Source organism: Denticeps clupeoides, unplaced genomic scaffold, assembly GCF_900700375.1.
Source record: "Denticeps clupeoides unplaced genomic scaffold, fDenClu1.1, whole genome shotgun sequence".
Classification (NCBI taxonomy): domain Eukaryota; kingdom Metazoa; phylum Chordata; class Actinopteri; order Clupeiformes; family Denticipitidae; genus Denticeps; species Denticeps clupeoides.
Genome location: NW_021629784.1, coordinates 792,509 through 864,597, shown reverse-complemented (window position 1 = coordinate 864,597; position 72,089 = coordinate 792,509). Strand labels below are relative to the sequence as shown.

The window sequence follows — 72,089 nt, the reverse complement described above, 5'->3', positions numbered from 1 at the left end:
AAGATAGGTAGTTTGAGAGAGGAGTGAGGGAAGCTTTGCATGTGCAAATCAACAAACCCTCACTCAACCGAGGTGGAGGCCTCAGACACAAACTATCTCCAACCTATTTCGCTGCCCTTTCTTCCATTCACACGTTCACCAGGTTGGCCACATTTAACAACCCGCTTAATGGGGGTAGGAGGAGCTGCCAGGGTGGGGCTGTCACATCTACACCTCCCCTGCCTTTGTTCCACATAACAAGCTTATTCAAGGCGGGATTGAGGTAAAACCAACCTGGAGGATAAATTTGTGGGCACGAACCAGCTTCCCTCATATTGACAAAGTGGATGCAGAATGAAACGTCTCTAACTCTCTAAGTCTCTAAGAAAGAAAGTCCAGTTGCCATGACGCAACTTTCAGACAAGTTCACCTGGATGACTGAGAATCTTCAGAGACACGATACTATAATATTTCTAGTAAAGAGTCGAGATAAAATGTTGTTTGTACCGCGTACCTCCACAAACAAGATGAAGGCGAATTATGAAAAGCAGAACTGCAGCCTTCATGTAGGAATTTATTCCAGCAGATGAACCCGGACATGAATCAGGAATTTAAGATTCCAAGTGACTCAACTCCTCGCCGTCTGGCGGTTTATATCTGAGAATCTGAACCAGTAGAAACGCGCAGCAGATCTCACGTCACTTAAAACCAGGATGAACAGCAGAGTCTGGGGTTTAGTCTCGAAACTGAAAGCAACATCCTGAAAAAAACTGGTTATTGTAACATGATATTTTATAATCTGTGTTGTTCTCCATTTTGTCCGTTAAACTCAATTAACTTGCAAAACTAAATTCAAACTAAGTTTGAATTAAGGGGGTCATGGAGCAAACATGTCTTTTCAAATCTGTAAAGTGTGGCACATAATAAACAATATCTTAAAATATCTCGATAATCTGTTGTTGCAGGACATGGTATTTTTCTACACTAATTACTGTACTGAATTCACTGCATCTATTATATAAAAAATAATCAGAATAAATTGATACCTAAACATGTATCTGTTTGGACATCCATCTTGTCGCAATGCCTTATTATTTTATTTAATTTGAATATACATGCTATAAATGAGTTGGTGGGATGTTCCTTTTCTAATTGTACCTCATACTGTTAACTATGCATGAACATGTAATCTCTTTTTGTGTGCATGTTCACAATCTTACTAAATAAGTGCCACATCTATATCTGTTCACCAGGTTGGTGTGCAAACCAGTTTTTCTGATAGTATTGAGGTCATCTTTTTATTTCTGTTCTATTTCTTCTTTGGTCAAGAATACATTGATAGTAAAGAAGAGTAGAAACAGTAGGAAGGTAATAATGTTGGGCCCATATGTTTATTTATACTCAGTGATATTAAATACATGTTACACAAATTACAGAAGAAAGGCAACTCAGCACTAGATAAAAGTGTAACTAACAAATTAAATAAAACATAATATCTGTTTTTTACTGCTTTAGGAGTGGAAATATTCTGTTGTCTCATGTTGCTACCTTGTGGTAATGCTGTGACATTGCAGCACAGTGAAGACAGTACATTCTACTGTGTGCTTGATAAAGAAAGATAACATCAACTGACAACATTTTGGGGCAGTGGTGGCCTAGCGGTTAAGGAAACGGTCCTGTAAACAGAAGGTTGTCGGTTCGATTCCCGATCCGCCAAGGTGCCACTGAGGTGCCACTGAGCAAAGCACCGTCCCCACACACTGCTCCCCGGGCGCTTGTCATGGCTGCCCACTGCTCACTCAGGGTGATGGGTTAAATGCAGAGGACAAATTTCACTGTGTGCATCGTGTGCTGTGCTGCTGTGTATCACATGTGACAATCACTTCACTTTCTTTCTTCTTCTTCTATAATGTACTGTACACCACACCTCAGAACATACTGGAATAATTTAGTTGTTCCTCAAAAGTCTACATCAGTGGTCACCATCCCTGGTCCTGAAGGGCATCAGTGTGTAACGCGAACCGGGATCAGAACGAGACAGTGCAGAACATCTTTCCATGTCCGGGCACACTTCATTCAACTCGAGAACTGATTGATAAGTATGTGGAGGTAAACACAATGTGCACACATTTATATATATATATATATATGACATATTGTTATCTATTATTTTTATCTATTATTTTGACTAATTTGGATATTTCTTTTTTAACAAATTATAAAAGGAATCATATCAATTTCAAATTCACCATCCAGCTCTCTCAACTATAAGTGTTCAGTCAACATAATAAAAATAAAGATAGTCCATGAAGCCCAACCACTTTAACAATCATCGGGGCAGGGCAGGAAAAAGGACACAAACATTCTCACAAAAAAGGATTTATTTTTAACAGTGCACATACAGAAAAGACAGGGTAAAAAAATATTTACATATAATACTTTATTACATGCAAGATGCCACATTGATGTACCAGGATGGTACAATCCACATTGGAGTGGATGGGGAGGGGTAAAGAGAAGAGATGGGTGTGTTAGTACGAAATGAGCTGAAATGACAATAAGTGAAAAGAGGACTAAACATTTCCACCAACACTAACTACTGCAGCGTTACTAATGTTGAGGAGAGTCTTTGTAAAAGCTTGACTGTATAAGCAGAATCTTAGTCAATACGGTACTAAACTGAAAGCCAATGCAGAGGAGACAATACAGGTGTAATGTGTTCATATAGTCTTGTATGTGTAAGAATTCTAGCAGCAGAGTTTTTAATAAATTGGAGCTTATTCAAGGAAAATGCAGGGCAACCAGAAAAACAGGCTAGATGTTATAAATGTATGCACTGATTTCTCTGCATCAGAGATGGAGAGAAACTTCCTAACCCTCGCAATATTTCTCAGGTGGAAGTACGCCATTCTGGAAATATTTAGTCACACTTCACAACCATATTAATTGATTTAGTAGGAACAGCCAAGAAACCAGCACACTCCAATCTATATTAATCCACCTTTAATCCACCAATCTATATTAAACCCACTGAGGTTGTGGGTTCGGGTTGAACGGTTTTGTATGTGTTTCTATGTGTATTGTAAACTGTAGCATAACCATACATTGAAATTCTGTGCTGTAACTAGCCTGCTGCAGATGACAGCGAGTGTCCTTGCTTGTGTTTAAGTGGACGTGGCTTTAACACATGATTGTCTATCACACATGGACATCAACGCAATACAATATTCAATACAATGTTAACAAACTCAAGCACTATGCATAAGACAACTTGAATAAAGTTTGATCACATCCTTGAATGGCTCTGCCCAGAACAACGTCTGATGAGCGCACACCATTCAGAAATATTTAGTATATTTCTGTGTAATTGCTTGTTTTAAGCAGCAATTTTATTTTACAGCAAAATAAGTTGGTAAATAATGATTCCCATATTGTAATGATTTGTGGAACCATTTTGTATGCTTTGCCTTGTCACCATAGTGGATCAACTGGTCTGGTTCTGACAAATCAGTTCTGAATGAAGTTGGTTATTGAAGGTCACTCCTTCCTGTCTGTGTATGATCAGCAGGAGTCTTTGTCTCTGGTGTAGCTTGGCACCATACGGCCAGATACACGAACAGCGCCGTCTGCATCACTGTGCAGCAATAACAAATGTTCATGAACATTAAGGAGAAATGAAATGTTTCTCTAATGATAGACGATGTAGGTTCTGTTTCATTTCCTATTTCAGGTTGTCCAGCAAAGTTCCTCCTGATGTCACTAGAAGAACGTTTCTGCATGTGAGGAACATGTTAAAGTCTGAAGCAGAAATTAAACTTACTTTGTGACCAGAGGTGCTCCAGAGTTGTTAGAACCTGCATCAGGCTCTAGAAGAGTAGAAATACAAATCTCAAACTTTCAAATTATAAATCTACACATTCTAATTAGAAATTATCACAAAATAATATGTTAGCATGATATTTGTTAAAGATATTTTAGACCTTTTGTCAGGTGAACAGAGATGAGTGTAATACTCACGTCTGGCCTGCTGGTGACCTGTATAAAAGAGAATAGAAAGTATTTTAGTATTTTTCTGATTAGTAGTTTCCCCACATGACACCATGTTTGGTGTAGAAGTTACTGATGTTGTTTGCTGTGTCTCTCACCTGATCTTCTCTTCACAACCATCACACCACCAACAACAACCACAGCGATGAGAACAAGAGCAGCAACAACCAACCCAGCAACGATGCCTGGAACATTATTACCTGCAGTAAAAGATTAGTATAAATTACTTTTATACTGGACTGTGTGGAGTGTGTCCTGGGTCAGTGTGGTGGGTTTGGATTTATGGTTGTAACATTTATACAGAGTTAAGTTACACTCATTATACAGTTTCATATGAAAACCGTACTAAAATCTCTACTGTCTCCAGAGCTTTTTGGCTTTAATTTCTCTTGTAACAGCAGAAAAAAATGATGTAAAATGAATGTAAAATGAATGTAAAATCTGCATGACACGATGAATTAAACACAGATACACGTACATTTTTTCTTACATCCCAAAGGATCTAATCATTCACCATGAGTCCCAAATACTTAACCAAAGAGCGAAAAGTGCTGTTTTAATAACACTTTATTTAGTACAAAATGTGCTGTTGATTAGCTGGTAGAAGATGCTGTACCTGCACTGTTGGTCCTGATCTTCTCCTCAGTCAGGATCATGTGGATTGGGTCTCCACTCTTGTGCTCCACCACACAGGTGAACTGGTTCTTCTTCCACACATCAGCTGTCACTTTGAGTTTTGCACGTTTCTGGAAGGTTCCATCATGGTTGGGCAACGTCTCACCAACATCTACATCTTCATGCAGGTCCTGTCCATCTTTCTGCCAGCTGATGTTCACCTTATCAGGGTAGAAACCTGTAGCGTGACAGACCACTGGAGAGGAGGAGTCTGTCTGCAGCAGAGACACCTGAGGAGGGACTAGAGAGATGAAGAGAGGAGGGGGACAGGGACAGAAACAGGACGTCTTCATGTCGCAGATAATTAAAAAACATAATTTTATATTCAACACTTCAAACATTTTTGTTTTGTCAAAGTTTTCCCAATAAAAAAGCAATAATCAGTCTATCATTTCAGTCCAAGGTTTATTTGAACAATGAGAGACAGAACGATAACAAAAAAATGCATTTCAAAATAATTATAAATTAATTCACATTTTTTTGATCATCTTTTCCCACTTATTTGAGGTTGGGTCGCAGGGTCAGCAGATCATTGGAAGACTTCCCTCTCCCCGTCCACTTCCACCAGCTCATCCTACACTCTGTATATAGGATTTAGTTTTTCGCCTATTTATTTATAGACCTATGTACATTCTTACATATATTTATTTATACTCAGTAGATATTTTTATTTATAAAGAGTACAAACTAATTCCACAACTTGTACAATAACACTTACACACATGTTGTTGTTTTTCTACTCTGTACTTGAGAGACACCATCTACCGGAATCATATTCCTTGTATGTGCTTGCATTTACTTGGCCAATAAATATGATTCTGATTCTTATTCTGATTCTAGGAAATCCCAAGGCGAGGACAGCCAAGAGACATAGTCCCTCCACTCTGCACTGAGTCTATCCTGTGGCCTCCTCATGGTGAGCACCTACACAGGGAGGCACCCAGTAGGCATCCTAACTGAGCCACTGCATCTGGCTCCTCTCAAAACGGAGTAGAAGCGGCTCTACTGTGTATCACATGTGACAATCACTTCACTTTATTATTATTATTTACTTTACCCTCCTGTCCACCAGGGTAAACCCCAACGTACAGGCCCAGAGCCTAGAGGAAATGAGTATGCCCACACCAGCTTGCCCCCTCTCACCAAGGGCAACTCCAGAGTGGAAGAGAGTCCAGCCGCTCTCAAGCAAACTGGTTCCCAAGCCGTGCGTCAAGGTGAGTCCTACTATATCTAATCAGGACCTCTCAGTCTCGCACAGCAGTTCAGGCTCCTTCCCCACCAGAGAGGTGACGTCCTAAAGCCAGCTTCTGTAACCGATGATCAGATCGCCAAGGTCCCCGCCTTCGACCACCACCCAAATCACAATGATCCTAACAGATCCTCACCAAGACATTTTCAATACCCTTCCTGAGGACATTTTCAGGGGGACCTTGCGGGCTGCAGGATTGCAGTCCTTCACGGTGAAGTGTATTACCAACCATTTTCTTGGTGAATATGGCCCCAGCTACCTTGAGATCATTGACAAGTGCCTCCTGAGTTGTCCTGGGCTGATTCTAATTATCATTTAAACTCCACAAGGTGAGATCTTTCCTGGAGTTCCAGACCAAGGGAGATTGGCAGTTACTTAATTGATCTTCCATTTGCGAATAATCACACCAACTGTTGTAACCTTCTCACCTAGCTTCTTGTCCTGCACCTACATACAATATTGAACACTACACAAACATGTACAAACAAATAAAAGAGTTCTAATATCTACATCAATAATAATAAAAAAATGTTCTGCACACCAACCCTGCATCCCTCTCACTTCCCATGAGACATGTCCAAGAGGACAAACCGGGTTACCGGCCCACTAAACCAGGGTCACATCTGGATAGATTGGCTGCTTCTATGGACTGGTGTCTTTTATACAGGTAGCGAGTAGAATCTCCTAATGTCAGCTCCTTAGCTTTATAAAATACACCTCGCAGTCAGAAATCTTGCTGATTTGCATTTTCATAAATGAAATGCTAATTAATTCATAACTTTTTGGAAAATGAATTATTTTGTTCTTATTGTTCTGTTTCTCACTGTTCAAATAAATCCACAAGTGAAATTATAGACTGACGTTTCTTTTGTTATGTGGGCAAACTTACTAAAATTAACATGGTATCAAATAATTATTTCCCCCCAGTGAAGACGTAGGCCACCCACCACCTTAGAAACAATAATGCTTAACTATTACCGGTGCCTGATCATTTCATATACTTCTCCCCTCATTCTCTATTATCTTTTAATTCAGTTGCAGAAGAAGAAGTGACTTCTGGTTTTAATGAAATCAATAAAATCAAGCGTGATGCCACTATTGTTTTGAAAGGTTTTTTTAATTTGCACTGCTTGTAATTATTGATCTGTGTGAAAGTGGAGTGATTGCCATTGTGAAACACTGCAGAACAGCTCATGGTGACACAATGAAATGTGTCCTCTGCTTTTAACAATCACCCTTGATGAGCAGTGGGCACCATAACAGGTGCCCAGGGAGCAGTGTGTGGGGACGGTGCTTTGCTCAGTGGCACCTTGGCGGATCGGGATTCAAACCAGCAACCTTCTGATTACAGGGCCACTTCCTTAACCGCTAGGCCACCACTGGCCCAATTATTTTATTATTTATTATTTTACTTTATCCGTACAGTATGTGGGTTCTCCCTCTTTGCGTTACCAACCTATGAGCCACAGGCCACTGATTCCTTCAGTACATAAACAGTTCAACTGTTTCTCTGTCCTGCTGTACCTTTTCTCTGCAGACTGCTGTTCCCGTAGTAAATGTACTCCTGTAGCCATTTGTCACATTCCAGGGAGTGGCAGTACATGCAAAAGTCATGAGCTCCATCCAATTTCTGTTTAATGACAGCAGCCTGTTCCATTGCAGCAACCAAACCAACGTTCTTCATTTCCAGTATCATGTCAGTTCCATCATAAGCACTCCGACCAACAGGAGAAAAATGGATTCCAGTCTCATCATCCATCGAACAGGAACATATCTGCTGCAAAGTGTGCACTCCTGAGAAAGAGAACATTTCAGTAAAAAAAAAAAAAAGCTATATGAGGATTTTTTGAATTCAGATACATGGGTTTTTACTAGTTAACGTGAGACTCTTATCGGGCGATAAAAAATATCGCCGTTAATCTATTCACAAAGTTGGGTTGGGAGCTGGGTCTATACTACACAAGCTATTGTGCTGGAGTTCAATGGTTACACTAGATTTATAAGTATATTTCTTCTTTCTTTTGTCTTTTAGTTTCTTATTTCCTAAAGACTTTTATTTTGTTTTTGAGACCCGGTTCAGGTCTCTTGGACACATGGCGTGAGCTGTGAGAGGTGCGTGGGGTTTGTGTGCAAAATGTTCTCTCTTTCATTTTAATTTCTATACATATTAGGAATATTTTGCATGTGTGTTATTTTGCACCCGTTTTTATGTTTTTAAGACGCGATGTTCTGACGCGACCTTGCTTTTTGTACAGAATACACTTTGCACAGAAAATCTCTTGGGTGTCAGCTCATCATTTGTGGTTCAAGAAACGAAATCAAAAAGTTACACAACGCAGAAGAAGAACCGCTACACTATGATGACTTTCACCTTGATATTTTAGTGCAGATGTATACCTAGCCGAATTGCACTGTAGGGGGCGAGAACGAGTCTTCGAACTGTGAAATTACCACATCAAACATGACGTGGTAACATGGATGCAGCTATTTAACTGAATAAACCGTTGGTAAACACAAGTACAATTTATTTTCATCACCAATTATCATAGTAGAACAGCTTTCTCAAGCAGTTTGTGATGCATTTTGGAAACAGGAGATGAGCCCCTGGTCTAATGCGCCACCTGCCTTGAGAAACCCATTTTGCTTACTCTAGATTAATTCCAAGATTGCAGTGAGATTAATCTAGATTAAGAAAATTAATCTGTGCCCACCTCTAGTTTTTACATTTTTTTTTTATTATGCTAGACGCTTAGGCAGGTTTATGTTGACTTGTGTGCACCTCTGCAGTTTGAGGCGCTCCTAGGCCATATATCAAGAAAAGCTTGCACACACACTACGTTTACGCATCTACGTGCATCTACATACAAAGCTCACACATACACCACTTTTTTAAAACATTTTTCTCCGCACATACACACTATATTGTACAAAAATGTAATGTGTGACATGCATGAAAAACTATGTGAATGCGTGCATGGCAGAAGTAGTATGTGTGCAAGGCTTGTAAAGTAAAGTTTAAAGTGAAGTGATTGTCACATGTGATACACAGCAGCACAGCACACGGTGCACACAGTGAAATTTGTCCTCTGCATTTAACCCATCACCCTGAGTGAGCAGTGGGCAGCCATGACCGGCGCCCGGGGAGCAGTGTGTGGGGACGGTGCTTTGCTCAGTGGCACCTCAGTGGCACCTTGGCGGATCGGGATTCGAACCTGCAACCTTCTGATTACGGGGACGCTTCCTTAACCGCTAGGCCACCACTGCCCCATGTATGTAGTTGTATAAGGACTACATAGTGTATGTGCAAGCTTTTCTTGATACATGGCCTCATACTGCAGTACTTTGTATACAGTGTACTGATGGAAGGTTGTGTTGTCATATTTGGTCACTGCTCATAAGTCTCAACATGAATCAATTTTTGCAAATGCTAAATTGACTATGGGCACCATGTGTCAAGTGCGGAAAACTGATCTTGAAAGTTTTTAGTTAGTCATCTGTTTAAAGACTTTATTCAGCATCAATGACATACAGTATGTAGTAATGTCAGACATTATGGATGCTTTTTAGAACTGTTTGTAGTTTAGAACTCCATCTCCAATCCTAGTGATAAACATTTTATTCTGTAAAGAACATATTTGTATATATTGCATTGCCAAACATATTTCTAGTAATACATTTATATAACAATACATTTAAACACACACTGATAACAGTATGCTCATTACAAGGGTTTAGCTCAACCATTAAAATGTAATCTTACAATTCAGATTCAGTTTTTAGCTGATGGTGCTTTTTGATCTTACCTCCTGTGTCGTTGTGTTTTTTTTTAACAATTTTCAGAATTTCCTTGAGTATCTCTGTAAATTGCTGGTAATTTTTGGTCTGATCCTTCACATAATTCTCTCCCAGATTCTTCATCCATTCCTGTTCACTTTCAAACTGATTTATTTTACTGTCAAAGTATCCTATAATTACATTTTCAATGATAGTTTGAGCCCAGAAATCAGGAACAGAAGGTATTCCTGTAACCACTGTGTAATGTGTTTCCAAGGAATAATTCACTGTTGAACAAAAAACAGGAAATTTAGTACCACAGCAAACTGAACCTGACAATCACCTGTCTGTGTGGATCAGTTCCCTGCAAATCCCTGCACCACCAGAACTATAAAAGGACGGACCTGAGAACATAACCCTGCAAATTCTCGTGCACATTTAAAAACGTTCTAGATGTTTCCTGTGATCTGATTTTAACTACCAAAGTCCTGCTCCTGCTTGTCTGGTCCTGCTCCTGCCTGCCTGTCCCTGCTTTCTGTCTGTCATTTTGCGTTCTTTGTCCTGTTTGGAGCCATGTCCTCTTTGTTTTCTGTGTTTGTTAAAAAATAACCCTTTTCCATTTTTACAACACTTGCGCCTGGATCTTCTGTTCCCCACTGTGACAGTAGCTGTTAATTCTCATAACTTGCACTTTTAATATTTCTGAACAAATACTTTAGAAACTTGACATTTATGAAAATATCACTGGATCTCATGCATAGTATATTTTATGAAGAAAACACTTGCCAAAAAGTGACCTATTTTAGCTTGTTCTGTTGTAGTAATGAATTTCTGCATGCAACAAAAACCAATATTTTATAATACATATATATACATTCTAATACTTTAACAAAGCGGAGGAAGACGACGACGTACCGCAACATACATAAAATCACAAACCTCCAGAAGAAACATTGATGTTTAGGACCAGAAGGAATAAAAGCAGCAAGAACATTTTGAATTTCTTTTCACACAACGACAGCCTGTAGATCCAGTAAATGTGAAAAACACTTCAGCTCCCCTGTTCACTGCTGCTGATACAGAGCCGGTCTAACAAGAATCCTTTCTCTGCATACTGAGATTTACTCTCTCAGCACGCTGGCGCTTACTTGTGTGTAAATAGCTCAACAGGATGGTTCGTTTCTGTAAATGTGTATTCTTTTCTTTCGTGCTTTTTGGGTAGAAAAGTGGATCCGTTTGTAGTAAGACATTTACTTTAAAATGTAGAATGTTGCAGGAAGGTCGGGTGACATATTTACATATGCATAGAGTCAGCAAGGATATTTGCAGTAAGTTAACTCCAGCAGAAAGAGGAATGAAGGATAAAGTGGATATGAGGCTCTTGTTTGACTTTTGTGTCTCTGAATCTAACACGGAACAAATTCTCATTCAACCTCCCAGACAGTTTCTGATCCTGACTGGACAAATCCTGCTCTGTTATTAAAGACAGAACCTGGGAACATGAACACAAACACGCAAACAGCAAAGTCATGTATAGTTTTGTTGTTATATACAAAGTTTTTAGATGTTTTTACAGTACACAAGTATTAAAGAAATCTGAGGAAAATTTTAAGTCTAATTTCCCCATTGAACCTCATTAAAACATCATATTAATAATTGAAGTAATTTTTGAAATGAGTGTAATTTTCACATTCACCACATGCAATCACTTGGCCCCTGTGTACAATTTAAGGATGTAAATAATTGTTACAGTTTTCAAAAAGATAAGAAAGGTTCATCTCTGTGTAATTTCTTTCTACTTGACAAATGTTCGCAAATGCTTGGTTGTCATATTTCAGTCTTTGCTCTTCTGCTCTCTACTGTTCTCCCAGGGACACAGAACTAGTCTAACTAGAATCCAATTAATCAATTTCAGTTCGCATAAATCTTTTTTCTTTTTCCTGTTTGCATGCGTGGGCTTGCACTGAAATGGTACACTGTACGCTGGTGCTCGCATATACACACATATGCACATTTCTGTATTTATTATGTTGGGCTAGTGGTTGAGGAAGCGGCTCCATAATCAGAAGGTTGCCGGTTCGAATCCCGATCCACCAAGGTGCCACTGAGGTGCCACTGAGCAAAGCACCGTCCCCACACACTGCTCCCTGGGCGCCTGTCATGGCTGCCCACTGCTCACTCAGGGTGATGGGTTAAATGCAGAGGACAAATTTCACTGTGTGCACCGTGTGCTGTGCTGCTGTGTATCACAAATGATAATCACTTCACTTTATTACATAATTTATTTCTGTATTTATTATTTAAGCTGTATGGGAAAACAATTCCCCTGCCTTTCTAGCTGAAGACACCTTTAAAGGCAGGAGATAAAATAATAAAATCACCTGTTGCCACAATTAGCAATAGGTTCAGTACCACATATATGCACAACGTTACCTTGGTTTCGCTTGGTACAACACAAGAAGTATTGACCATATATATATATATATATATATATATATACACACACACACACACACACACACACACACACACACACACACACACACCCCACCCTGTAGAACCAAACCAGAGGAAAGGTGGGAGTTCCCTCAGGTGGCAGTAAGGACTGCAGTTGCAACTGATGAGGAAATAACATCCTGGTGGCTGCCGCACAAATGTCCCCCCATAGATACTCCCTTAAAAAGTGCCAACTAAGTGGACACAGTTCTATATAGGGTGCACCATAACCCAGTATGATGGGACCAGACCCCTGCTTTTTTAAGCCTGGGACATGATCTCCACAATCAGGCTGGTTTTGCAAAGCAGACAACATAGTGCCCTTACTGTTCAGAACAGATTAAAGCACCTCTCTACGTCCATCGCAACAGGTAGTGGAGAAAGGGAGCGTAGCTCCAAAGCCGAAGAACTGACAGATGTTAGCATAACTGTTACAAGAATTTTCTTTTAATAGAAATAATCCAGTTGACATGTAAGACAAAGTTGAGAAAGCTTTTAAATCACATACTTTCCACTAAAGATGTGTATGTGTGTATGTATGTGTCAACATTTATGTAGGTGGTTCAGGATTTGAACCAACAACCTTCCAATTACGGGTCTGCTTCCTTACCCACTAGGCCACCACTGTCCCATTCGCAGCCAGAAAACGTTTCCTACCCTCTCTGATGCAGTCATCAACATTCGCTACAGACACCCCCACCTCTGGTCCACCTCAGACTCCACCCCAACCATGGAGTCCAGCACATATCCAGCTCATGGCTCCAGCATGTCCAGTCTATCTCAGCCTCCATATGAGGAGGAAGGTGAGGAGCGGGTCCAGATGGCATCAACAATTTACAACAGAAATGATTTTTGTACAGCCCACAACTCATAGAAAATACCTATCAATGGCCTTTAAAATCACTACAGATGTCACCCCTTATACCTAGACCCTCTCTGGAGACAAGGAACATCTCCTTAGAAATAACTCACATGGAGAAAAAAAAAGGAAGAATCCAGGGTAACAAGAGCATGTAATGGCATCAATGCAGTGTTAACAGTCATGATTATAGCCCATTATTTCTAAGACTGTCCATGCCCATGATGCTCAGAGTTGGTGGGACCCGGGACTGTGGTGGGGCAAGCTGTCCATGTCCACACCTGGTGGTCTCAATATTGGACTCTGGAGGTGGTCTGGGTGCTTGATTCAGTTCCTCGGAGAGAACAGACAGACACAGCAGCAGACGGTGGCATTGTAGGACTGGTACTGAAATACGCGGTTGTGGTGGTACACTACTGCAATGTCATCAGCTCAAGGCTTGTCAAGTCCTGCATGGATTGACTGTGTGGGTGTCACATCCCCGTCTAGGGGTTGGGAAACAGGACAACAAACGAGGGGAATGTGTGGTGGGAATACACAGATACGAAGCCCAAGTGAAATATTGTGCTTTTATTTACAGTGAGTAGTGAAAAACCCACCAAAGCTAAAGTGCTATACACAACAACACAACAATCCACAGTAGGACAACACACCATGAAAGGAGAGACTATACAGTTACACAACAAAGCCACAACTAATCACACTTATCACTCTAACACACAACAAAGGCTTATCTCAAACTTTACAACTATACAAAACTCTCCTCTCGCCTCCTCCTCTGGCTCCACAACAGTGAGCCCCGACTGGTGGTTGGAATGGTCTTTAGGTACTCCAGTCCAGTGATTGGCTGGCAGTTGATGAGGGAAGTGGTGGGTGGAGCCATAATCCAAATATCCGCCCAGCAGACAGCCTAAAAGGGAAACACGTACAAACACAGAGCACCCCAAACCACTCTTTGGCACAAACAGTGGCGTAACTATAGCCGGTTCAGCAGGTGCGGTCGCACCGGGGCCCGTGATCTGTGGGGGCCCGTCACTACCTCAGGCCCGCCTCCTTAAAAAAAAAAACCCTCAGCATTAAAATCCAACCATCAAATAAAAACAGCTAAATAAAGTTATCATCTTTCATTGTCGCCAAACTGTCATGTCAGAGTATATTTGTTTCTACTGAGATACAGCAAGGGTTTCTGGGAAGGCTAAATGTTTTATTGTGATTTTTTGAATGGATGGCTGCACATTGTAATCATCGTGCTGACCAGAACAAGTAGCATAACCTTCAAACCCAAGAGCGGCTGCAAGAAGCGCCAGGAACGTAGAGAGCTAAAGGAAAGGGTGGTAAAACTCCCGAAATTAGAATTTAGCTCATTAATTAGATTAATTAATCACAGAAAAAGTATGGAGTAAACAGCAGGAGATCCGAGTCCCAGATCGCTGCTGCGTGAGCCAGTTCGGTTCAGTGAGATTTGGAAGAAAAAAACGCCAAAATGGCTAATAAATGAAATGTTTTTTACCGATTTTGCTGATATTTTCCTTTTGGAAAAGACGCTCACGCGTCTCCCGGTTCAACTTTGGAGCGCAGATGAGCGGCCATGCAAGGCGAAAGTGGTCACGAAGCACAAAAACACGTTTATTTCAACGCTTTGCCCATCGGGGAAGTGTGTGGCATTGGTGAACCTGGTCATAGTGTCTGTAGGAGAGCTGTTGGTCGAGTTAGAGGCAGCAGGAAGGGGAAAATTGGCCTGGAATAGCCGCATTAGCTTTATCCATCCAGAGCTCCAGAGGGGCGGCGCTGTGGCCGGAGTGAGTGTGTGTGTGTGTGTGTGTGTGTGTGTGTGTGTGTGTGTGTCATATACTGTAATCTAATTCATAGGTTTGGTTCAGTCAGTGATAAAAATGCCATGACCATTGTACCCTAAGTTACAGGCTTGTATTCAATAATTAATGGTAAAAAAAAATGCTTCTTGTAACGTCTGTATGTATGTGCGATTAAATGCGATTAATTAGATTAATTTAATTTTTTTTGTTTTAATTTTTTTGGTGGTTGTGCAGGCCAAAGTGTTGGAGATGGGGTATCCAAACTACATTTGAAAATGTTAGACCAAGGAGAGTGAAGCGTCACTTTGACGAACTTTCAGAAGATGAGCGTTTAACCAATGCAGAGAAGTATTTCAGAGTGCAGATATTTAATGCCACTCTGGACATCATAATCAGCCAGCTCTCTCAAAGATTTTCATGTATGCGGGAAACCTGTCATGTGTTTGAGGCTATACGCCCTATGACCCTTCAAATCGCAGGTGATGATGAACTGTTTGAAAAGGCTAAATGTTTGTCAGACCACTATAGCAGGGACATTGCACCAACATTCCCAACACAACTCCTCTCTGCTTTAAAGCAGAGATTTCACAGAAGTCATCAATTCTGCAACTTGCCAAAATGCTAGTGGTTGATTATGACAGCGTAACATCCACATTCGGGGAAGTGTGTACTGCTCTCATGTTGTTTCTGACATTGCCTGTAACTGTGGCAACAGCTGAGCGATCATTTTCCAAGCTCAAACTTATTAAGACCTACCTAAGGAGCAGCATGGGGCAGGAGAGGCTCAGTGGGTTAGCTATCCTGACCATTAAAAACACGAGAGGCAAAGCATTAAATATTAGGGACATTGTGGATGATTTTGCACAACGTAAGGCTCGTAAGATGTCCTTCTAGTGGCCTAATTCACGCATATTGGGAGTTGTATGCATATGAATCATTTTATTTCTTCTTTTTTTTCTGCACAGTTAAATAAGTTGGATTAAGTTTTGTTTCTGGGCAGTGCGAGTTTAAGCAAACTTTCTACGCTTGAAGTTTCAGCGTTGAGTGTTTCAGTGCTTTGAGTGTTCCCATATTTCCATGCGAGTTGATGTTAATGCGGTTATATTAGATTACCCTGTAAATTGGTATTAAATGTTTTTTTAATGTTTTCACATGTAATGGATCCTATGTAGTACAGTATTTTTGTATTTATAATTACAATCTATATAAACTACCTCTGTGCTTCTGGTTCTTTGCAGAGAGGATTGTAGTCACCCTTAATGTGTATTGCATGTATCAGAGCTAAAACATCCTCGGGATAAATTTGAAAAAGTATAAGGGCCCGGATTGAATTTTCGCACCTGGGCCTATGAACCTGTTGTTACGCCACTGATGATAAGCCACATATTGTGTTTACCGTGAGCGTTAGTGATATTCATACACAATACAAAAACGGTGACTTGTAGTCAGGGCTTTAAGTTTAGATCCTTCTTTGTAAAAAAAACAGCTTCCTACTTTACAAGATCAGACTTAATCAGATTTAAAGTTGCATTAAACGTAAAGTAATATTAATAAACACAAAATGGCAGAGTTTGAGACTAGTTCAAAGACCAGCATGAGAAGCAATGAAGAACAACTTCCTGCAGACGAGCAACTGCAGGGAGCTGAAGCCACAGCTGATAGCATCTCTACTACCTCACAAAAAGCACGAAGGAGCCAAAGAGTCCGGACGCTGACGGAAAAGGGCCAAGAACTGCACGATGAGCATGCAAAGAAGTAGGGGTGTTGAAATTAATCGAATAATCGATAGTAGTGATTAAAATATACTTTATGTCAAAAATGATTGATGACTTATCGGCATAAGGAAAAAGCGCGTGATTTATGACCTCCTTCCCTTCTCCCTCCTTCCCTTCTCCACCTGGACACCCAGCGCGTAATTTATGACCTCCTTCCCTCTCCCCTCTCTCATCCTTGGACACCCAGCGCATCCTCTCACATTCTTAGATGTCATATAACCACTTAGACAAGCTTTTAAAAAAACAGATGTCTTATCACTTGTTTACAAACTATGGCTGTTGTGGGAGAGGTCATAAACCGGTATACCTCTACTTTTAAAACAGAAACCTTGTTTTTAAGCGTATGGTTTTACTCAACCTACTGTTTCAGTGTTTAACACATTTAAACACAATACTTACACAAACTTATTTTAAAAATACAAACGCATACGCTATTCATATACTGACTGAATATGGTAGAATCCCATTTTGTATGTAGGGAAGCATCACAGCACCTTCTGGCCCCACTCTATCGCTCTCTCCCTTGTGTCGCATTACAGATGTCATATACACTTAGACCAACTTTTAAAACAGATGTCTTACCACTTGTTTACAACTATGGCCATTGCTGATGGCTTATGACCCCATCTCTCCCAACGCCATCCCTTTCCCCACACACCACTTCCCTTCCCTGTTTCATCTCACATTCTTCACCAACACCTTGCAGAGTCTCATATTGACACACACACACACACACACACGCACACACACACACACACACACACACACTTAGACTATTTTTAAAACCATATTTTAATGATATATGGTTTAAAAGGATTTCTAGTTAAAGAAAAACACGTTTAAACACAATACTTATTTTAAATATACAACACATTCAGTCGTTTTTGTATGTAGGAGGCATCACACAATTGACACAGGACATAACCTGTTCACACATTTACAGCATTTATCAGACGCCCTTATCCAGAGCGACTTACAATCAGTAGTTACAGGGACAGTCTCCCTGGAGCAACTTAAGGTTAAGTGTCTTGCTCAGGGACACAATGGTAGTAAGTGGGATTTGAACCCGGGTCTTCTGGTTCACAGGCGAGTGTCTTACCCACTAGGCTACCACACACACACACACACACACACACACACACACACACACACACACACACACACACACACACACACACACACACACACACACACACACACACACACACACACACACACACACACACACACACAAAACTAATCATAATGCTGATTTATGAACAAACCGTTCTCCAAAGGTGTGTCAACTATAATTTCTATTAATTGAACCACACATACAGACTTCTGTTTATCAAACTGATATATTTATGAACATGAAAAAACTTCTCAAATCCTACTTTAAAACGTTGAAAACCACTATTCTTTTTAATCATGTTTTTCCACTATGGATTATGTAATGATAATATTGAAAAATATACCTACACACTTTCTAACCACTTTTTAATATAGTTCACATCAGACATATATATATTTTAGACATGATTTTTAATATTATTATCAAGTAACTTCAAATAAATTTCTCATGTTAAAAATGTCATTTTTTCTGAAATCGTATCAAGGTGTGTGATTTTTAGGGAGGGGGCTTGCAACTTTAGGGCTATAATATCAAAGAATTTAAAGTTTCATTTATTTGTATATTTTTTTCTACAGTATATATATATATATATATATATATTTTTATCCTTCTGATGCTGAAGTGCTTCATTGTTTGTAGATTTTCTATCTGTATGATTGATTCTCGCTGGGCATATTATTAGGTAGACCTTGTTAGTACTCGGGTGGACCACCTAATGCCTTTAAAACCACATTATTCTTCATGGCATAGCCTCAAAAAGGTGTGGAAATATTCCTCAGATATATTGGTCCATACAGACATGATAGCATCATGTAGCTGCGGCAGATTTGTCAGCTGGTTGTCTATGATATCCGAAGGTGTTCTGGATTGAGACCTGGTGAATGTAGAGTATAGCGAACTCAATGTCATGTTCAAGTAACTAGTCTGAGATAGTTTGAGCTTTGTGACTTGGTGTATTATGCTGTATTTAAGTAGCCATCAAAAAGGGGGTACACTGTGGTAATAAGGGGATGGACATGTCAGCAGCAATACTAATTTATGTTTACATCTATGGTTTTTATCAGACAGCCTTATCCAGAGTGACTTACAATTGGTAGTTACATGAACAGCCCACCTGGGAGACCAACACCAGCCTGAAACACTAGATCCAGGGTTGGATGCATCCATGCTTACATGTTGATTACACCACATTTTGACCCTACCAGCTGAATGTTAAATTGTTTTGATAATTCTCCAAATCTTCAGTTTTCTAGTTAATAAAGTAGAATAAAAAAAAATAATAAAATAAAACAATTTAAATATACTTTTTGGAATTTACTGTCAATATTACTCTTCCACAAATAACTTAAAAATACTAAAGATCCTTCAATACAAATCAGATATTTTAAACTTGATGTGACAATGACAAAATGCACTTTAAACCTTGCCACCACATATCTTTTTAAACACAAGACAATATGTTTTAATGCAACCCAGCAACATTACTTCATGGCCATTTACAAGAACCCTCTAAGGTGTCAGTGCTGAACTGTTTGGTTGAAAAACTTAAATCCCCCCAAAAATCCAATAATTGGCTAACAATTGGCATAAACATATGAGCTGCTGCTTTTCTAATGCTTGCAAAAAAAACAACAAAAAAAACCACTAAGTTTACTAAATAATGAGGTTACAAATCTTATCAGTGAACAATACCAAGATAATTATTATAAAAATTATTATAAAAATGCATGAACGTTTGGCACCATTACGCGCACTTGTGCTTGCTCTGGAACGGGCAGATGGTCGTCCTGGTGGCAGCGCAGATCAGACAGCCATGTATACATTTATTTGAACAAAGTAACTGTATTCTGATTATCACTCATTTAAACGGTACATGCATTCCGTCACTCCCCAACACTGTCCACATACATTGGTTGTTCTGACATTTTGAGTCTGCCCTTTATCCTGTGACATCAACAAGGCTTTTTGTCTACACAACTGTTGCTAACCGGATCTTTTCTCTTTTTCCGACCTGGTAAACCCTACATAAGGTTGTGCATGACAGTAGATCACCAGTTTCTAAAAACTCCAACCGTGTCTCGTCCAAAACCACTTAAATATTCTTTTACCCCCATTCTAATGATCGGTTTGGACTTCAGAAAATTGTTTTCAAATCTGATATAATCTGGCAGATGAGCTGTTTGTGTTAACTTACATGTAAAAGGAAAGGCCAGGTTGTATTTAACAGCACTGTTTAACCCCACTTAAATCCAATTAGACGAGTACAAATTGTATTATACTGAATACATAAAAACTATATGCAATCACAATAATAAACATAACCAGTAAAAAATCCATAACCTGATTGAAACTGAAGAGAATTGATTTGTGGTTATGGGTCAGAAACTACATTAAACAGTGAAGAAAATGACCATCAATCGACCTCGGTCTGGGGTCAACATCTCACCTCAAGGTGAGAAATCATCCTCAAAATAGGTGGGACCCCGGTCACCAAGAAAACCATCTGAAACACATTACACCGCAATGGATAAAAATCCTGCAGTGCTCACAAGGTCCCCCTGCTCAAGAAGGCACATGTGCAGGCCCGTCTGAAGTTTGCCAATGAACCCCTGGATTATTCAGAGAGTGACTGGGAGAAGGTGCTGTGGTCAGATGAGACCAAAATTTAGCTCTTTGGCATTAACTGTTTCAACCAAATTGGGAAATAATTATAAATAATTATGATTATAACATATTTAATGTGTAAATGTCGGCTGAAAGGACAGGTTCTGCGCTAAACTCTACAATCTGTTAGTAATGAGTACTAAAGGTAAAGGTAGCTACACTTCACCTTCAACCCGGAAAATGACCATAATTCATTTTCATGATATATTTCACTTGTGCTTTACATTTTCATTTCCTCTATGTGCTATAAAATCATGAAATGTTAAAAAGAATAAAACTATTTAAACTATATATTTTTAATGTCTGATCCTTGCCCAGACATAAGATGTACTTAAGACGTATCGATACTGCGAATACACAGCCAGTGAGGATATTAACTGTCCTACACTGAGACGACTATGAATAAACAGACAGCAGATGTGAATGTTAACACAGTTTCTGGTGAACAAACAGCCAGAACATTTCAGCAGCCACCAAAACAGATCATTTTTAGTTCCTAGTTATATGAACACTGTCATGTTCATAAAATGCTGTAAAGACATTCTGAACTTGGCCTAAAATATATCAAACACATGACATTTTACCAGTTATTATCTATTTATATCACTGCTGGTACTCAGCTCAATGGATGAAAACTTGGAGCAGAATCTTATAAAACCCGTCCTGGTCCATCAGATTTATTTCACCCATTTAGGTTCTCCATTCTGATATCACTAGAACATAAAAGATTAGCAACATAGTAAAACTCCACATTTATATGTATGATGAACCATATATAAAAACACAAACTCCCGATACAAGATCCCTTTTAAGGACCAGAAGAGGACAGATGAGGATGACAAAGATCTTCATTTTGCCAGATTAATCAATATTCGATCCTCATGTTTTACAGGCGTTGGACCAGTCGAGAACTTTGTGGAAATTATAAAACGCCTCCACAAATACACCATGTGTGATTCAAATATTGACAGATGAACCAAGTTCAAATTGTGGTTTTTGTCATGATCCGGACCGGCAGGGGTATACTCCGGATCCGGGGTCCGGACCGGAGTTTCATGTTCGTCTCGTGTGATGTTCCCTGATCGTGTTCACCTGGTGTCTATTTATATAATTGTATAAAACTATCCTGTTCGTGTCTATTCACCATCGGGTCATTGTGCGTGTTCATGTTCCCTTGTCTCGTGTGTAGTTTGTATTAAACCCCTGTCCTGTGATCGTGCGAATGCGTCCTCCTTCACCGCCATGTCCAGCCCACCCGTGACAGTTTTATATTTGTTTCTTCATTGATGTTCTGCATTTTTATGATGCTAAAATGTGAACTGCAATGCATGAACCTTCACTGGGGGCAGATAACATGAACTCCTGCAGACAGCAGCATGCAGACTACACTGAAATAGCTCCTTATCCAAATTATAGGTGTGGATGGAATAAATTTAACCCAGTAGATCAATAAAGTCTGACAGAAGTTTAAACCATAAAATACTTTTAATATAATATGTGTAGAGACCAGAGAACCAGGTTTGTACCAGCTGATGTCACCCACACCCGTTCTTTCAACATCTACACAACACACATCAAAGAGAAGCTGTGAATAAACTCACTGGGGTCTTTTTGAAACACATATTGTTCTATAGGATGTTCTCAACATTACCTATATGGATCTGTGATAATTGATTAACAGATTTAAAGATAAAGATTAGGTTCTGGGTTAATTAAGATAATGGTATTTATAGATCACTCACATGTTAGTTGTACAAATATACACACCTCTATTAAAATGATAATGTTTTTGTGATGTAAAATAATGAAACCATGTCAGATCATGTCAAAATGATTCTGATCTTTATTATGACCTATAACTCGTACACAAGTCAACAATTCAAGAGCACCATAATGTTAAACAGTCTTATGGCAGTGGAGTAGGAGCTGCCTCTGAATTGTTCAGCCTGGGCTCTGTTTGTCCCAAGATGCCCTTCTAGTCATATTTCACATTACATCCAGTCCACAATCTTTCCAGATTCTTATTTCATTTAACTGAAATATTGAATAAATTCTGAATACATTCTGCTTTAAACAACAGATCTTTACCTAATTAAATGATATATGAGACAATATAAACAATCAATTGATTAAAAAATCTGCAATTAATTAATCAAGTTGAATTGTGATCTAAAGTACTATGTTTATGTAGTTTTCATTTACTTCTATGACACATGGAATTTTTTCTCTATACAAGTGTAAATTCCTTGGGATCAAGGAACACAAGCTGTCAGAGCTGCATGCCTAGCTGGTACTGTTCTTTTGGCTGTGTTTTTTATAATACTTTCTGTGAATATTGTCCTTGCGATGTTATACTGATGATATCACTAAACATCTGTGTTACTGCAGATGGTTTTATTACTGTTTTCAAAGTGCAGTAGGGCCGGGGCAGCTGTCGTGTACAGGAGACCCGGCAACACTGAGAGAGGAGGCAGAGGCACAGATATTGTCAGCTGTGGCTTCTGACCCGCTTCTGGGAGCAGACTGGTTGGCTGGTGTGGTTGTTGTATCAGTAGATGCTCCTTCTTCAGTCCTCTGGGTGACAGGAAACAGAATACCAAAAAAATAAGCAAAAAAATACTTTGACTATATATATTTACTGTATGGTTATGTTGGGGAACAACTCTTTGAAATCACTTGTTACTGTGCTCTTTTGTGATGTACATTAAGGAACAACTGGACCACTGGACAATAAAACTGGATTTTACCCCCCCCAGAAATGTTCACTTTACACATTTGCACACCTTCACCCTGCCTGTTGCAATATTTGGTTATGTTTGCAATATTTGCATATTGGTTCACTTGAATACTTGCAATATTTGCAATATTGAGGTCTATAGCAGTCGTAAAAACATTTCACTGCATATCATACTGTGTATGACTGTGTATGTGACAAATAAAATTGGAATTTGAAAATCCTACTTTTTCAGATGTAGGACTGGTGAAGGTGGGTGGGGCTGTTTCAGGTGCAGCCTGGGTAGAATATCGTGCTTGTTCTTTATCAGTCTGGAGGTTGACATGCTACAAAATACCAAGAAGTATTATGCTTTATCATCAATTTTTTTTTACATTTGGTATATAGACCTCACCGTTGACCACACACACTCACAGACAAACAAACACACACTTCAAATACATCACGATAATTACCAACTGTTCAGGTGTACCCTTAACCCATTTTACCCATTACTTTCCCATTGCACATGTCTAGATTTCAATTATACATTTGTACATATTTATTTTATTTTGCTGTTATTTACCTCTGTTTTTGCTGCTATTACTTCTGTTTCTATCCACTTTCTGCTGTACAAATGCAATTTCCCACTTGTGGGACTAATAAAGGTTGGTCTTATCTCATCTTATTTTATGATCATGCAAATCTGCTGTATAATTACTCTCCTACTTGTTCTTAACCCAGCCACTGTGACCATGCATTTCTTGGTGATGGTTCCGGGAAGATGCATCCAGCGTAAAAAAAAACAGACAGATTGAGCCACTGTGGCGAGTGAAAGGGAGATAACAGCAGTTGTAATTGTTCACACTGCACTGTAGTCTGTAGTGTTTCACCATGGTCCTGAAGAAGGGTCGTCTCATTTCACTATGTTCTGCGTAGATCACTGGTGTCCAATCTTTTTCATTAAGGACCACTTACAGAAACATCTATGAATGGTGAATATCTTTCACTAGAGGTGAAGGATATTGGCTGACATGCGGCGATTCATAGAGTCCATCCATAAGCATTATATGTGGAAGGATTAAGGGGATTCATGACCCCCACAAAATCCAGCCATGAATAACTTGAATTTATAAATAGTTTTTTTTTACTAATTTCATTTGCTAGTAAAATATTAACATGTTTAATCATCTGCTAATGTTACTCATCACCCTGCCAAGTGTTTGGTATTACCAAACACCTAATTTTTTGAGGTGAATAAATCTTTCTTTGGTTAAACTTGTTGTGTGATGATGTTGCCTTGATCATATCTCTGTGGCTTCACCTTGTGTTGAAACTAAGAAGTACAATAGAGTTGAGAACAAATTTAATGTATGGGGCCATCTTTCATTATAGTTCAACAATTAGCTGTGGATTTATGAAAAATAGATCACGGGCGCAGTTTGGACACCCCTACTGTAGATGGTAAAATAATATGAAAATCCCACCTCTGTTCCACTTGCATTGGAGCAGGCAGGGGGCACCGATTCAGGAGTTGCCAGTGGCTCACATTCTTCACCAGATCCCTGGGTGACAGGAAAAAGACAGAAATGATTATATTTGAAGGATATCCACTCATTGAATGTGCAGGTTAGATATGGGTACAAATAAAGAAGGAACAAATGAGCCACCAATAGGACGAATATCCAGTGATCAAGAGAATAAAGAGCACTTTCATTTTAACACTTTGGCTGAATCTCATTTTGCGTCTTTCCGAAATGGCATTTACATTTACAGCATTTCACATTTAACCTAATCCAGATTTTAGGTGTGTCTGCAGTAAGTGGGTACAAGCAATACAAAAGGAAATAGCTGCACTGAAATCCTACAACATTACATTAGAAAGAACATGGTTTGGCACAGAATGATGCCCAGATTTGATATTAATCAGCATCCGCCAAAGCAACAAATGTTTAGATTAAAGAAAACTAATTTATTTGGTCATAATTCCTGTGATAATGATTGTGAAAATAAGATAAAAAACTTACTTGTTGCACATTCTGATCAGGATCTGATCGAAGATAGAAGAGCAGAAAAAAAGTTACATATCAGCAAGATTTTCAATAATTGTTGTTACATATAAATATGTTTAGATATGTGTTTAGTAAATATTTTATATAAATATTAAATACTGAAATTTAACCACAAGTACAAATGTTTAAAACAAAAAAAACTTGTAATACTCACGGCTGGCCTGCTGGTAACCTGTATAAAAGAGAAGAGAAAGTATTTTAGTATTTTACTGATTAGTATTTTCCCCACATGACACCATGTTTGGTGTAGAAGTTACTGATGATGTTTGCTGCGTCTCTCACCTGATCTTCTCTTCACAACCATCACACCACCAACAACAACCACAGCGATGAGAACGAGAGCAGCAACAACCAACCCAGCAACGATGCCTGGAACATTATTACCTGCAGTAAAAGATTAGTGTAAATTACTTTTATACTGGACTGTGTGGAGTGTGTCCTGGGTCAGTGTGGTGGCAACATTAAAATGTTTAATGTCATTTAGGATATTGCCCACCTGAATTTGGAAAACTGTCGCCAAAATAGAAGTAAACTAAATGTCTGTAAAAACCTGTGAAATAAGCCTGTAGAAACCTGTAAATAAACGTGTGAATCCAGATGTATTATTTTTATAATGTGCTCTATGGTATGCTATTATGCTATGTGCAGTTTGAACTATTTTACTGGTAGAATATATAGAATATATTAAGATGGTTATAAGATGCTTTTTAAATGTGTTGTGTAAATGTGATTACATTTTTGTTTTAGAGGTTGTGTCACGAGGTGAAATCGGTGACGCACTTGCAGACATGCTGTGAGCGGGGGGACAAGCCGTCTTACAGGGAGAGGACACTGGACGGGCTGGGAAGGAGGACCGGAGGCGTTTGGTCTGTGAGCGGGAGGCTGGCAGGTTTAAGGACGGTCCGGGAGCGTGGACTGGACGTGAGGACGTCTTGGGCGGCAGGAAGGTGGGGGAGCTTGAATTCACGTTTTAACACAAGGGGCAGGCAGGCTCAAGGTCAGGGACGGGCAGAAGTCGTGGCCAGGAGTTCCGTCGTGGTCTCAAGGGGGTCAGGGAATTCTCGAAGTCGGGGGCAGGCGAAGGTCGTAGTTCATGGGTCAAATTACTTGGGTGTGGGTAAGTGAGCTAGCGTCTCTGATGAAGAATCTCAAACAAAGAGAGGGCGGCGTCTCCTCAGGGTCACCTGACTTTTATACTTGACGCTGCCCGCCTTCATTTCTGTCTCCCTGGCTGGTCTGGCGCTCTCTGGTGGGTTGGAGGCGTGTTGGCCATGACAGTTTGGTATAAATGTGTGTAAAAGGGTATTGATGTATTTCTGATTACTTATTTGTAACAGAGCTGTCAGTAACATTAAACTCAGATCAATGGTCAATAATGGAAGCATAGAAGGGGTCAGTCTGGAGGGTATATATAATAATTAAATCATTCATTTCTCATTATCATTGTTATTGTACAAAAACATCAAACGACTTTTAATTCTGTTCACATGACCATACAGTGAAATACTCTCCACCACACTTTCTTGTAAAGGATCCTGTACACACTTCTGTCAAAAGAAATTTACAAAGAGGAAACTGATTTTGTCTGCTGCTAGAACCTCCTGTACCTGCACTGTTGGTCCTGATCTTCTTCTCAGTCAGGATCATGTGGATTGGGTCCCCACTCTTGTGCTCCACCACACAGGTGAACTGGTTCTTCTTCCACACATCAGGGGTCACTTTGAGTTCTGCACGTTTCTGGAAGGTTCCGTCATGGTTGGGCAACGTCTCACCAACATCTACATCTTCATGCAGGTCCTGCCCATCTTTCTGCCAGCTGATCTTCACCTTATCAGGGTAGAAACCTGTAGCGTGACAGACCACTGGAGAGGAGGGGACTGTCTGCAGCAGAGACACCTGAGGAGGGACTAGAGACAGGAAGACAGGAGGGGGACAGGGGAGAGAATTTGCAAGAGAAACAGGACGTCTTCATATCAGCAGAACATCCAACAAACACACATTTTATATTCAACACTTCACTACATCTACCTGCCAGTTTACACTCCAAATACAACTGCAGCACATAAGAGGTTCAGAGATGCACATTTCTAGCTGATCCCCATTTTCCTTGTTTTGTTTCATCTGTTTGTTAATCATCATACATTAATTATAACATATAAACTGTTTCAGTGTTTGTGTTTCTTGTTGTTCTGTGTGCTGCTGTACCTTTTCTCTCCAGACTGATCCTCCCATACTGAACATACTTCTTCAGCCAGTAAATACATTTCTCGGTCAGGTACTTCTTCTTATGCTCAGCTTCAGCTCTATCCCATTTCTGTTTTGTGATTACAGCCTGTGGAACTGGAGCAACCCAAGATGTGCTCTTCAAATCCAGTGAGATAAAATCTGCTCCATCGTAACCAAACTGTCTGTATCCATCTGTAGCTCCAGTCTCATCATCCAACTCACAGCCGTACATCGACTGTACAATGTGGATTCCTTAGAGAGAGAGAGTTTTTTTATTGTTATTATTTTGTATTCATCTGGTGAATTTTCTAAAATATAAATTTATATAATTTTATAAAATGTTTTTTTTTTTACTATATATAAACTACATGAGGATTTATATGAATCATCTTCATGCTACCACATGAAATAAATTATTTTAAAAAGCAAAAGTTTCATGTTTTTCTGTAGTTTACAACAGAAAAAATAAAAAGATCAGGTCAGACGTCTCCAGTTCATTTTAGGACTGGAGGAGGGACCCCAGCAGTAAAACCTGTAAAAAATGTAAATATAAATGTAAAACCTGCTGCTGTATCCTGTGATTGAATCCTGTGATCTTTTATTGTGTAAGATAATATAATGTAACAGTGAGTAACACTGGAAAGCTGTAGTCTGTGGTAGGCGGGGCTACAGGGATTGGTAAATTATTTCTGCTCTATGTTTGTTATGTTTCATGTTAACTTGAAATTAAGTGTGGAATTAAAACACTTTTTGCTAAATTTAATTCCCTGTGTAGAAATGTTGGTACTGAACATGCTACTGTAATGTACATTGATATTAATTAAATAAGTATTTGTATTTGTATTCGAGTTTCTTTTTCAGCTGGACCTCACCATGACATAATGGGACAAATTCCAGATCAGACCATCTGAACTGCCGCTGTCTGAACGGCACAGCAGAATGACCAAAAAAAGAGTTTACATCTACTGCCATTTCTAACAACTGCAGGACCATAGACAGGCTAGAGGAACTCATATTAATGTGAAATAATCTCACAAAGTGAAATTTTCATGATTAAACACACATTTTAAGACATAACCTTTAAACCCTTTATTAATATGCACAACTTTCATTAGCACTGTTCTGCCCTTAGGAAAAGGGGTAATGTTTTTATGTTAGTTTTAATGTTCACATAAAATTTTGTAGGAAAATGTTAGAAATTATAAATGTTTATTAAGGAAAAACACTTTGTGTTTGTAAGATCTTGTGAGACTGTGCATCTTTATTTTGACACGTTTGTAATCTGCATCCCATGATGCTTTTCGGTTGTGATGTGCTGTGGAAGTAATGGACTTTCATTTATGGCTTTCAGCAGATTGTGCGGCCACGAAATTAATATTTTTTTCTGTTTTATTTGGTTCTCACTGGTCTTTGCACGAAGTGAAGTAATAAAGGAGCAGGACGGTCTTATTCCTGGCTCGTGAAAAACGAGTTTGGCTCGCTGTTTAATCTGTGTTCACACACACACAGACACAGACAGAATAGTACAGAGTAGTTACTGTGGAAAGTAAAATATTTTCATGCTTAGTACCAAGTTTAGCCAGAAAATGTTTGACATGTTTGCAGGGGAAACAGATTGGTCTGAGTTCAGTTGTTTCTATGACAGGAAGGACGGTTGAACTGAATAAAAATCAGATATGGATGTGCTGATATTCAGGACATTTATTATTTAAAACCAGGATTAGATTTCTACTCACCGCCTGACTGGTTAAAACGCTGCATCGCTGTAATCAGATTGGCTTTGTATGCAGCTTCAGATCCCTGAAGATTCTGGGTATTTCTGGTCCAGTATTCTGGTCCTTCATTATTCTTGATCCAGTCCACCTTGGGAATCGCTTGGCTGGTGTTACTGTCGTAATACAGAAACTGTTCTCCATCCACCAGGCCGACAGCAGTGAATTCTGGGAAATTAATTCCCTGCGTCACTCCAGTGTAGAAATACTGCAGGGAACGAGAACCTGTAAATAAATATTAAAACAAAAATTTTAACAAAAATTAATTTATTAATAATAAAAAACACAAGGCTGCATAGGCTATTCCCTCGTTAATTAATGGGTTCTTTCCTTGTCAATTAAGCAGTTTAAAGAAAGACCCCTTCACAACTTCCACTCAAGTGAAGAACTCTCCAGGAAACAGGTGTATCAGAATCTAAGTCTACCATAAAGAAAAGACTTCATGGGAGTAAATACAAAGGATTCACCGCAAGGTCCAAGCCATTAATCAGCCTCAAAAATAGAACAACATTGACTTTGCCAAAAAACAGTCCAGTTCTAGAACAGAATTCTTTGGAGTAAGATCAACCAGCACCAGAAAGATGGGAAGAAGAACGTTTGGAGAAGAATTGGAACAGCTCATGATCCAAAGCACACCACATCTTCTGTAAAATATGGTGGAGGCAGAGTGATGGCATGGGCATTCATGGCTTCCAATGGCACTGGGTCACTTGTGTTTACTGATGATGTGACAAAATATACAGGGAGTGCAGAATTATTAGGCAAGTTGTTTTTTTGAGGAATAATTTTATTATTGAACAACAACCATGTTCTCATTGAACCCAAAAACTCATTAATATCAAAGCTGAATGTTTTAGTTTGTTTTTACTTTGAGCTATTTTAGTAGGATATCAGGTGACTATTAGTGTGCATAATTATTAGGCAACTTAACAAAAAACAAATATATACCCATTTCAATTATTTATTTTTAGCAGTGAAACCAATATAACATCTCCACATTCACAAATATACATTTCTGACATTCAAAAACAAAACAAAAACAAATCAGCGACCAATATAGCCACCTTTCTTTGCAAGGACACTCAAAAGCCTGCCATCCATGGATTCTGTCAGTGTTTTGATCTGTTCACCATCAACATTGCGTGCAGCAGCAACCACAGCCTCCCAGACACTGTTCAGAGAGGTGTACTGTTTTCCCTCCTTGTAAATCTCACATTTGATGATGGACCACAGGTTCTCAATGGGGTTCAGATCAGGTGAACAAGGAGGCCATGTCATTAGTTTTTCTTCTTTTATACCCTTTCTTGCCAGCCACGCTCAGGAGTACTTGGACGCGTGTGATGGAGCATTGTCCTGCATGAAAATCATGTTTTTCTTGAAGGATGCAGACCACTGCTTGAAGAAGGTGTCTTCCAGAAACTGGCAGTAGGACTGGGAGTTGAGCTTGACTCCATCCTCAACCCGAAAAGGGCCCACAAGCTCATCTTTGATGATACCAGCCCAAACCAGTACTCCACCTCCACCTTGCTGGCGTCTGAGTCGGACTGGAGCTCTCTGCCCTTTACCAATCCAGCCACGGGCCCATCCATCTGGCCCATCAAGACTCACTCTCATTTCATCAGTCCATAAAACCTTAGAAAAATCAGTCTTGAGATATTTCTTGGCCCAGTCTTGACGTTTCAGATTGTGTTCAGCCTTTCATACCTTGGCCATGTCTCTGAGTATTGCACACCTTGTGCTTTTGGGCACTCCAGTGATGTTGCAGCTCTGAAATATGGCCAAACTGGTGGCAAGTGGCATCTTGGCAGCTGCACGCTTGACTTTTCTCAGTTCATGGGCAGTTATTTTGCGCCTTGGTTTTTCCACACGCTTCTTGCGACCCTGTTGACTATTTTGAATGAAACGCTTGATTGTTCGATGATCACGCTTCAGAAGCTTTGCCATTTTAAGAGTGCTGCATCCCTCTGCAAGATATCTCACAATTTTTTACTTTTCTGAGCCTGTCAAGTCCTTCTTTTGACCCATTTTGCCAAAGGAAGTTGCCTAATAATTATGTACACCTGATATAGGGTGTTGATGTCATTAGACCACACCCTTTCTTATTACAGAGATGCACATCACCTAATATGCTTAATTGGCACTAGGCTTTCGAGCCTGTACAGCTTTAAGTAAGACAACATGCATGAAGAGGATGATGTGGACAAAATACTCATTTGCCTAATAATTCTGCACTAACTGTAGAAGCAGCCGGATGAATTCTGAAGTGTATATAGAGGAATATACTTTATTCTCAAAGGGAGCAAAGTTGATTGGACAGCGTTTCACAGTACAGATGATCCAAAACATACTGCAAAAGCAACCCAGGAGCAAAGACGTGTAATATTCTGCAATGGCCCAGTCAATCACCAGGTGAAGTGAGGTGATTGTCACATGTGATACACAGCAGCACAGCACACAATGCACACAGTGAAATTTGTCCTCTGCATTTAACCCATCACCCTGAGTGAGCAGTGGGCAGCCATGACAGGCGCCCGGGGAGCAGTGTGTGGGGACGGTGCTTTGCTCAGTGGCACCTCAGTGGCACCTTGGCGGATTGGGAATCAAACCTGCAACCTTCTGATTACAGGGCTGCTTCCTTAACCGCTAGGCCACCACTGCCCCGATCTCAACCCAATCAAGCATGCGTTTCACTTGCTCAAGACAAGAATTAAGACAGAAAGACCCACAAACAAGCAACAACTGAAGACAGCTATTGAAGGCCTGGCAAAGCATCACAAAGAAGGAATTGGTGATGTTCATGGGTTCCAGACTTCAGGCAATCATTACCTGCAAAGGATTCTCGGCAAAATATTGAAAAGTAACATTTTACTTATAGTTATCTTTCCAATTAGGTTTGTACTTAACAAAAAGTGGAGACCTGGCCTCCACAGTCACCGGACCTGAACCCAATTGAGATGGTTTGGGGTGAGCTGGACCACAGAGTGAAGGCAAAGGGGCCAACAAGTGCTAAACACCTCTGGGAACTCCTTCAAGACTGTTGGAAAAGCATTTCAGGTGACGACCTCTTGAAGCTCATCGAGAGAATGCCAAGAGTGTGCAAAGCAGTAATCAGAGCAAAGAAACTAGAATATAAAACATGTTTTCAGTTATTTCATTTGTTAAGTACATAACTCCACATGAGTTCATTCATAGTTTTGTGAGTCCAGTCTAAAGTCATTTTAATTGAATAAGCTCAGCTTTTTTATGCTGCAAACATGATGCTGCTGTGAACTGACAAATTCCCATCATTTAGTATTCTCTGTTCTGGATTTAATCTATATTAAATATCACAAGAACATTATGTGCACCTGTATCACAATGACAATCACTTCACTTTCATATTAAATATTAACAGCACAGAAAACTCCACACATATATATGACTATTTAACCTTATAACCATTTTAATAATTTGAGCATAACACAAACCTCCTGATGCAAGATCACTTTTAAAAACCAGAAGATGAAAGATGAGGACGAGCAGGACCATGATTTTGACAGATTATTCGATGATTAGATCCTCACGGGCTGCAGACCTTAGTCGAGCTGGAAATTCCTCATGTCTTCCTGTGATCTTTACAGACTTTAGAACCAGTTGGTTGAGACCAGTAGCGTCACGAAAATCTGGGCAGAAGTCAGAGCTGCAGGTACAGGTGGCTCCTCCCCGAAGCTCCTCACACACCCCGACATTTCACTACAAGCGCGGCTCAAGTGACAACAGATGAATCACGGTGATCACGTGGTCCTACACAGCTGTGACGATGCTGTGGATATCTCCAGTTTCACACTACATTGAATAATATTCAGAACTTCCCTACTAATTATTACTGCATTTACATATTTAGATTAGGCAACCCTTTCAGGCTCAAATGAACTTTTAGCAACAGGAAAAATCCTATATTTGGGGGAAATTATCATATGGGGTAGTACAATAGAATCCTGACTTTTTTTAGAGAGACCTTCACATGCAATGCATTCTGAGTTGTTGCAGATTTGCAACATTGGCCCGTTGTACATATAGAGTACATATAGATACAGTATATGCAAATTAGGAGATAAAATCTACTAATTTGCATATACTGTATCTATATGTACTCATGATTATTCTTATACACTTTTGGTTTCAAATTAATCGAGGTTGATAGTGATAATTACATGAAATTGATGCAGAGAAAATCCGTTTCAGTGACTCCAAGGAAGCAGACATGTTGGAAGTGAGACAGCACTGACATCTGGTGAGCAAGTGGGAAACTGTTTGTTGCTAGCGCACAACTAAGTCCTGCAGTGGATATTCTGAGTAAAAAAAATCTTAAAATATTTATGTGGGGGAATCAGGGAGTTAGTTTTTAACAGTTGCAAATCAGCAACGCCTGCCTCGAGAGGGTTAGCAACAGAACAAGTTGGTCAGAGTTTAGCCATACAGAAATCTGAATCATGTTTCCTGGTAAAGTGTATTAACACACAAGTTAACAAGACAACACACTACACATGAAGTTTAATACCAACAGTGCAAGAATGGCGTGTAGACCAAATAGCATTGGATATGGAACCCGGTTCATGAGGGTGATGGTGTGAGGGAAGAAGCTGTTACTGTGTCTGTCGGATCCGGTGTACAGACTTCTATACCATCTGCCAGAAGGAGCTTAAAAAGACTACGTCCAGGGTGTGAGGGGTCTATTTCCTGGATGTGGTGTCCCACTTCAAATCATGGAAAATCTTGGTACCCAAGAACTTTTCACTTGAAAAACGTAAAGTAACCCTCAGGCAGGTCTGAACTTAAATAGTGAGTTATATGCTGATAAAAACCCAAGCCCCCATGTGTGACTGTGGTTTGTCATATTAACCCTACAAAATTAAATTCACCTGAATAAGACTTGTACACAATATATTGTTATTACATTTATGCTAGATATACTTTTTTTTTTCTTTTGTCCCCATCTTCCCCAACCCGCTCCCTCTTGTTGTGCCCGGCAAGTCTGTGTCTGTGCAGTGTGAGGCGTCAGGCTTCTTCTCTCTCACTGGGAAGTAGATCCTTGTCCCTGGGCCAGGGCAGTTTTGGCCGCAGTTTTGGCCGCTGTGTGGAAAGGCTACAGGCTGCAATTCGCGCCATGACCCCCGCGGGCTGTTTCCTCACTTGCAGCCGGGGACTCAGCTCATGTGCTGGAGGCAGAAATGTTCTCCCTCCTGAGAAAAGGAGCGATAACGGAGAAAAAGACCCAGAGCACCACTCCGCTGAAAACATTAGACAATCATAAAAACCTGAAAGACCAGAACAAAAGACCTTCCAAGATGGATGCTTATGTTGACCGCACCATTCTGAGTGACCTGCCTGAATATCCACGAATCACCAGCCTCAATCAGCCTCCAACATTCCGAGATGCAACAAGCCCCCCGACACTGACTTCATACCTTCAAATACCTACCTTCAGGGGGGTCACCTCCGTCCACCAGCACTTCACCAATACATCAGCAAGGCCTGGGCAGATGAGAACATCCCACAGCAGTGGAGAGAGTGGCCAGCATGGTCACCATCTAAGGGTGACAAGGTCACCTGTGTAAATTACAGGGGCGCATCACTACTCACTGTGGCTGGGAAGGTTCTGGCTTCAGAGTCTGGTTAATAATTAATAACATGTTCAAACCCAGACACAAAAGTGTTCATTTTTTTTATCTAGATTAATCTCACTGTAATCTTGGAATTAATCTAGATTAATCTAGATTAAAATGGCTCATTTGAATTCTTCCGAAGGCATTCAGAATATGTGTGCTACCCAAATAATGACTAAAAGTAAGTCTTTGAGAACGGGTTTCTCAAGCCAGGTGGCGCATTAGACCAGGAGCTCATCTCCAGTTTCCAAAATGCATCACAAACTGCTTGAGAAAGCTGTTCTACTATGATAATTGGTGATGAAAATAAATTATGTTCAATAAGATGTACTTGCCTCGGTTGCACTCAAACATAGTTTGACGATGACTCTTCCCCTGCACTACATCAGTACTTGGCCCGGCATCCTCCGCATGAGCTAACGGATGCTTTGCGTTTAGGTGGTACTTGAGACTGGAAGAACTCCTACAGTAAACTAATTCCGCTTAGCACAAGGTGCAAACAACCTTAGTCTTGTCAAGGTTTCCATTGGGAAGCTTCTTAAAAATAAATTTATTATGCATCCATGTTACCACGTCACGTTTGATGTGGTCATTTCACAGTTCGAAGTCTCGTTCTCGCCCCCTACAGTGCAATTCGGCTAGTTATACATCCGCGCTAAAATATCAAGGTGAAAGTCATCATAGCTTGCGTAGTATAGACCCAGCTCCCAACCCAACTTTGTGAATAGATTAACGCCGATATTTTTTTTATCGCCCGATAAGAGTCTCACGTTAACGCAGCACGTTAACACCGATAACGGCCCAACACTAGTTCATACACAGAAGTACAGAATCTCTCACAAGTCATGCAGCACAGAACCAGCTACAAACTCACAGACCTGCAGACAGAAGCATGCGTACTTTTAGAGGCCTGTTTCACCACGGCTCTGTGACCAAGTATGTCAGCCATGTTTACTCATACAGAGATTCCGAGCAAGACGGCTGTATGAGTATCGAGGCAACGATTATCAGACATCAACTGCGATGGAAATATTATAATCTCTGCTGGAGGTCAAAAGAAGCGCAATACAGACCTACTGAAAATATCAGTAAAGAGGTGCAACATCGAGCTGGGGAACCTGGAGCACATTGCTGTCAACCAGAACATCTGGCAGCAGCTGCGCTCAGAGGGGATACAAGGACGGCCAGGAGACAACAGGCGAGGAGGAAAAATGTCTCCCAGTAACATCACCGCCACTTTCACACGTCCCACCTGCAAGAGGAGTTGAGGGTCCAGGATGGGATTATACTAGGGCTGCAACAACGAATTGATTAAATCGTTAAAATTCGATTACTAAAAGAGTTGGCAACGAATTTCGTAATCGATGCATTGTGTCGCGCGACGCGAAGATGTTTCATCATTAAAAAAAAAAAAAGCGCGGAGTGGAGTGAACACACTCGGTCTCTCTCGCGCACAGATGCTAGCAGAGTTTGGCGCCTCAGACAGCGCGGAGCAAAAAAAAAAAAAAACAAGCGGAGGCAGAGAAATCTGCGCGAAAATATGCAAAAGCGACATGGCACGGCACGGGAGCACCACGGCAATGATCCAGCACCTGAAACGTGTGTATGATGAGGAGGAAGGGAGTTCAGCAGCAGAGGAAGTCGCTACAGAATCCTACTTTTGTTCCGTTTTGAAGTGAGGAACGTAATGTCCCTGGTACTGGTATTTACCTCGCCGCAGAGGAGAACTAGACGGGGACTTACAGCGCCACCTACAGGTGTGGCGGGGGGGGATGAAACAGCGTTCGGACTGTTCTCTGCGTCTTCGTGTGGACAACTCGCCTATTGTATCCCTACTGTTAATAACAGTAGTAAAGCAGGGGTGCTATAGTTACTTTGCATTAAAAGACTAAAACTGTTTTTATTCACTAGCCTTTTTTGAACCATTCATTTTTCAATCTGTTGTCATGTATGGCTACACTGCAAAAAAGCTTTTCTTACCTAGTAATTTTGTCTCGTTTCCAGTCCAAATATCTAAAAAATCTTAAATCAAGATTACTAGACAAGAAAAATGGCATGAGAAAATTAAGTGATGCTTAAAACTTCTGTTTGAGATTATATCTCATTAATATTAGTTTTCTTACCCCATTGGCAGATAATTGTGCTTGTTTTAAACAAACAATCACTTAATTTTGAGATGTTTTTTCAGAAAACAAGACATCATTTCTAATGCTATTTCATGTGTCTAGTAAATGTATCTTAATTTAAGATTTTTTAGAGATTTGGACTGAAATCAGGACAAAACTACTAAGTTAGAAAATCATTTTTTGCAGTGTGTGTGTGTGTCAGTGTGAGAGTTTGTGAGTGTGTGCATCTGCAAGTGTGTGCATCTGCAGTGTAGTGTAGAGAACAAGTTCTGACATTCAAACAAATCCTGTTAAATTTTCTGATTTGTATTGTTCTTTACTTTTTTATAAATTATTTATCGTTCTGGCAGCTCAGGTGGCACTTTATTAAAAAAAAAAAAAAAAAGTCTATATTTGGCAGATGTAAAGCATACATGTGTATGTTTTTTGAGTTAGTCCATTTTTATTTTATTTTATTATTATTATAACAGCTCAAGGAGCAACATGTTTGTGCACTTTCTAAAGATTTTGGTTCTGTTTTTGAATAAAGGGTTGGAAACGAATGCTTTTCTTGTTTTTTGTTTTTTTATCCGATTGTACGATTCTTTTTCATTTTAATTCACACAACATTCTTTTTCACACAACATTCTGTCCCAGTGGTGTATAACATACATCAAACTTGATGACGTCCACTTCTGTCCATTTCGTACTTTTATCGTGATTATTACAATGAAACACCGCTGATAAACTGTTTACATCTTGAAACCCAGGATTTTAAGTTACAGTTAAAAATGTTAATGACAACTTTTTCCATCTTACTTTACTGGCAAAGAGAAGAGGGGAAAAAAGAGAACATTTCACTGTCAACTAGACTTGTTATGGATCCTTCACAACGTTTCACCTTTCCATTCCAGAGGGCTTTCTAGTTGACAGTGAAATAACTTTTTTTGAGATCACCATAACCTGGATGACCGAGAACCTTCACAGATATTGAGCATAAATTATATTTTCTGTGTTGTTGCAGCCACCAAACCAGACTGTAATGGGGGAGCACAGAGTGAACTGCAGTGTTGAACTGGATCAGTATTTCCTGTGGAAAATAGAACATCTGTGTTAAAGACTGAATCTGGACACCAGTAAATAAGTTTAAATAACTTACTATTTGTCCAGAGACACATCAGATGCTGCTAAGCTATTAGACCGCGTATCAGAGCAGATCATAGCAGAATCTGCAGTAGACCCTAGATGAACAGAAAATATTTAGATTAAAGCACAACTATACAAATTTAGACATTAACTTAAGTTACACACAAGTTATTGTCACTGCCAACACACCTCCAGTCCACCAGAGAGGGGAAGTGAGAGCGGGCAGCGCCCAGTATAAAAGCCAGGAGACCCAGAGGAGACCCTCTTTGTTGAATTTATTCCCCAGAGAAGCTAGAATGCTTGTCCTACGCCTGACAAAACCGTTCCTTATAACCACGACCTTTGTCTGTCCTCAACTTTGAGTTTTGCTGCCGCTCTTGATACGACGATCGCCTGACTGACTGAACCTCGTGACCGAGACCTTCGCCCGTCCCTGACCTTCAGTTTGCCCCCTTTGCTAAGACGATAATTCATGCTACCCACCTTCCTGCCACCCAAGACCTCCTCCTGTCCAGCTCACGCTCCCGAACCGTCCTCAAACCCGCCGTCTTCCTGTTCTCCTCTGCCCCGGTCCACCCAGCCTCAACCCCTCACCTCCTTCCCCGCTGCTCCCCATGGAGCCAGAGCTCCCCCCCCGCCGCTCCACTCCCTTTCCCACTCACCTCCTGCCTCCCTGTCACAGACCAAACAACTCTGAAGAATGTCCAAAGCTCGTCCAGTGTCCTCTCCCAGTACGATGGCTTGTTCCGCCGCTCCAAGAATGTCTGCAAGTGCGTCACCAAATTCACACAGTGACAATTATGTTTAAGTACAAGTTAAAATAAAGTCTTAATATTAAGTAATTTCTGAGATGAGTGTAATACTCACGACTGGCCTTCTTGTAATCTGTATAAAAGAGAAGAGAAAGTATTTTAGTATTTTACTGATTAGTAGTTTCCCCACATGACACCATGTCTGGTGTAGAAGTTACTGATGTTGTTTGCTGTGTCTCTCACCTGATCTTCTCTTCACAACCATCACAACACCAACAACCACAGCGATGAGAACGAGAGCAGCAACAACCAACCCAGCAACGATGCCTGGAACATTATTACCTGCAGCAACGATGCCTGGAACATCATTACCTGCAGCAACAACGCCTGGAACATTATTACCTGCAGCAACGATGCCTGGAACATTATTACCTGCAGGAAAAGTAAAAATCACTTTTATGCTGGACTGTGTGGAGTGTGCACTGGGTCAATATTAACATGTATTAATAATTAATAATAATAATAATCTTCATTGGACCACTTGAATTTGACAAATTGCCAAAATAGCAGTACTTTAAATTCAATAGTGAAGTCTGAGTCTAGGTGTAATATTATAGTAATTTTTATTTTTTTCTTATTCTGTGCTTAATGAGTAGTTTGAATTATACATTATTAAAATTCAGTTTCTTACATGTGTCACTTTAAGAATTCATCTATGTTTTGTGTTTTAAAAAATTGTGTTTAGACGGGTTGGTGGAAATGTGTGTAATAAAAAATAACATTCAAGTCAAATAAATGGTCAATAATGGAGGCATAAAAGGGGGTGAATTTAGATCGGGGGGGCAACCTAATCCAGCTTGCCGAAGATTTGTTCAGAATTGCCAAAATAAAATCCTAATTATGAATGTGTTTCTTAGAACTTGTCCTGTAATGCCCGGCATTCCACCCGGTGGCGCGTTAGGTGCAGATGGAGCTGAAGATCTTTGCCCGAACCAGACAGGTTTTTACACTGACTTGCGCAGTAAATGAGCGGTCAGGTGATGCGTTTCGACCAGCAAGAAAGATGCAAAAATGGTGAGGAGGTGCAGAGTTGAAATGGACTGTCGATTAGATTTTTGATGAACTTTGACCTTGATATTAATAAATGTATAAACAACATTATTGATGTGCACATTTGAAGCGCCAACTTCATTCTGGCTTGAATAAGAGCTTTATAAAATGTTTAGTCCTCAGCACCAAAGAGTGAAATGTTCTCCACCACACTTTATTATAAACTGATTCTATAAACACTTCTAACAAAGGGACTTTAAAGCAAGAAGACTGATGATTCTGTCTAGAAGCTCCTGTACCTGCACTGTTGGTCCTGATCTTCTCCTCAGTCAGGATCATGTGGATTGGGTCTCCACTCTTGTGCTCCACCACACAGGTGAACTGGTTCTTCTTCCACACATCAGGGGTCACTTTGAGTTCTGCACGTTTCTGGAAGGTTCCGTCATGGTTGGGCAACGTCTCACCAACATCTACATCTTCATGCAGCTTCTGTCCATCTTTCTGCCAGCTGATGTTCACCTTATCAGGGTAGAAACCTGTAGCGTGACAGACCACTGGAGAGGAGGAGTCTGTCTGCAGCAGAGACACCTGAGGAGGGACTAGAGACAGGAAGAGAGGAGGGGGACAGGGAGAGAATTTGGAAGAGAAACAGAACGTCTTCATATCAGCAGATCTTCCAACCATCTTCAGACATTTAAATACGTTTAAATTTGTAGATGATTCCTGTGTAAGTTTTGTCTCTGTTTTACTGTGTTGTTAGTAAATGTTATTTTTTACATCATCAGTTTTACTGGATGTTTTTGCTTATTTAATGTGTTTGGGAACAGAATGTAAATATAAACAACAATAAGAATATTTTCTGATCTTAATAATACACGAACTGTCTCAGCATTTGTGTTTCTCGTTGTTCTGTGTGCTGCTGTACCTTTTCTCTCCAGACTGATCTTCCCATAGTGAACATACTTCTTCAGCCAGTAAATACAAGTCTCGGTCAGGTAGTTCTTCCAGTACTCAGCTTCAGCTCCATCCCATTCCTGTTTGGTGATTAAAACCTCTTTAACTGGAGCTACATAAGATGTGCTCCTCAAATCCAGTGAGATAAAATCTGCTCCATCGTAACGATACTGCATGTGTCCATCTGTAGCTCCAGTCTCATCATCCAACTCACAGCCGTACATCCGCTGAAAAGTGTGGATTCCTGTAAAGAAAGTTTTATTATTGTTGTTGTTTTGCATTAATCTGCCTTGCATTAATCATACTGGAAAATGTTGTGTTTTTTAACAATGTATTGATAAAAAATGGGACCAAATCTATTAATATGAATCATCTTCGTGCTAAAACTTAAAAGAGAAACTCTTTAAAAAGCAGTTGTTTTGTGTTTTTCTGTAGTTTTCAGCAAAAACATGGAGATCAGGTCAGAGGTCAATTCCAGTACATTTTTACTCAGAGGGACTGCAGGAAAATTCTAGGATGCCCAGTACTGATGGACCCCAGCAGTAAAACCCGGCACTGTGTTCTGTGATTAAACTTCAACATGAATAATTTATACATCTTCTTATTTATACATATTTTATTTGTACGACAAAATAATGTAATAGTGAGCAGCGCTGGTTAACTGTAGTCTGTGGTGATGAGTATAAAGGGCAGGGTTACAGGGTTACAGGGTAACTTTTATTCTGTGGTGGGATTGGTAGATGCACCAAGGTTATTGCTTCTCTATGTTTGTTGTGTTTCATGTTAACCTGAAATTAATGTGGAATAAGCACAAGAAAATCTGAGACCGGGTACAGTCATACTAAATGTATTTAAAATAAGAAATAATGCCTATATAATAATAGATATACAACCAGGTTTAGATTTCTACTCACCGCCTGACTGGTTAAAACCCTGCATCAGTTTAACGATATCGACTTTGAAGTCGGCTTCATGTGCCTGAAATTTCTTTGTTTGTCTGGTCCAGTATTCTGGTCCTTCATTATTCTTGATCCAGTCCACCTTGGGAATCGCTTGCCTGATGTTACTGTCATAGTACAGAAACTGTTCTCCATCCATCATGCCGACAATCGTGAATTCTGGGAAGTTAATTCCCTGCGTCACTCCAGTGTAGAAATACTGCAGGGAACAAAAATAATCAATAAAAATATCTAAATGACCCTCTTCTTCAAGGGGGATAAATATAACTACTGAATAATATTTTAGATATTAAAAACAGCAAAAATATATTCAATACTCCCCACAAAGATTAATTATACTATTAAATGTATTGTGTGAATAATTTGAAATAAAACACATTAAAATATAAATTGCTATTCTATGTTCAATAAATATTAACATATCTACATGATGGGTTTGGCTGACAGCTTCAGATCTCAGACTGTCAAGCGACAATACTGATTCATAATTTAATAATTACTGATTATGGGGGCTAGTAGCCTAGTAGGTAACACACTCGTCTATGAACCAGAAGACCCAGGTTCAAACCCCACTTACTACCATTGTGTCTCTGAGCAAGACACTTAACCCTAAGTGTCTCCATGGTGGACTACCCTGTAACTACTGATTGTAAGTCGCTCTGGATAAGGGCGTCTGAAGTGACCACTTCTATTTACCAGAGGGTAACAATTTGATTTACAATCACAAATTTTCTGAATAATTGAAGCTCTTCCCTTGCAACCATATGGGTATTTGGGTCGTAGTTTTCTAGTTTTTTTCTGTCCATTGAAAGTTTTTGAAACCAAAGTACTGAGACCAACTTCCATTCATTTAGCCAACAATTTTAAGAACAACTGACATTTAAGCTTAGGAAACATAAAAGTACTTCTTAGTTTAAAGTGTGTGTAGTGTATTTGGAGGTTAAAAAGTTCCCTTGACCAAATAATGAGCAGAATTGTCATTTTGTCAGATGAATAGCCCTAAAACGACAAGTTCATCAGGGGTTACACACGTTAGACCAGTAGAGAACCCTGTGGAAATTGGTTGTATCTTCCTGCATTCATTACAGTTTATAACCAATGATGATTGTAGAGAACATCAGCGTCACTTAAATATGGGCAGAAGTCAGAGCTTCAGGTTTGTCACTGCAGCTCCTCCCATATGGCCGAGGTTTCACATACTAGCGCGGTTCAAATGAAGTTCTTATAAATAATAATGTTTACATTTTTGTTATTGTTATATGATTATAAACTATGAGCTGCTGTCATACAGTGAGCAGCCAACAGGCCACATGAAACGGAGGAATTACATTTAACACGACAGGACCAGACAAATAAAGAGCCAAGCAGCTGAAAAGCTTCTGTTCCAACAGCACAGACTTGTTACGACAAGCTAATATTTGAAAAAAATAAGCATTCCAATGCATTAATTTTCTTTGGTAAAAATAAAGATGACAAATTTGGACAATACAAAATTATTATTCGTGTTCATGAATATTTAAGATAGCCCATTCCGAACGATTTTATTTGCATTAAACTCATCCACTTAGTCTTATCAAACAAAATCTATTACTTTTGTATATACACACATATATATGAATGTTGAACCATATATAAAATCACAAACCTCCTGATGCAAGATCGATTTTTAGGACCAGAAGGGGACAGATGAGAATGACCAAGATTTTCATTTCTCACATCTCCGCTGAATGATCAAAATCAGCAGTATTCACACATTACAGACGCTGGGCCAGTAGAGAACTTTGCGGAAATTCCTCTTATTTTCTTGTGTTCATTACACAAGTTAAGAACCAATGATGACTGTTTGAGAACAAAATCTGGAGAGAAGACAGAGCTGCAGGTTTCTCACTGAAGCTCATCCCACAACATTCCATAGCTTTGTGCTCATTCCAAGATGCCATATCCAGCCCCGCCCATCACGTTTTTCCTCCAATGGGAAGCTCTGTCTATTGTAATAATGTCAGGATGCACTAACTAATATTTGATGAGAAAAGGCACATTAAACAAACGACAGCTACGGTTTTTGAAGCTGCCTACTGCTTCCCTGTGCTAAACAGAGGATAATATTTGAGAGATTTATTTTGTCAGACTTGTTTTTGCAGATTTCTTTGAATGATTATGTTTGCTATGGTCACTGAATATATTTAATATTGCTTTATGTATTTGGTATAGGACTATTTACACTTGCCTAATTGGTTATACGTAGTTATAATATAGTGGATGTTATTAAACTACACATTATGAAGTGAGATATGATGTGTAACTAAATTTGGATGAAACAGGTTACAAGAACATCAAACTCCATCACATATGTCTACAAATATCTACACATTAAATCTACTTAAAATTACAGTATGACATCACATCAAAATTCTAAGTGTTTAGTAAAGCAAGTGTTCACGACGAAGCGGAAGTAAATGGAGAAAACGCCAACGAATCAGGATATGAATGACAGGGGGGTTCTGACCAATCAAGAACGAGTGGGCGTGACTGGTCTAAGGCGGGCTGGCCGTCTTTAAACCTGCAACGAGGCATAGCTGGGTGTTGTTTAAATAACGACAGATGAAGTTTAAAAAATTACTTTTTTTGTATTCATATTAGTTGTATATTTAATGTTTTACATTGTAATTATGATAAAAACAGATTAGTGGCAGGGCAGCAACATTCACTGGTTGCACACAACAGACAGCAGAAGGCTGGTTATTCAGTGCAGGAGTGTGTGAAGGACCCCTGCGAGGTGAAATGCAGCCACAGAAGCAGCAAGAATCAAAGAAACTTTACTTTTCATTCAAGAGAGCGTCTTCAAAACATGACAAAACTCAGACAAATAATACCAAAAACAGCTAAAAGACCTGAACCGGGTCTCAAAAACAAAATAAAAGTCTTTAGGAAATAAGAAACTAAAAGACACAAGAAAGAAGAAATATACTTATAAATCTAACCATTTAACTCCGGCACAATAGCTTGTGTAATATAGACCCAGCTCCCAACCCAACTTTGTGAATAGATTAACGGCGATATTTTTTTTTATCGCCCGATAAGAGTCTCACGTTAACGCAGTACGTTAACGCCAATAACGGCCCACCACTAATAAAAATACATCCTCTGTACTTGACGCTGAGACACATTGAAGGTGTCTCCCACATCAGCAGTGGATCTGGTCTTCAGCCTCTTGATAATCAACGCTTTAGTCTCAGGGTGAATGTTAGGCATGTTTATGGAGGTCTAGTTGCGGTTGATGTGAAGGTCTTGTGTTCTGGGCTTCTTTTTATACTCCTGAGACCTAATTGATCCATTATTAGTCTCAGGTGAAGTTCATATGACAAGGCGACAACATTTATGTCTTTTCCAAGACTCAATGGGCTTTACCAAGCTTTGAATATTAGAATTCTTTTGTTTCGTTTTGCACTGAAACATTATTACAAAAGCTGTTGGGAATAAAATGAGCCATTTGTTGTAAAAAAAAAAAAAAAAAGATTTTGATTAGAAATATATTTCAACGACACTTGACGTCAATTTGTACACAAGCAACTTTTGTCAGGGACTGTATATTTGGGGGATGATCCAATTTGTCGCCGCAGCCTCTTACTTTCTCTCTTTTTTTGTTTATTTTCTGCGTGTTCTTCACAAACCCAGAAAGTTTTTTGGAGATTTTACTCGGAGGAGCGCTGGTGAAACATCGTCAGCGGGGATTCCGCACTGCGCTCCCCTCCATCCACCTGGAGAACCTCCGCTCCCTTCCAAACAAAACGGACGAGCTGCTGCTTCTCGACCGGACCAACATGAATTTGCATGTTCTGCTGCTCTTTGCTTCACTGAAACTTGGCTTGCTGAATGGATCCCCGATGCGGCACTAAACCTGCCGGTCTTCCACCTCCACCGCGCAGGCCGCATATCTGGTGGTGGAATCTGCTTCTACGTTAACGGAGGCTGGTGCACTGATGTCACAGTTTTACAGAAATTCTGCAGCCCAAACCTGGAAACTCACTCTCCACTCACTGCAAAGCGTTTTATTCACCGCCGGAGTTTTCTTCCTTTCTTCTGGTCGGAGTTTTCATTCCTCCTCAGACCGACACGAACGACGCGTTGTGCACGCTGGCTGACCAGATCACCACCAAATTCCCTGATTCTCTTTTTATTGTCCTTGGAGACTTCAACAGAGCAAAACTGAATCACGAACTCCCAAAATACAGACAACACATCGATTGCCCCACCAGGGAAAAAATCACACTGGACCACTGTTACACCACCATAAAAGATGCATATCGGGCAGCTTTGGGACATTCTGATCACTGCCTGGTCCATCTTATTCCAGTTTACAGGCAACAACTCAAAACTGTGAAGAAGTGGACCAATGCAGCAAAGCAGGAACTGCAGGACTGTTTTGACTGCACTGATTGGTCAGTTTTTGAAGCTGCATCTGATCGTCTGGATGAGATGACAGACACTGTGACATCATACATCAGTTTCTGTGAAGATGTGTGTGTACCAACCAAGACCTTCTGCACACAAAACAACAATAAACCATGGAAGTGATTGTCACATGTGATACACAGCAGCACAGCACACAGGAAATTTTTCCTCTGCATTTACAGGGCCGCTTCTCTAGGTCACCACTGCATTACATCTTGCAACATCTCGACTGCCCGCGAACCTACGCCAGGATCCTCTTTGTGGACTTTAGCTTGGCGTTCAACACCATTGTGCCTGAACTCACCTCCAAACTCTTCCAGCTCAGGGTGTCACCTGCTACCTGTCAGTGGATCACCAGATTCCTGACAGACGGGAAGCAGGCTGGGGGAGATCACTTCTGGAACACGGTCCCTCAGTACTGGTGCCCCTCAAGGACGTATCCTCTCCCCACTGCTCTTCTCCCTGTACACCTGGACCGTACCTCCAGGAACTCAGCTGTAATCCAGGACCTGTACCTCTCAAGATCCAGGAAAAGGGCAGGGAAAATCATCTCAGATCCCTCACACCCTGGTCACAGACTTTTTGACCTGCTGCCCTCTGGCAGACGTTATAGAAGCCTGCAGACCAGGACCACCCGACACAGGAACAGCTTCTTCCCCCTCGCCATCTCCCTCCTTAAACTGTCACACTGCGAATCACCTTAGCATTGCACTGCACTACATGTACACTCTTATGAACACTCTATTTATCAGATTTAGTGTCACAGCCAAGTGACACACCTCCAGCCCACCAGGGAGCACCAGACCAGCCGGGGAGACAGTGACCCGGAAGCGGAAATGAGAGCGGGCAGCGTCTCCTCTGGGTTACCTGACTCTTATACTCGGTGCTGCCCGCTCTCTTTGAGTTGAATTCGTTCCCAGAGACGCCAGCCTTATTTACCCACGCCCAGATGATTAGAATCCACGACCACAACCTTTGCCTGTCCCTGTCCTCGAGCCTTGCCTTGGTTACGACGATCTCTGGACGGATTCTACATCGTGACCACGACCCTCACCTGCCATTGAGTTTGCCTGCTTCTGTTGCCAAGACGATCTCCCATGTTACCCCACCTTCCTGCCACCCCCGACGTCCTCCAGATTAGCCTCCTTCCCCGCTACCCCCCACGGAGCCCGAGTTCCCTCCCTGCCGCGCGTCCACGACTACACTCCCGTCCCAACTCACCTCCGGCCTAACTCTCCCCAAACAAACATCTCCGGTCCTTCTCCCCAGCTCGTCCAGTGTCTACTCCCCATACAACAACTTGTCCCCCCGCTCCAAGCATGCCTGCAAATGCGTCCCCGAACTCGGCCAGTGACATTTAGATTTTTTGTCTATTATATTGTACTGCACATTGTTCATCTATACAGACTTATAGACCTATTTACATTCATACACATATATATATATTCAGTATATATATTTATGAACCATATAAACATATTCTAAATCTTGTACAAATAACACTTATACACGTCCTTACAAATTGTTGTTTTTTTGTTGTTTTCTTCTACACTGTACTTGCGAGACACCATCTACCGGAATCAAATTCCTTGAATGTGCTTGTACATATTTGGCCAATAAACACGATTCTGATTCAGAAATAAAAGTAGGAAGAGTAGGAAGGAAATAATGTTGGGCCTATGAGTTTATTTATACACAGTGATATTGATATTGTAATAACACAAATTACAGAAGAAAGGCAACTCAGCGCTTGATAAAAGTATAACTAACAAATTAAATAAAACATATGATCTGTTCTTTTCAGAGGTAGGAGTGGAAATATTATGTTTTCTCATTTTTCCACCTTGTGGTAATGCTGTAAAATTGCAGCACAGTGAAAACAGTAAATTCTAAACCTTGTACTTGATAAAGAAAAATAACTGTCAACTTGTCGGATTTACTGTGACATCAGTTATAATGTACTGTACACCACACCTCAGAACATACTGGAATAATTAAATTTTTTGTCAAACGTCTGCATCAGGGGTCACCAGTCCTGCACATCTTAGATCTTTCCATGTTCCACCAGACCTCATTCAACTCAAGATAACAGAAGTTGAATCGGGAGTGCTGAATGAAGGTTAAACACAACAATGTGCAGGACAAGGACCCTCCAGGACCAGGGTTGGTGACTCCTGGTCTACATAGTTTAACATTTACATTTACAGCATTAATCAGACTCCCTTATCCAGAGCGACTTACAATTAGTAGTTACAAGGACAGTCCCCCTGGAGCACCTTGGGGTTAAGTGTCTTGCTCAGGGACACAATGGTAAGTGGGATTTGAACCTGGGTCTTCTGGTTCATAGACGAGTGTGTTACCCACTAGGCTACTACTACCCTAACAGTCTCTTCATGATGGGGGTGGATGACAGCTTCAAATCTCGGACTGTCAAGCAGCAAATGACAGAAGCTGCACTGCACTTATAATCTGGAAATTAAAGCACTGTTTTCAGTTCCCTCAAGTTGTTAATTTAATAATTCAACCCATCAAGGACCAAAATTCTGACATAAATCAATCTGGCTCGTTCTGCAACGTCCTCTACCACAAGGCATTTGATTTTCTAAATTTGGGGGCCTGAAGTTTGAACCACACAGGTATTAGTAATCGTACCTCTAGTAATTAGTAATTTAGTAATAGTTTTTTTGTACTTAGCAGCTTGAACTAAGTAGGTACTTACATCACGTAAAAACCCGACTGTCATAATGGTGGGATCTCAGCTCGTCTCTGCTGTTGAGTATGTGCATCAGTTTAATTTTTCTATCTGCCCCTACTGATGGCAAAAGGCAGCCAGTCGTGGTGAGTGCGGGCGCCAGCGGAAAGCACTGGATGGTGTTACGTCCTGGTATATTGGGGTGTGTTTCTGTGCTGTGTTTGTGTTGTTTTGCAGGTGCCTGGTGATAAATTGAGCCCACCTGTTCCGGCTGTGGGACAGACGGAATAAAAGGAGCCTCAGTCTCCTTTTTCGGGGCTGCGCTTGCCGTGCCATCCACCCTTCCCGCCTTCCTACCATTTCCCTTTGACATCACTTCCGGTTTCCCCTGCGCTTCCCCTAGCATGCGACGCAACTTGTTGCGTCGACCTGCTTCAGTGTTTGTTTGTTTTTCTCTGTTTTGTTTGCTGTTATTCGTTGTAATGCGTTTCTTATGTATTTCATCTTCATTTATATATTTAGTTGTTAATAAAATACTTGTTAAAATTATCCGTTTCGTCTTAGTAGGTTTACGTTTGTGTCCTTTCTTTTGTTATGGGCCGGAGCCCCTAGACCGGTTCGTAACATTTCTACCAAAAATAAATACCAACAACAATAAACAGTGTAAAATACACAATGAAGACCATGTGGTGTTGGAGAAGAGAATAGAGTGAGTAGAAAAAACTCTTTCTCCCTCCACACAAAGCACTGTATTCAACCACTCCAATTTGATGTTAACTGGCAGAAAGAGGCATGGCACAATAGAGGTTAAAAATGAACAGTTTCTAATTTATTAACACTGGTAAATAATTATTGTAGTTACATGTGAATATTGAATGTAAAAAGGTACCAAGGTTACAGAGAATGTAAACATGAGAAGAAAGAGTAAAGAGGGAGAAGAGAAAGAGAGGGGAAGATAAAAGTCTCAGAAGCCTTCCGGCTTCCGAGGGAAACCCCCCTGAGCAAGATAGCTCAGAGCCCTCCTTTTCCACATGTCAGCAGACTTTTATACCCCTGGCCTACAGGAAGTTGTCACTGGCCTACAGGAAGTTGTCACTGGCCTACAGGAAGTTGTCACTGACCAATCAGAACCTGTTGTTTCTGATGTCACGCCCCCGGTGCCTCCCATTTGGGGAAGACAAAGAGGGTGGGCGGTCCTGACGGCTGATACTTCACACGTTGACGTCGGACAAAAGGCATGTAAAAACCGGGGTGTCGAATCTTCACCCACAACCGTCGACACAGGAATGCCACACCTCCCCCTGCAGACATCTGTTATGCAAGACAAAGCAGGTTCCCGCGATGTCCATTCTTACAGACGGCCGGTTGATCCCCTGGGGCACTCGAGTATTCAGGGTCCATGGGGATCACAATTGGGTCATGATTGTGTATCTGCTTGCTTCCTGGTCAGTCGGGAATTCAAATGTAGCCGATTGTTGTGGTTCTGTGTCCTTTGCGATCTTCAGGCGTCTGAGGTCACACTTGTAGGGAAACCTGCCTTCTTGACATAGATCAAACACAGCAGCATACATAGAATATTCAACTTGATCCAGGGCTTTTCACACTTGGTTGGGTTCTTTGTCTGGAGTGTGATGAGGTTTGCATACAGATTGTGCATGTAGAAAAACAGTGTTCATCGTACATTAAAACCAAACCAGAAAAACAAATGACAACAATGATCAGATACTGTAATGCAAAAAACATGTAAATATAGTGGGAGGTTTAAAATGATATCAGGGAATTCATAACTCTGCAGATTTGCACTGGCTTATCAAGTCTAATCAACAACAGTGGCCGGAAAAATAAATAAAATAAAAAAGTCCCACTTGTTGCCATGTGATTGGAGAATTACACCTTTATTAGGGAATTCATAACTCTGCGAATTTGCATCGGCTAACGAAGTTCAATCAACAACAGTGGCCGGAAAAATAAACACAAATAAAATCCCGCTTGTTGCCATGTGATTAGAGAATTACACCTTTATCACTAAAAGCTATTATTTGAGATTATGGCATTGTTGAGGTGTTCAGAGAGAGAAACAGTTTCACATAAATTTAAATTCTGATCCTTAACATGTTGATCATACTGAACATGAATTTAAAATGTAAACAATGAATATTAACAGTGCAATTTCCAATCCCTGATCAGTTATTATCAAATTGTTCACCGTGGGACATGGTTTATGATGTTCAATGTAATACCGGTAATCTAAAATGTCACAAATCCTGGTTATTACAGTTTGGTTTGTGGGTTCATCTATTGTGCCAGTCATATCTACATGCCACATTGTAAGTGATACAGTAATTAGTCTATGTTCATTTTATACCTTGTCGGAGTGGATCTGGATTTAGAAATGCCTCGGTTTCTACGGTCCCGGGCTTTTTAGGATATGTAGATCCTTTTTATTTAAATTAAAGCACATAGATTCTATTCCTCCCTATGCAGTAAAATTTAGATAAAAGAGACTTACGGTCACAGATCCACATCCGAGCAAAGGTATCACGTCGGGATCACCATTTGTAAAATACACAATGAAGACCATGTGGTGTTGGAGAAGAGAAAAGAGTGAGTAGAAAAAACTCTTTCTCCCTCCACACAAAGCACTGTATTGAACCACTCCAATTTGATGTTACCTGGCAGAAAGAGGCATGGCACAATAGAGGTTAAAAATGAACAGTTTCTAATTTATTAACACTGGTAAATAATTATTGTAGTTACATGTGAATATTGAATGTAAAAAGGTACCAAGGTTACAGAGAACGTAAACATGAGAAGAAAGAGTAAAGAGGGAGAAGAGAAAGAGAGGGGAAGATAAAAGTCTCAGAAGCCTTCCGGCTTCCGAGGGAAACCCCCCTGAGCAAGATAGCTCAGAGCCCTCCTTTTCCACATGTCAGCAGACTTTTATACCCCTGGCCTACAGGAAGTTGTCACTGGCCTACAGGAAGTTGTCACTGACCAATCAGAACCTGTTGTTTCTGATGTCACGCCCCCGGTGCCTCCCATTTGGGGAAGACAAAGAGGGTGGGCGGTCCTGACGGCTGATACTTCGCACGTTGACGTCGGACAAAAGGCATGTAAAAACCGGGGTGTCGAATCTTCACCCACAACCGTCGACACAGGAATGCCACACCTCCCCCTGCAGACATCTGTTATGCAAGACAAAGCAGGTTCCCGCGATGTCCATTCTTACAACAGCCATACAAACACTTAACAAACACAATACAACTAATGGCTAATAACTAGTCACTAATCAACACAGATTTGCGTGTCACCCTTTTCACATGGGTCATGCTAATCTTCTCTGTATTGATCCCTGTATTAATTGATGCCACTAATCACCTAAGGATGACAGTAGAAATGGTTGCCGCCACCCCCCCCCGGCTCAGTGCATTCATAAACTCCTCCATGCCTTGCTAAGGACTGCCTGCTCTGTCCTTCGCGAGGACTGCCACACAAACACATAAATGCTTCTACTCTGGGCTGGTACACACACACCCACTCTGTCCTATTATTATTATGTAATGATGCATAAAAAAAAAACTTTCATTTGAAATAATCAGATCTCATATGAAAGTAAAAAGATAAAAATATTAAACAGATGCACTGTGGTGACGAGTTTTTCATGTTCCTCCATTTAACAGTTGGTGACTGGATGCTGTGTTTCATTTCTCCACTTCAAGGTCCTTAAACTTCAGCGGTTCACTGCAGGTACTTTTCATACAACAAAGAACCAGTTGAACCAGCAAACAAACAAACAAACAAATAAATAAAAACACACTTCTCTGTTTTCATGTTCAAACATGCTCTGTCATAGAGTTCGAGTGAATTCATGCTTATGTTATGCTTTAGTTCTCTCTGGGTGTGAATAATTTAGATATACAGATGACACATTGTCAACAAATTATAAAAGGAATCATATCAATTCCAAAATTACCATCCAGCACTCTCAACTATAAGTGTTCAGTCAACATAACTAAATAACTGTTAAATAAAACATGTTTTATCTTCAGGGTGCATATTGGCATTAAAATTCATTTACATGGAGCAGAATAGAACTGTCACAATGGCAGGAAAAAGGACAAACAACTCACAAAACAATGACTAGACACGAGGCTACATTTATACATTTAACACTAACAAACTCTGCAAAGACAGGCCACAACAGAAACCTCACAGTCACAAGTAGGCACTTCATGAATAACCAACATTTGTGAAAAAAACGTTTTTTTTGTTTGTTTGTGTATTTGTTTTAGTTAATATGAGATCAGGGTTAATCAGGGTTCCAAGTAATTAAAAACCTGAAAAAGTCATTGAATTTGAAAAGAGAATTTCTCAGGCATTCTCAGTTTTGGAATGTGAAATAAATATATAGTCATGGGGAATTTTTTTTTAAAATCTGATTGGCACTGCGAGTGCTAGACTAAGAGGGAAAGGAAATGTGTGAAGAAATGAATGGGTTTAAAACATAAATTGCCAGAGGCCAGCATCCATTATCACATCTCTTTTGTTATAATTAAAAATTACCTGACAACAGTGGCCAAGATTTGCAAGTTTAAGCATAGATTTACAGCTCTAACATGAGGTGTGTTTCATTGCTTGGACTGCTGTTTTATTATCCCTAGTGCTACGATTTTTAGATATACGGTCAGGTCACTCACTGACCAGCGAACTACTGACAGATTGAAGGTTTGTTTAATTTGATTTATTGGGTCTGCAGTATTTTTAAGCCCTTTAACTCCTGGATTTAGAAGCCCTGGGTTTAAAGTGAAAGTGAAGTAATGGTCATTGTGAAATACTGCATCACCCTTAGTGAGCAGTGGGCAGCCATGTGTGGGGACAATGCTTTGCTCAGTGGCATCTCAGTGGCACCTTGGGGTTTCAGGACTCAAACCATTTTCAGGTCTGTTTTCATACCCACTACCCCAACCACTGCCCCAAGGATAACTTGTCCTTTTTAAATTATATTTAAGGCCTTAATTTTGGAAAATCCAATATAAGACTTCTTAAGGATTTGTAGAAACCCTGGAATTAGCAATTGACTTGTGGTTGTGCAGGATCAGTTACTAGAACACTAGCATGAGAAGGCGAGAGAGAGACGGGCGATGAATGTTCCAGATGAGCTTTGTCTGGAGGTTCTGGATCTGGCAGCAATGTGTCATTGGTGGCTGGTGCTGCTTTTTCATCAGCATTTGGGTCAGTGGGTGTCACTTCTTGAGTCTGCTGGGAAACAGGAGACATGCAGTTAGCAAATATTCAAATATATATTTGTAGACTTACTGTTTGGCCACTAACAATGATCTCTATAATTTCAATTCATTTGATCAGTGAGAGACATAACAACAAAAAATGCATTTAAACAAAGTTATAAATATATTTGCATTTTCATGAATGAAATAAGTATTTGATCCCCCAGCAATCAAGATTTCTGGCTCCCAGTTCTATTTTATACAGGTGAGGACCTGACATTGGGAGCGTCCTGATTAGAAAACGACTCTCCAAAGAAACAATCAACCTATCCAGATTCCAAACTGCCCCATGGCCAAGACCAAAAAGCTTTCCAAGGATGTCAGGCACAAGGTTGTGGATCTACACAAGGCTGGAATGGGCTATAAGACCATCAGCAAGCTGCTGGGTGAGACATTGACAACAGTTGGTTGCGATTATTAGAGAATTCGCAAACCATAAAATGACTGCCAGTCTCCCTTGGTCTGAAGCTCCACACACATCTCACCATAATAATAAGAACAATTTGGAACCCGCCCAGAACTACTTGGGAGAAACTTGTCAATGACCTCAAGGCAGCTGGGACCAGGAAAACAGTTGGTAACATACTATTGCACGAAGGACTGAAATCCTGCAGCCTGCAAGGTCCCCCTGCTCAAGAAAGCACATGGCTTTCCTGACAGATCATTTCATGGCTGCCCACTGCTCACTAAAAAAGCAGAGGACACATTTTTTGTCACCTTGTGCTGTGCTGTGTTTCAAAATGACAATCATTTCACTTCACTAAGTCATGTGTGTTTATCTTCTGATGTACTTCAGGTATGTCTGCAGAAGGGACCGTAAGGGAGTGCTACAGTGAGGACGATGTTCACCCAGGAGAGATGTTAATTTCATTCTGTCCCAAAATTAAACAAAACCATGGGATGGGGCTTTGTGTATGTTGGATCATGTGACACATAATGTGGTTTGATAATAATTGTGCATTGTGTTCTCCAATAACTGTGCTGAATTTTTTTTGTCATTATTCCTGTGTATAATTGCTAATTTTCAGAGAATTTAAGTCCCAATCAGCTCTGCTCTATATGAACAATTGTGAAAATAAAATGAAATTACTTACTGAGAGCAGAGAATGATTGGTGCACCGTGAGAGTTCTAGAAGAGCAGAAAACATTTAGCTGAAAACCCGAATGTTCACATCAGCAACATTTTATATGTTTTAAGTTTTAAATATTTGTTAATAGGACATCTTTTACCAAATAAAGAAGTGGTGAAAAACCATTCAGTGTCTGAATGCTTAAAAGTTGATTTCCCCCCAAGACTATTAACCCAAAGTAAAAATGTAAAAACATTTACAATCACATGACACCATGTTTAGTGTAGAAGTTACTGATGTTGTTTGCTGCGTCTCTCACCTGATCTTCTCTTCACAACCATCACAACACCAACAACCACAGCGATGAGACAGAGAGCAGCAACCACCGACCCAGCAATGATGCCTGGAAGGGCCACCACTGCCCCTGTAAAGATTAAGTATTAGCCAACAACTACACAGGAGCTTGTAAATGATGTGAACACTAAAATCACTACAAGGTCCCCCTGCTCAGAAAGACCCATCTTAAGTTTGCAAGTGAAAATCTAGATATTTCCGAAAAGGCATGGGGAAAAAAAATAAAGCTTTTTGGCATCAACTCCAACTGCCGTGTTGGGAGGCAGAGAAATATGACCCAAAGCTCCAAGTACAGAGCCCTCCTTCCCTCTGCCAGAACACTGAAGATGGGTCATGGGTTCAGCATCACAAATAACCAAAGCATATAGCCAAGGCAACAAAAGAGGAGCTAAAGAATAACCACATCAAGATTATAGCGTGGACTAGACCGCTCCTGCTAGAAGCTCCTGTACCTGCACTGTTGGTCCTGATCTTCTCCCCAGTCAGGATCATGTGGATTGGGTCTCCTCTCTTCTGCTCCACCACACAGGAGAACTGGTTCTTCTTCCACACATCAGGGGTCATTTTGAGTTCTGCACGTTTCTGGAAGGTTCCATCATGGTTGGACAACGTCTCACCAACATCTACATCTTCATGCAGGTCCTGTCCATCTTTCTGCCAGCTGATCTTCAGCTTATCAGGGTAGAAACCTGTAACGTGACAGACCACTGGAGAGGAGGAGTCTGTCTGCAGCAGAGACACCTGAGGAGGGACTAGAGAGAGGAAGAGAGGAGGGGAACAGGGACAGAATTTGGTAGAGAAACAGGACATCTTCATATGAAGATCCATGTCTTTATTATTACTCATCACTTATTCATTGTTACTTAGGGACAGTGGTGGCCTAGTGGTTAAGGAAGCACTGTGCTGTGCTGCATTGTTTCACAATCACTTCACTTTTCATTATTTGTCACTGATCATTTGCATGTTTTCACATGATTCCATTCTTCTATATTGTCTGAAAATCCTTGAAAAGGTAATTAATTAAACAGTCTGTGTGCTTTAAATTTAATGTGAAGTGTTTTACACAATGTTGTACAGTGAACAGAAATGTATTTAAAATAACTTTTATAAATGTTGTCAGATGTTTGGCAGAAGCCTGGAGGACGCAATTTTATACAAAGTAGAAAATGACAAAAGTGGGCAGAATAGTAAAAAGTAAAGCACTTTATGCTGGTGCCTTTATAAATGCACAAATAAGGAGAAACCATGAGGGACAGGAGATAATAAAAAGGAAATCCACCAGAGGTCTATAACAAATTCAAAACACATATTCACTGAAAAAGGCCCTGAAGCCAATGAAGGCAAAGAAGATGTCCGTCTGTGTATCTAGCCAACATTTTACTTTTGCACATTGCTACACTTCTCACTCATCAGATTATCTTCTATTTAAAATAAACACTTTAAAAGAACTGATTTCTTGTCACTGTGATTGTACTGGGCGGAGTCAGTGGATACAAGTGGCCATGTCTCTGATGACTTTTTTTTTTTTTGTTGATAAATATATTTTTCTAAAATTCATCAATGTGTGGCTTGCCCCTCTTTGTGTTACTTTGTGTAACAGTAATCCCTACTGATTTTACATATCAGTCCTGCTGTGTGTTTCTTTGTGTTGTTCTGTGTGCTGCTGTACCTTTTCTATCCAGACTGATCTTTCCGTACATTACATACTTCTTAAGCCAATAAACACAGTCCTGTTCCAGGTAGATCTTCCAATAATTAGCTTCACCTCCATTCCATTTCTGCTTGATTATTTCTGCCTCTGGTTTTGCAGCAACCCAATCAGTGTTTTTCAGATCCAGTCTTATAAAATCTGCTCCATCGTAACCAAACTGACTGTATCCATCTGTGGCTCCAGTTTCATCATCAAACTTGCAGCCGTACATCTGCTGTAAAGTGTGCACTCCTGAGAGAGAGAGAGAAAGAATTTTAAATCATTGGTGTTTCTGCTTTGCAGTTTCCAGTTTAATTATCAAAAAAAAGCAGTAACTTGTCCTAATTTGAACCTCACTTGGAGTGCGCCGGATCCATGTTTACAAACCGGAGTTGAGTTTGTCTGTTGGCTTGATTACCTGATTGTTTCAATCTGTGTTTACGTGTATAGAGCGACTTACAATCAGTAGTTACAGGGACAGTCCCCCTGGAGACACTTAGGGTTAAGTGTCTTGCTTGCTTAAGTGGGATTTGAACCTGGGTTCATAGGCGAGTCAGTAGGCTATTACCACCCTGACATCCTAAATGTATCCTGCTATGTCATGTGCATGTACGGTCATTTAATGTTTCATCACTGCGCTGTCACTGTTCCACTGTTTCTGTTAGAAGTGGAAGAAAAGAATTGATACAGAATAATATTGCAATATCTTACATTGTATATCTTGCTAATATTGTATTGCTACAGGGACACCAAATATCAATATTTTTGTACACAAATTCAGTCCACAGGGTGGTGCTGTTGAGTGTTACATTTAGCGAGATCAGAACAGGTAAGAGTGTGACTACAACCTCCACTGGTAGATGGCGCTGTACAGCTGGGTACTTGAATTAATACTTGGAATTACATGCAGAGTGAAATCACAAAACACGACAGTGATTGTCATTAAAGTGGTCTATTGAACATGTAAAAATAGGTAGTATGAACTTGAATAAAGAAAATGCATTTTGCAATCTGTGTCACATTTCTGTGAAATATTCAGACAACACCACCGATTTGAGCAGAAAGCATCCAGATATACGAAAAAAACAAAGTACGCTGCAAACAAACTTGTCATCCTCCTTGCCTCACATTTTGTATCCATGTTTAGTGAAGTGGACAATGCAAATAATGTTTGAGTTCAGTTCATTAACATGAATCTAACCGCTTTGCTTTCTTTAGTGTTCACCGATAAGGAATGTCTATGTCATATGCACTTTATTTTTTGTGTGTACAAATTTCAGCTTGGCCCTCTACAAGTACCACACCAGCCTTAGATAACTGACTGGGTACTTAAAGTTCTTGTTTCCAATCTTACACATTTTATCTTAATTTTTTTTATTTTCACCACTTCAGTTTGTTAATGTGCAAAGACAATAAAGTTACAATTCAGTTCTGAGTTATGTTTTGGCTGAATTATTAATGTAATGTACTGTCATCCACCCAGATTGTACACAGCATGCTGCATTTCAGATGTTTTTACATTTTCAATGAACTAAAGAATATCCCAAAATATAGCCATGTATGTATCACAATATTGTGATGTAATCGTATCGTGGCCCATGTATGGGATAATATCATATTGTGAGGTCCTTGCCAATTCCCTCCCCTAGTTTCTGTATACAGTCATGGCCAAAACAAGTCGTGTGCACCGAGTGCTGTGACAATGACAATCCCTTCACTTTCACAAAAGTTGAGAATAACACAAATACTAGTTTGCTGCTTCAGTGTTTATAGATATTTTTGTCAGTTGTTTCTGTGGTGTACTGAAGTTTGTTATAAGTATTTTCTTGACAATTACATCAAATAATCCTGACTGATGGCGACCCGTTCCTTCATAATCAGTGCTTGGAGTTTGTCAGTATTTTTTTTTTGTTTGAGGATTGACCACATGTTCTCAATTTTTGGACCCAAAATTATAATGTTTTGTTCCCCAAGCCACTTGGTTCTCACTTTGGCTTAAGGCATGGCACTCAATCATGCTCAAAAAGGCATTATTCTTCACTAAACTGTTCTTGGATGGTTGGGAGAAGTTGTTGTTGGGGGATGTTTTAGTACCGTTCTTTATTCATGGCTGTGTTCTTCCTTGGGTGTTCTGCCCACTTCCTTGGATGAGAAGCAGTCCCACACATGAAGTGTCTCAGGATGCTTTACTGTTGGCATGAGACAGAACTGATGGTAGCGCTCACCCTTTGTTCTCGAATATCGAATATTTTTAGAATAGAGTATTCTGACGATTTTTTCTTCGATCAGTCGAGTAACTCATACTTTTGCGTGTTTAGACAACTCTATAGTGTGTTATGCAACATGAACTCAATACTTTTATTAGATCAAAGCTTAAATTTTTTGGGGTTACTGGCTCCAGAACTAAGCCCATTTAATCAACCTTTCTGTGAAACATTCATGATGTACATGAATGAGGAGGGATGAATTACACGAGCGAGATCTCATGCCTTATCATGCCTCATCACTATCAACTCATAACACAAATAATGTACATTCTAAGAAGCGCTAATGTTAGTTAGCAATCATAAAAATATGATACCTTGTAGACGTTCCGAGTCCGCTTGGAGAGGTGTGGTTTACTTGAGGATTTGTTCGGTTAAGGTGCTGTAGTTTTGACGAAGTACTTTTATGGTAAGCCAGGTCCGGTTTACAGTGTATACACTGCACTACGTTGTCCACGCAGCGTAAAATGGTCCCACACTTTAGACATTTTATGCAATTTCAGCCAATAAATCGCACCTCCTTAAATCTCTGAAATGTGCGTCAGTTAAAACAGTCAGTGTAGAACAATGATACCGCACTGCGTAGCTCGGCGGGAGCGATACGATAATAGATGGACTTTGGTGACGAATTAAACGAAGCCTCGAGCACCTTTTTTTTTTTTTTTTTTTTTATCGAATCATTCGAGTTATTAGAATAATTGTTTCAGCCCTACTTCACCTCAGTCCTTAGCAGTCCAATCACAAACTTGTAGCAGAATATCAGTATGTCCTTGATTGGAGAGAAGTGGCTTTTTTGCTGCCCTTCTTGACACCAGGCCATCCTCCAAAAGTCTCACTGTGTCTGCAGTTGCACTCACACCTGCCTGCTGCCATTCCTGCAGCAAGCTCTGCACTGGTGGCACCTCGATCCCACACCTGAATCATCTGTAGGAGATGGTCCTGGCGCTTGCTGGACTTTCCAGAGCACCATAAAGATTTCTTCACAACAACCTCTTATTTGATTAAATGATCAAATAAATCTTAATAGCAGCAATATCCTTGCCTTGCATGCAACACAATGATTGCAGGTATCCATGGTTAACAGAGGAAAAACAATGATTTCAAGCATCACCCTCCTTTTGTAGCACACAGTCTGCTATGTAACTCAATCAGCATGACAGAATCTCCAGCCTTGTGTTCAACATTCTCACCTCCGTCATCAAATATATTTTAGTCTATATTAACTCTTATTTTATTTATTTTTCTTTGCCTCTTTCTGCAAAAGAATATAAGCAGTTAGACAAAGTCTACAGCAAAGATAAAATTGCTCATACAGGGGAGTCTTGTAACACTGTGTGTGTCGAGTGTGTATTTAGATTTTACCACTAGGGGGTAATGTTGTGTGTGTGCATGGAGAAATGATTCAATGCCTTGCAAAAGTATTCACCTCCAAATTCACCTCTGGACTTTGAATGAGCCATTTTAAACCATTTATGTGTTTCTCAAACTAGTTGAATGTTGCTTTAGCAGTATGCCTCGGGTCACTGTCCTGCTGGAAGGTGACCCTCCACTCCAGTCTCAAAATCACAGAATTTGATTAAGAATATCCCTGCATTTCATCCAGTCTTTGTTTCTTTACTACACTGTGAACCATACATTTTACACATAAATAAGAATTATAAATACACATCATGAAAATAATCATAACTCGCTGCGCTCACCAAGGAATGCAAACATACAGCATGACAATCAATTCCTCTGTTATTTTACAAGTGGCCAAGACCATCTTCACCAATACACATGCAGCTCAAATAGGGCGACAAAGTAATCCAGTGAACAACAGAACATGGCACAGCACACTTCACAACATCTGCTGGCCACATTAATCAAACTCCTACATCTTTCCATATGTTTGTATGAGTGTATATGTCATAGCTATTCACTTTCAAGTAGCAGGACTAGCTTCTGTATTGGTCTTTCTATAATTGAGGGTTTAAATGAGGGTAAAATGGAGGGTTCTTCCATTAACACTGAGTAATAGCTTTTTTCTGTCCACTCTTACATAAAGCCCAACTCTTTTGAGGGTAAAGCTTATTGTGAATTTGTATGAAAAGTCTGAAATATTTCCTAAACGGCCCCTCAACCATTGGGTGTTCTCTAACCTCTCTAGATGAACTGCACAGCTCTTGCTACCTCAAGAGGGCAGAAAACATCATAAAGGACCTCTCACATCCCGATCAGGACCTGTCCCAACGGCTACAATCAGGCAAAAGATAGCAGGACAAACACACTAAACAACAGCTTCTATCCTGTTGCTGTCCAAACTGATGTACAGATGTCTCATCTCCTCCACACAGCACTCACCCACCTGGACACTCGGAAGGGAAATTATGTTAAAATGCTTTTCATTGAGTACAGTTCAGCATTTAACATGATAATCCCTTCCACACTCACCACCAAGCTGGAGCACCTGGGACTCAGTTCATCTCTCTGTCAGTGGATCTCCAACTTCCTAACCGGGAGACCACAGGCAGTAAGGATGGGTGGACATGTCTCAGCCACCATCACCCTCAGCACTGGAGCCCCCTGCTGTACTCCCTGTACACATATGAATGTACAGCCACTACTAGCTCCACCACCATCAAGTTTGCTGATGACACTGTTGTGGTGGGCCTGACAACGACGAGACGGCCTACCTGGAGGAGGTTGGAAATCTGGAGAATTGGTGCCAGAGGAACAATCTCCACCTGAACGTCAGCAAGACAAAGGAATTAATAGTGGACTTCAGTACAAAGCAGGAGAGGACCTACCAGACCCCTGTCATCAACAGGAACCCAGTGGAGAGAGTGGACAGCTTCTGTTACCTCGGTGTTAATATCACGCAGGACCTGTCATGGTCCTGTCACATCAACACCGTGGTGAAAAAGGCCTGGCAGCATCTCTACCACTTTAGACTGCCCTCCAAGGTGCTTAGGAGCTTCTACTCCTGCACCATAGAAAGCATCCTGACGGGAAACATCTCAACCTGGTTCAGGAACAGCACCATGCAGGACAGGCGAGACGCATCATCTGTACCAAGCTCCCTGACCTTCAATCCATCTACAGCAAGTGGTGCTGGACAAGGACCAGGAAGATAGTGAAGGACCTCAGCCACCCCAACAATGGACTATTCTCTCTGCTGCGATCAGGGAAGCACTTAGTGTTCCCTTAGTGTTTCTACTCGCTGAAGTCCAACACTGAGAGAATGAGGAGGAGCGTCTTCCCGCAGGCTATACAAGCTCTCAACAACCACATCACTTCATAGGACAGAACTCTAATACACTCCAGCACTTTCAATCACTTCGGGACTCAATCTCCCCAGAACTTTTTTTTTTTTTTTTTCCTCTCTTGCACAAATTTTTTACTTCTCCTTTCACTTTACTAATTTGCACACCTTCACCCTAACTGTTACACATTTTATGTTAAAAACATCAAAGTGTAATAATTGGTTATGTTTGGCATAACAACGAATCAATTACATCGATAAAAATCAATTACTAAAAGAGTTGGCAACGAATTTCCTAATCGATTCGTTATGTTGCGAGACGCAGAGACATTTGATTATAAAAAAAAAAAAACTTTGAGCGCGGAGTGGAGTGAACACACGCGGTCTCTCTCGCGCACAGATGCTAGCAGAGTTTGGCGCCTCATAGACAGCACAGAGCAAAAAAAAATAAAAAGAAACAAGCGGAGGTAGAGGACAGATACATGGCGGAGGCAGAGAAATCTGCGCGAAAATATGCAAAAGCGACATGGCACGGCACGGGAGCACCACGGCAATGATCCAGCACCTGAAACGCGTGTTTGATAAGGAGGAAGGGAGTTCAGCAGCAGGGGAAGTCGCTACAGAATCCTACTTTTGTTCCGTTTTGAAGTGAGGAACGTAATGTCCCTGGTGCTGGTGTTTAACTCACCACAGAGGAGAACTAGACGGGGACTTACAGCGCCATCTACAGGTGTGGAGGGGGGATGAAACAGCGTTCGGACTGTTCTCTGCGTCTCCGCGTGGATGACGGAGGGTGGTAGTAGCCTAGTGGGTAACACACTCACCTATTGTGTCCCTGAGCAAGACACTTAACCCTAAGTTGCTCCAGGGGGACTGTCCCTGTAACTACTGATTGTCGCTCTGGATAAGGGCGTCTGATAAATGCTGTAAATGTAAATGTTTACCCGTCATCCAGCTTGACAAGCATGACAATTTTGCTTGTTTTAAGCAAATAATCACTTAATTTTTAGTTTTTTTTCAGAAAACAAGACATAATTTCTTATGCTATTTCATGTGTCTAGTAAATGTATCTTGATTTAAGATTTTTTTTTGAGATTTGAACTGCAATCAGGACAAAACTACTAAGTTAGAAAAGCATTTTTTGCAGTGTGTGTGTGTCGGTGTGAGAGTTTGTGAGGGTGTGCGTCTGCGAGTGTGTGCATCTGCAGTGTAGTGTAGAGAACAAGTTCTGACATCCAAACAAATCCTGTTAAATTTTCTGATTTGTATTGTTCTTTATTTTTTTTAGAAATTATCGTTCTGGCAGCTCAGGTGGCACTTTATTAAAAAAAAGTCTATACTTGGCAGATGTAAATATGTATGTTTTTTGTGTTAGTCCATTTTTATTTTATTTTATTATTATTATTATTAATATAACAGCTCATGGAGCAACATGTTTGTGCACTTTATAAAGATTTGGTTCTGTTTTTGAATAAAGGGTTGGAAATGAATGCTTTTCTTGTTTTTTGTTTTTATCCGATTCTACGATTAATCAAAAAATAATCGACAGATCAATCGATTATTAAAATAATCGTTAGTTGCAGCTCTAGTTTGCAATATTTGAATATTGGTAATCATTGTAGACTTGCAATATTTGCAATCCTGTGGTCTATAGCAGTCGCTAAAGCATTTCACTGCATATCATACCGTGCATGACTGTATGTGACAAATAAAATTAGAATTTGATTTGAATTTGTTGCCATCAGGGCACTTAATGACATTAATTCATCGTTCCACCTCCAACTCAATTTCTTTTTAATGTACAATTAGGCTTGTTCAGGTGTAATAAGGTTTCTACACACCCTTTAATTTAAAATTTTAGATTTTGTATCATATTTTGTATTATATTAGAACATTAACATTTAAAGCATTTATCAGAGGTCCTTATCCAGATTGACTTACAATCAGTAGTGCAGACACTCAGGTTTAAGTGAATGTCTCCACTAGTACTTACATTGCTGAAAATTAATAGGTCGATTAACGCCTTCACTAATCTCTGTAAGATTACAGAAGAAGCATCATCCCTGGCCAACAAATAAAGCTTTTTCTATATAAATGTTGAGTAACTTAAGTTAAAATGGATTTGAGTTAAAGAAGCAACATTAAACTGTAATTAACACAGTTTAAATCATGTTTGAGCTGTTTGGATTTGAAGAGGATGAAGGTGCTTGTTGATCTTACCTTGATCTCCAGTCTGATAAAATTCAGTCATGATCATTTTCAGATTCTCCTTGAATTTCCATGTAAAATCTCTGAAGCTCGTTGTCTGATCCTCCACATACTTCTCTCCCAGCTCCTTCACCCAGTCCTGCCGGATCTCAAACTGGTTGTTCTTACTGTCGAAGTATCCAGTCACTTCATCATCGAACAAATTTACACCAACAAATTCAGGAAGATCCTTTATTCCTGTAGTTGCTGTGTACAATCCTGTCCAGGAATGAATCACTGTTGGGGAAGAAACAGGAAATTTAGTACAGCAGCAAATTAATGAAAATGTAGAAAAATAAATGTGTATTAATGCAAGATATTTTCATACTTTTGATTCCTTCATTATATATATATATATATATGTGTGTGTGTGTGTGTGTGTGTGTGTGTGACAAAACTTCATATGACATTTGGCACTTTAATGTAAGAAGCACTCTTCACATATGTTTGATTATGTTGTGGATGTAAATGTGACATTTATAAATGTTTAAATAAACAAATTTAAATAAACAATGTCTGATTATGACATCTGCTACCAAAGAGAAAGTGAAGTTTTTGTCATTGCGAAACACTGCAGCACAGCACACTATGACACAACAAAATGTGTCCTCTGCTTTTAACCATCTCCCTTGGTGAGCAGTGGGCAGCCATGACAGGCGCCCAGGGAGCAGTGTGTATGGATGGTGCTTTACTCAGTGGCACATCGGTGGTTCGGGATTCAAACTGAAAATCTTCTGATTACGGTATGTTTCCCCCTAGGCCAACCACTGCGAGGAAGACCTAATAAGTACAGGTTCCTGAAATAAAAAATAAAGAATCTCCCCACAACCACTGTACTCAACCAAATGGAAAAATAATTACTGACTATTTTATTTACTGTGAAAGTAGTACAATAAATATAATATTGAGATGAAGATATCTATATACACACTTGGATAATTACCATCATTAATGAAATTCCAGTTATGATCTACATTATGTACTTCTAAAATAGTTTAAAGAATAAATTTATTTTTAAAATGTCTGATACCTGATGTAGGATGTGCCTAGGGGTGTCAATACTGCAGTCAAACTCATAGCAAGTGAAAATATTAATGGTCACACATGAAATCTGCAGAACATGTCGAATACAAATAGAAGGTCATGGAAATAGCTTTTAAACTTCAGACAAGGGTGTATATTTTTAGGGATAAGTATATTTTTTACTTACTTATGTTTCTGTTTATAATGTTGTTAAAGTCCAAACTACGGCATGTGATCCATTTTAATTGGCCTGCAGCTAATTTAAAAATATAATGAAATATGGCCCACACATAAAATTAGTTGTCAATTGTATTGTACTTCTTATTTCGCACACAAGGTGGAACTTGGCCCCTGATCAATTTATATTGAACAAGTGTAACCAAAGAAAGATTTTGCTAAGAGAGCAAAAATGGCAGAACCAAAGAAACACAAAATAGCAAGCGAGTGCGGAATAGTTCTGACACGATGGGGGATAATAACGCGAAGTGCATGATATGTGCAGGTTAACATGTGGCCTTTGGGCCTAAGATAAAATGTGATTCACATAAGGCAAATAAGTGAATTTCTCAAAAATGTCTATGGCGTTCACAAGTGTCAAAGTGCACGATGTACACGGATTTACTCTTGTAGTTCGACCCCAAACTGAAAGGCACTATATTCATTCATATTTAATCATTCGCCGTCTGTCCATTTGGGACTTTTATTTTGAAACGTAGCATACAGTAAAAGGCGCGTCGAGTGAAAGGGCGGCTGTATTATTTCGCATTTTCAAAATATTTGTAAAATATTTGTAAAACCCCGCGTAGATCTGCGGATGTCTGTCGAAATGCTAAATTAACTGGTTAAGTTAAGCAGACAGTGGCGGAGCGGAAAATTTGCAGGCCCGGATGCATGAAAAACGCAATAGACACACCAGTTAGTACTTACTTATCTAACTTCTTAAATCACTGGTATTTAACTCGATGGATCAGACAACAAATCACCCGAAAACATCGAGGAGGATCGACTCCGCCTTTTTACCACTCCCATAAAACTTCCGCTGCCACAATTCTATCCCAGTCAGTCTAGTTTGTTCTTTATTTTTCTTCATAATAAACCCAATTTTGCATTCTTTAGCCTGGATTTTGTCATTTATCACATAACACATGCGCATGACAGTTTAAGTATGTGTATATGTAATTCCACACATATTGTTGAGCCGTACATAAAAACACAAACCTCCCCGTGCCAGATCGATTTTCAGGACCAGAACTGTAAAGCAGAGAAAGATGGTCATTTTCAGAGAGTCATCTTGTTCGTAAAGGCCGACGTACGCAATGCGATTTAGGCCTATTTCCACAACCCGTACTTTCCGGATATGTTCCGCGAATGCGCAACGGTTATGTTATGTCCTGAGTACGCATGCGCAAGTGGTACGGAAAACAGCAGCCATGTTGGGACGGTCCAAGCTCATTCACCTGGGCTTCTTGGACAGTTAGTACCCATAGATATATGAAGTTGAGATTTATTGTTATTTCAGCTACATACATGTTAGACAGTACATAGTGAAACGAAACAACGTTTCTCCGGAACCTGGTGCTACACGTAACATTTGAGCAAAGTTACATACTGGTATAAAGTGCACGTGTGCGACAAACCAGCTACATGAAGTGCAAACATGGAACACAGGCAGCGCAAGTCAAGCAGTGCAAGAATAACAATATAGACAGCGCTAGTGAAACGGATCATGAAGGTGCAGAGAGCAAATACGACTGTAATACAAATGTAATAGAGATATGTTCCGCACATATGAGGTAGTGTGTCTTTACCAGATGTCGCATTCAGTCTCTCATGCCATAAATTCCGCCGTCATATATGGACGGGGTTCCAAGCTCATTCAACCACGCTTCTCTGACGGTACTCCGGAGTTTTGCGTCGCGTACTACTGTAATAACGTGCGAACGTATTGTAATGAACCGCTGTACCCCCACAAACCGAGCGGAGGCAGTGACTTTTACCGGATCTATAAGAACTGAACCAATAAAAGCTTCTGTTATGGCAGCAGCTCACGCCGCCGACTCAGACTCCAGTGCGCAAGCGCACTACTAGATCCTCCTTTTTATCACCCACAACATTAACCCTTGCAACATACAGCAGAAAACAACTTTATACAGCTTGTCACAGTATTGCGTTGTGTACAGTTCATTGTCTATAGTTCTCTACAAACCCATACAAATGCCAGTTGCTTTGGATAAAGACGTATATATAAAATGTATGAGTCGTAAAGGCTACAGGGCTTATCACAAACACTTCCACTTTCAAATTCTTTTTGTGGTGTTTGCATGTGCCTTACTCTGCATGTAGAAGGAGTCAGAGTCAAAAAACGCTTCTCTATCAATTAATTCGAGGCTCGGTCGTAAATACATGTCTGACATTTGAAACGAACCAAGACAATAAAATGGTTTATGGTCCTTTATTTCTGTATTCCACCTTGTTCCTAATACCTTTAAAAGCAGCGCTAGCCCATCCCAAGATGGCGGCTCTGTTGACGCATTCGCGACCTTAGACGCTCCATTCAACGTCACATCCAGTCTATATGTCTATGACTACTATGATTAGTACCAGCGAAGATGCCAAATAACAAGCGAACGAAAAAACGAATGACCAATGCATAGCATTTCATAAGTAACATTTCATTTTTACTTTTTGTTTGTTATAAAATTGTGTGTTCAACAAATAAAGTTATACAGACACTAGGCGTGTTGAAATTAATCGTATAATCGAGTCAATGCGATGCAGACATGGACAATATTGCACCGATGCAGTGCAGAACATAATCAATTACATCATAATGACGTTGCTTGGTGATTTTCTGAAGTGAAAGTGAAGTGATTGTCATTGTGATACACAGCACAGCACACAGTGACACGGTGAAATGGGTCCTCTGCTTTTAAACATCACCCTTAGTGAGCAGTGGGCAGCCATGACAGGCACCCGGGGAGCAGTGTGTGGGGACGGTGCTTCACTTCACTTTAGATTAAAACGTAATTTAAATGTATGAGTTGTAACTAAGGTGCAACCGCCGGACTGGTGTAAGGTTGACAATCTGTTTCTGAACATGGACAGAGATGATTGTTGACTTGAGAAGAGAACGGAGGCACCACTCTCCACTGAACATAAACAGATCTGGTGTGAAGAGTCAAGAATACAAAGTTCCTTATCTATTAGAGAACCTCTCCCATAATCAGGAGGTTGCCGGTTCGAATCCAGAGCCGCCAAGGTGCCACTGAGGTGCCACTGAGCAAAGCACTGTCCCCACACACTGCTTCCCGGGCGCCTGTCATGGCTGCCCACTGCTCACTCAGGGTGATGGTTAAAAGCAGAGGACACATTTCGTTGTGTGCACTGTGTGCTGTGCTGCAGTGTTTCACAATGACAATCACTTCACTTTCATCACCAGCTCAACAGCCAAGAAAGCCCATGTCCCACTACCTTATATAGAGGGACTATTGAGAGCATTCTGAGCAGCTGCATCACTGTCTGGTTTGGGAACTGGACCTTATCAGACCACAAGATTCTACAGCATATAGTAAGGAAAGCTGAGAAGATCAAAATGGACTTTTACCAAACATGCTGCATCCGGAAAGCCACCAGCGTTGTGAAGGACTCTACACACTCCTCACATGCACTCTTCACCCTCCTGTGATCTGGAAAAAGGTACCGAAGCATTTGAGCCCTCACTGTCAGACTCGGCAACAGCTTCAACCCACAGGCAGTCAGAAAACTGAACTCTCAGGGACTTTGAACTCTGGACTGACACATAGACACTACCTATATTATATTGAGTAATATTATCTATTAAATGCAACGTTCCATTTTGCACAGCAGAATTTGCACTATTTTACTTTGCACTTTATGTAGCCCAGTTTGTCTGTCACACAGGCACTTTATGTCAGTATGTAACTTTGTTTAATTGTTCCAGGTTCCAGAAAAACTTTTCATTTCACTATGTTCTGTCTAACATGTATGTAGCTAAAATGACAATAAAGCTCAACTTCAACTAACATTTGTGCATCACGTAAATTTGTTTTGGAGTCGATAAATGCATTTGTGAAAGGTATTATAACATATATTTGTGAATCTTGTTACATTTGTTGCTGTCACATGATTCCATCATGTGACCGGGAGTAACACGGAAACGAGGTAACGTGACTCCTATATATTAGGCTGGAGAGCAGCTGCCAACTGCTCAGTCATTGAATTACGCACGCCATTCGACTCGGCCCCGAAAACCTTCAACCCAGTAAGACCGTACCTGTCCTCTCTGTTCTCCTGATCCACGAACTCCTTCCTGTCACCCTGTCCTGCCCTGTCTTGTGTCTTAATACGCGAACGACAACATCAGTGTGGTGTTGCGGCTCGCGCCGTCCACGTTCGCAGATTAACGCGGAGGAACTTACCTGCCTCCCTGCGTCCCACCGCACTGAGGTCTCTCGTTTCCTCCTACACGTATCTCTCGTTCTGGTCCCGGTTCGCGTTACAGAATGACTGAGCCCGAATTACGCGCTTCACAACTCGCTGCTTTGTGCGATCGAATAGCGCGGCAGGAGAATCTTTTTGGAAGTCTGTCGCAGGAGGTTTGCTTCCTGCGGCAGCGCGTTCATGAGGTGACTGCCGCGCACCGAGAGCATGAAGCGGCGCGCGTGGCGCAGAGCCCTCGCCCCCCCGCGGTTCCCGAACCCAGTTTGCCGCTCTCAGAGCACTGGAACGGGACCGAGGGGAGCAGCGAGGTGCTCCTCACCGCTCTCTCGTTGATTTTCGAGCTGCAGCCTAGCCGCCAGCGCCCGGTCCCGCATCGCCTTATTACTAACCCGGCTCGGTGGTTCCGCAGCAGAGTGGGCGGCTGCGCAAATTAGTTCCCCCAGTTCTGCGTCTCTCTCATATGCCGAATTCGTGGAGGAATTAAAAATCACCTTCTGTCATCCGAACGGTGTGGAAGACGTCGCGTCGCAGCTGTACCATCTGAGCCAGGGTACCTCATCGGTCAGCCAGTTTACCGCCAGATTCCGGACCCTGGCTGCAAAGACTCCGCTGGGCGACCACGCCCTCCGGATGATGTACTATGAGGGACTGGCCCCACGAATTCGTGGTGAGATGGTCAGACCATAGGGGGGAACCCATGCAGCTGGGACGGACAACCCTCACGCCTGAAGAGAAGCAACGACGTTTTCGGGAGGGTTTGTGTGCATACTGCGCTTCCCCCTCACACATCCGCCTGACCTGCCCTATTCGTCCGGGGAGACGGGACACCCAGCAGATCAGCACGGCGCGGCCATCTAGGCCCCTTCCTCCACATCTGATGCCACCGACCTCCCGACTCACTCTCCCGGCCGTCCTGGAGAGGACCACAGCCTTTGTGGATTCCGGGGCGGCTGGAAATTTCATAGACCACTCCTTCATCTGACAACATCACATTCCCCTGGAACTCCTCCCAAGTCCTCTCACAATCACCTCCGTGGATGGTCATCCTATCTCCGCAGGACCCATCATTCACCGCACGGTCCCTCTTCATCTCCGGCTCGACTCGCATGAGAAGATCCAGTTTTTAGTGACCAATACTATCACCTCACCACTCCTCCTCGGGTTCCCCTGGCTGTCCCTCCATGAACCCCACCTTTCCTGGTCATCGGGCGTGGTGTTGGAGTGGGGAGCGCACTGCCATCGCCATTGCCTTCTGCCACAGCCCTCCCTGTCTGCCTCCTCGAACCCAGAACCGACCCGTCTTGTCCTAGACCATGTCCCCTCCTGCTATCACGACCTAGTCACCGTCTTCAGTCCAGCCAAAGCTGCCCAGCTGCCTCCCCACCGACCAGGCGACATGGCCATTGACCTGCTGCCAGGAACCACTCTCCCGAAAGGACATCTCTACTCCCTCTCGAAGGCAGAGCA

General features: G+C 40.7%; 5 protein-coding genes and 1 pseudogene across 7 annotated transcripts in view; all 6 read right to left on the bottom strand.

Moving 5' to 3' along the window:
* The window catches only part of LOC114774266 (BOLA class I histocompatibility antigen, alpha chain BL3-7-like), a 5,579-nt gene extending 4,960 nt beyond the window's left edge, over nucleotides 1-619 (bottom strand). Inside the window, exon 1 of the mRNA XM_028966207.1 lies at nucleotides 494-619. Coding sequence (XP_028822040.1) covers nucleotides 494-545 — 52 coding nt within the window. The 5' untranslated portion in view covers nucleotides 546-619. The remainder of the gene's footprint in view (nucleotides 1-493) is intronic.
* Nucleotides 620-2,342: 1,723 nt separating this feature from the next.
* Nucleotides 2,343-4,994, bottom strand: LOC114774265 (class I histocompatibility antigen, Non-RT1.A alpha-1 chain-like). Its single transcript, XM_028966205.1, has 6 exons — nucleotides 4,987-4,994; nucleotides 4,643-4,857; nucleotides 4,125-4,134; nucleotides 3,997-4,014; nucleotides 3,800-3,845; nucleotides 2,343-3,613 (listed from the first exon to the last, which is right to left on the bottom strand). Exons 1-5 carry the CDS (start codon nucleotides 4,992-4,994, stop codon nucleotides 3,839-3,841), a joined length of 258 nt encoding a protein of 85 aa, XP_028822038.1. The 3' UTR covers nucleotides 2,343-3,613; nucleotides 3,800-3,838.
* A 17,272-nt stretch (nucleotides 4,995-22,266) lies between these two features.
* LOC114774173 (BOLA class I histocompatibility antigen, alpha chain BL3-7-like) lies at nucleotides 22,267-32,831 on the bottom strand. The gene is made up of 10 exons (XM_028966082.1): nucleotides 32,697-32,831; nucleotides 29,194-29,454; nucleotides 27,437-27,709; nucleotides 26,839-27,138; nucleotides 25,514-25,615; nucleotides 25,386-25,403; nucleotides 25,187-25,209; nucleotides 24,647-24,724; nucleotides 23,408-23,506; nucleotides 22,267-23,020 (listed from the first exon to the last, which is right to left on the bottom strand). The coding sequence occupies exons 1-10, from the start codon at nucleotides 32,755-32,757 to the stop codon at nucleotides 22,853-22,855; spliced, it is 1,383 nt and encodes a 460-aa protein (XP_028821915.1). The 5' UTR covers nucleotides 32,758-32,831; the 3' UTR covers nucleotides 22,267-22,852.
* A 4,714-nt stretch (nucleotides 32,832-37,545) lies between these two features.
* LOC114774178 (major histocompatibility complex class I-related gene protein-like) lies at nucleotides 37,546-43,734 on the bottom strand. Of its 2 annotated transcripts, none has more exons than XM_028966091.1 (9): nucleotides 43,486-43,734; nucleotides 41,796-42,039; nucleotides 40,853-41,125; nucleotides 40,227-40,526; nucleotides 39,121-39,309; nucleotides 38,993-39,010; nucleotides 38,788-38,889; nucleotides 38,139-38,220; nucleotides 37,546-38,069 (listed from the first exon to the last, which is right to left on the bottom strand). In XM_028966091.1, coding segments are annotated over exons 2-9 (1,152 nt in total). In that variant the 5' UTR covers nucleotides 41,983-42,039; nucleotides 43,486-43,734; the 3' UTR covers nucleotides 37,546-38,068. The 2 variants fall into 2 exon arrangements, with proteins under 2 accessions (XP_028821924.1, XP_028821925.1); XM_028966092.1 differs by having other exon boundaries at nucleotides 39,220-39,309.
* Nucleotides 43,735-52,260: 8,526 nt separating this feature from the next.
* LOC114774274 (uncharacterized) lies at nucleotides 52,261-52,373 on the bottom strand (annotated as a pseudogene).
* Nucleotides 52,374-53,001: 628 nt separating this feature from the next.
* LOC114774174 (HLA class I histocompatibility antigen, B-38 alpha chain-like) lies at nucleotides 53,002-67,558 on the bottom strand. 2 transcript variants are annotated; one of them, XM_028966083.1, is made up of 7 exons: nucleotides 67,380-67,558; nucleotides 65,112-65,375; nucleotides 57,363-57,635; nucleotides 56,146-56,445; nucleotides 55,659-55,763; nucleotides 55,364-55,398; nucleotides 53,002-54,243 (listed from the first exon to the last, which is right to left on the bottom strand). In XM_028966083.1, the coding sequence occupies exons 1-7, from the start codon at nucleotides 67,435-67,437 to the stop codon at nucleotides 54,052-54,054; spliced, it is 1,227 nt and encodes a 408-aa protein (XP_028821916.1). In that variant the 5' UTR covers nucleotides 67,438-67,558; the 3' UTR covers nucleotides 53,002-54,051. The 2 variants fall into 2 exon arrangements, with proteins under 2 accessions (XP_028821916.1, XP_028821917.1); XM_028966084.1 differs by having other exon boundaries at nucleotides 53,002-54,240; nucleotides 67,380-67,557.
* Between the last annotated feature and the right edge of the window lie 4,531 nt (nucleotides 67,559-72,089).

Coding starts and splice junctions, on each gene's coding strand:
- LOC114774178 (XM_028966091.1), bottom strand. CDS start 41,982: ATGATGGATGGAGAACAGTTTCTGTACTATGACAGTAACATCAGGCAA. Junction 40,527..40,852: donor GATCAGTCTGGAGAGAAAAG/GTACAGCAGCAC, acceptor TCCTGTCTCTAG/TCCCTCCTCAGGTGTCTCTG. Junction 39,310..40,226: donor GATCAGGACCAACAGTGCAG/GTACAGGAGCTT, acceptor CTTTTCCTGCAG/GTAATAATGTTCCAGGCATC.
- LOC114774173 (XM_028966082.1), bottom strand. CDS start 32,757: ATGGTCCTGCTCGTCCTCATCTTTCATCTTCTGGTTTTTAAAAGTGAT. Junction 29,455..32,696: donor AAGTGATCTTGCATCAGGAG/GTTTGTGTTATG, acceptor ATTTATTTACAG/GTTCTCGTTCCCTGCAGTAT. Junction 23,021..23,407: donor CCAGTCCTACATCTGAAAAA/GTAGGATTTTCA, acceptor CCTGTCACCCAG/AGGACTGAAGAAGGAGCATC.
- LOC114774174 (XM_028966083.1), bottom strand. CDS start 67,437: ATGACCATCTTTCTCTGCTTTACAGTTCTGGTCCTGAAAATCGATCTG. Junction 65,376..67,379: donor AATCGATCTGGCACGGGGAG/GTTTGTGTTTTT, acceptor CTTCCCCAACAG/TGATTCATTCCTGGACAGGA. Junction 57,636..65,111: donor TTATCAGACTGGAGATCAAG/GTAAGATCAACA, acceptor TCTCTCTCTCAG/GAGTGCACACTTTACAGCAG.